At 33.1% G+C, this 72,089-nt stretch overlaps 5 protein-coding genes across 7 annotated transcripts; 4 read left to right on the top strand and 1 right to left on the bottom strand.

The window, feature by feature from the left end:
- Positions 1–6,988: 6,988 nt before the first annotated feature.
- LOC122585629 (laccase-7-like) lies at positions 6,989–9,508 on the bottom strand. Its single transcript, XM_043757756.1, has 6 exons — positions 9,410–9,508; positions 9,130–9,281; positions 8,771–9,015; positions 8,440–8,577; positions 7,344–8,300; positions 6,989–7,246 (listed from the first exon to the last, which is right to left on the bottom strand). Exons 1-6 carry the CDS (start codon positions 9,506–9,508, stop codon positions 7,116–7,118), a joined length of 1,722 nt encoding a protein of 573 aa, XP_043613691.1. The 3' UTR covers positions 6,989–7,115.
- Positions 9,509–34,379: 24,871 nt separating this feature from the next.
- On the top strand, positions 34,380–39,911 carry LOC122583629 (protein TPX2). 3 transcript variants are annotated; one of them, XM_043756024.1, is made up of 16 exons: positions 34,380–34,687; positions 36,616–36,750; positions 37,057–37,291; positions 37,467–37,551; positions 37,795–37,845; positions 37,929–38,026; positions 38,123–38,198; positions 38,286–38,348; positions 38,477–38,560; positions 38,644–38,702; positions 38,775–38,850; positions 38,937–39,002; positions 39,077–39,139; positions 39,235–39,306; positions 39,411–39,544; positions 39,624–39,911. In XM_043756024.1, the coding sequence occupies exons 1-16, from the start codon at positions 34,492–34,494 to the stop codon at positions 39,640–39,642; spliced, it is 1,512 nt and encodes a 503-aa protein (XP_043611959.1). In that variant the 5' UTR covers positions 34,380–34,491; the 3' UTR covers positions 39,643–39,911. The 3 variants fall into 3 exon arrangements, with proteins under 3 accessions (XP_043611959.1, XP_043611951.1, XP_043611964.1); XM_043756016.1 differs by having other exon boundaries at positions 39,411–39,540; XM_043756029.1 differs by lacking the exon at positions 39,624–39,911 and having other exon boundaries at positions 39,421–39,543.
- A 6,489-nt stretch (positions 39,912–46,400) lies between these two features.
- LOC122582843 (protein STAY-GREEN homolog, chloroplastic-like) lies at positions 46,401–50,452 on the top strand. The gene is made up of 4 exons (XM_043755281.1): positions 46,401–46,664; positions 46,815–46,988; positions 49,619–49,786; positions 49,847–50,452. Exons 1-4 carry the CDS (start codon positions 46,536–46,538, stop codon positions 50,162–50,164), a joined length of 789 nt encoding a protein of 262 aa, XP_043611216.1. The 5' UTR covers positions 46,401–46,535; the 3' UTR covers positions 50,165–50,452.
- Positions 50,453–53,342: 2,890 nt separating this feature from the next.
- Positions 53,343–54,002, top strand: LOC122594065. The gene has a single exon (XM_043766545.1). The coding sequence runs from the start codon at positions 53,343–53,345 to the stop codon at positions 54,000–54,002; it is 660 nt and encodes a 219-aa protein (XP_043622480.1).
- Positions 54,003–54,096: 94 nt separating this feature from the next.
- On the top strand, positions 54,097–55,983 carry LOC122594077. Its single transcript, XM_043766554.1, has one exon. The coding sequence runs from the start codon at positions 54,097–54,099 to the stop codon at positions 55,981–55,983; it is 1,887 nt and encodes a 628-aa protein (XP_043622489.1).
- Positions 55,984–72,089: the final 16,106 nt, after the last annotated feature.

Raw genomic sequence — 72,089 nt, forward strand, 5'->3', positions numbered from 1 at the left:
TTTGCAATTTCACTTATGACATGAAGCCAATAAAGCAAATTAATGTTTACTTGCCTAGTTTATTCGACGAACAAATAACAAAAACTAGTAGCTGATTAATTTCATTTTCCATTAACCCACCACAAATATATTTTACTATCATCTTTCATATAATTCATATAATAAAGAAAGCTAACAAACGACAAACCAATTTCTTACCTTAACTTTTTCTTTGTTCGCGGCGATCAAGAACCCACAACAAAATAAAGGCTATTGCCTTTACCCTTTTGGCCCGCTACAATCCCGAACCAACTCCTTAAATTCTATTTTGTGATTTTCGTATAGTTTGCGATTGCATCAAACAAGAGAAGCTTTATGTTTTCCTTTTTTCCTTGTGTTTATGACGGCAACAAGGTAAATAAAGAGTATATCTAAATTCTAGACTTAGGGTTTCCAACGTATCATTAGAGTTTAAGTTTTGCTAACTACACAAGTAACCCCTCAATATAGTTAACCACTCGACAACTCCATCTAACAACTTCTCACGTTAAACCGACACTAATGGGAACACATATCACTTTAACAGGTATTAATGGTAAAACATTTATTGACATTTTTAATACCAAATACATACCCCAAAATTATCCACATAATGACACAATTTTTTCTACTTAAATATCACGTAATTATCCAAATAAACACCTAATTATTAACTCCATAATTAACCACATAATATATGACATCACTTAAAGATAGGTCAACATTGACTAACAGTCAATGTTAACGGAATTAGAATAAAAAATTTAAGGATGTTACACGTAGGTCTACGTCTAATTTACACACGTAAACGTATCAACAACAATCATCATATTTATATAGCTATACTGAAAATGTGATTGTTTTGGATTTGAAAATTAATGCACATAAAATACAAACTTTAAGGGCGTTGATATATTTTTTAAAGTGAAAATTAAGTGCAATATATTTATATATTATATTTCGTAGGACACATCAATCACTTTTGGGGCAATTTTTTTTGGATACAATCATGTAGAGTATCATTTATACTACTCGTAATATGTTTTTGGAGCAAAAATGCTTTTTAGCAAAAGGAAATCGATTTGAACGGTTCATTGTTTGTTTTGTCATTGACCTATCTATGTTTTAATGATGGCCCTAAAACATCCTTGTTTGTTCGCATGTTAATTCTTCACTTGTAGGGAGATTATTGAATTTTATGAAGATAAATTTGTTAATTGATGGTAAATAATACTCCGTAATAATAATAACGACTAACATGGGTGACAGTTGGAGAAAATCATGTCCTTTTTATTAAATAAAGGAAAATGATAAATCCTCCTAACCAAATAACTTAATAATCCTCCTAATACATTAAGAAGGTGACAAGTGGTATCCATTAATTCTTTTCGATAATCTTGCCCCCTGATTTTTTCACATGTTATCATCTTGTTGTTTGGAGGATTTTTAGGCCAACTAATTAGGAGGATTAATCATTTCCCTTAAATAAATTGTTAATCATTTAATAATTTTATAAATTTACAATATTATCCCTATAGAATAAGAGTTCTCACAGTTCTCGACATTTTATTAGTTCTCGATTTATCTTTTTACTATACGAGCAATAGCACAATGCGACGGTGAGATAGTGGGGGTGATAGGTCATAAAGGTAATAAGTTATAGAGTGGAGTGGCATAGCCAAATGCCTTAGTCGTACGGGATCCGTACTCGAATTTAACAATTCGTCAAAAGTATATCGAATGAGATCTCTAATGAAAGAGCATGAAATTTTAAGAACACCCACACAATTTTATAAGTTATCGATATACGGTTTTTGAGATAAAAGATTTTGAATAAATTTGAGGAATAAAATGATTTATGGAGGAGAGAAAAAAATGAGTGGTTGAGATTTCAGAAAAAGAGAAAAAAAAATGAGTGGTTGACATTTATTCTAAAAATATTATAGGTATATTAAGTAGAGATGTTTAAATTAGTGAATATGGCCGGAGATGTCGTCGGAGATGATCAGTGGTGATTAGATCTGATGAAAATGGACGGTCTCAATCGAGTCCTTAATCTAACCCACCTCTAAGGTATATATATATATCTATATAAATATTAAAACACTAAGAATCCTAGCCTTTTAAGCCATCCTCCCTAAATCAAAGCTATGCTTAAATGTTGCCACATAAGATTTATCCTATGTGGCATCTCCATGTTTTTTTTAAATTATCAATCTTTTTTTTATAGAAAATATAGTTATAAATTAGAATATAGAAACTATAAAATTGGATATATCGTATATGAAAAACAATATATTTATGAGATTGATTAACATTAATTTGGCAAAAATATTACGAATCCACAAATTCTTACATACCCTTTATTATTATTGTTGTTGTTGTTATTATTATTATTATTTATTTATTTATTTTTATTTTTATTTTTAATAAAATCGTCACTTTGTACGTACGATTACAAATTCATTTGTTATTGATTCCATTTATATGGAATCCTAGCCTTTTAAGTCATCCTCTCTAAATCAAAGCTATGTTTAAATGTTGCCACATAAAATTTATCCTATGTGGCATCTCCATGTTTTTTTTAAAATTATCATCTTTTTTTATAGAAAATATAGTATAAATTAGAATATAGAAACTATAAAATTGGATATATCGTATATAAAAAACAATATATTTATGTGATTAATTAACATTAATTTGGCAAGAATATTACAAATCCACAAATTCTTACATACCCTTTATTATTATTATTGTTGTTGTTATTATTATTATAATAATTATTATTTATTTTTATTTTTAATAAAATTGTCACTTTGTACGTACGATTACAAATTCTATATTACTAAATCCTTATATTTGTTAGAATTGTACGTACGATTACAAATTCATTTGTTATTGATTCCATTTGTGTGTATTTAGGATGAATGGTAATATAATCTAATCACATTAGTAATTCTATAAAAAGGGTTTTTTTAAGCTTTATTTTGTGTATGTATAAAATTGTTATTTAACAAATAGTTAAACATTCATCAAGCTCTATGTAGTCAAAAGATTCAATCATCATGATGTGGAAATATTATACTATATATGATTTAATAGACGATAATAGATGTATCAAAATAGGTTGGTTCAGAGTCCAGACATCTTCACCTAATTCTTGATTATATATTCTGGGCACTCCAATAAATCAAATTCGCGTGTTTCAACTTTACATGTAGGTCTACACTACACTTCATTGTTTTGTTTTGTTGACCTAATTGTATGTTACGGGTATTCGAACAACTATAACAATTTTTTAAAGTATAGCCAAAGTCCTCAATGCCAAATTTCAACCTGAATTTAGGTCTATTTGTATGTTAAAACATTATGCATGGAGTTCACATTACATAATCTATCATTCAAGGATTAGAGGTCATTATATTTTTCATGTTTCATAATATAGTTTATTATTATACTGATTTTAAAAAAATTCACACATCGTGCGGGTAAAAGACCTAGTATATATATATATATATATATATAGAATTACCAAACACACGGATCCCTTTCATACTTAACCACTATATATTTATCGCATCCAATTAACTAGATTAAAATTGACTTTCATAAATTAGCACATTTAATTAAATGGATTTTAATATTGATGATTTCAAAATCTTCAATTATTAATTATCGTCAAAGTTAGTCGGCCGAGTTATTTTCAACGCAAGTATGGTAATCAACAAATTAAAGATATTATTGATAGGAAAAAAACTACTCGTATATAGTATTTATTTTTCATTCAAAAGTTTAAAACCGATAACAACCATATATCTATATAATTATTAAAACATTAGGAAACCGAACGATTTTAGAGCCTCTAAAAATTCAAGCCTATTTTATAAATTTGTCACATAGGATTACAACCTATGTGTCATTCTCATACATTTTTTTTAATATTTTAATATAACTATACAATATAGAACAAAATAATAGAATAAAAGGAATTTGATTATATATTAGAAAAAGGTAAAAAATAAATAAAAATAAATAAAAAGTCAAACGACCAAGTAGAAAACGGCGATAAAATTGCTTAGCATTTTTAGACATTATATTAGTTCTTTTGGCATTTATTTTCTTTTATAATGTATCAATAATAATAATCATAAATAGATGAGAAAAATTATAGTAATAAAGATCAAGAAAGGTTGTTGATTGCAACCGAATAAGGTTTACTTACATGTATCTTTAACTATATTAATAATTTAAATCAATTTTTTTTTATTCTTTCCCATTTGGTCATGTCGAAGTTTAACTCAATTTTTCCCATGGCAGAAGGTATAGGTTCAAAGATTTATGGCTGCTACAATTGCCACAAATGCATTGTGCACCACGATATTTTTGTGGTAAACATTCATGTACTTTTTTATTATTTTTATTTGGCGTAGTAGGATTTAAGTATAACTTAGGTTAGTTTTTATGAAGGACGATGTGGAATGAAGAGTTTCGTTACACACAAATATGTTGATTTTGGTATAACATCCTTACTTTGTATACAATGATAACTATTTTCGAATGTTAAAATGGATGATTAATGAGACTCTATGAAGGCAATGCTCTTCAATCATGGTATAATTTTCTGAAATTTTTTGGTTTTTTTTCTAATGATTTCCTCCATTTTTTTATATGAAAATGCTTAGATTTAATATTATTTTAATTATTACGTTTTTTTCTCTTTTTAAAGATAACAGTACAATCTTTTTTAATGTTGAATATGTTTATGATATGTATTCATCTTGGGACGCATTTGGTTTTGCTGATAGGTCATGATTAGTAAAGAGAATGCTGCTTGAAAAGGTTGTTGGCATATATATGATATCGGAATTAATAAGTAAGGATCACATATTTGATATTCTATTCATTAAAAAATCATAGTTTATTATTAAACAGGTGTAGAGGGTGTTTGGTTGTGTGTCTTAAAAGTGATTGTGTCATATTAAGTAGTGTAGTTAGAATCAAATCATTAGTTGCAATATAAGGCTGTGCCAATACTACTTGGGTATTTTTCAATTGTATGAATTAGTAAATTTGTAATAAAGCGATGCTTTTGGAGTTTGACAAATTTGATTGGTTAAGGAACTAATATAAAGACATATTTGTGAATTAAGGTAAGAGACAATATATGAACAATCGTAAATTGGTAATTTCTTTCGATATCTATATTTAGTTTTGGTGCAACACGTATGCAACTGATTATTTGATCCGTAACTCCATTTGTTTGTCCACACATGTAAAACGTATCACAAGTTGTGATAATTAGACAATCAGTTTTAATAAGCAAACCTAATGATCCTCAATACAATTTTGGGGCTTATTTTGGTTTAACTTACAGTTGATTTTCCAGGTCGAAGAAATTGGAATTACATATTGCTGCAGGAGGTTTTTTACTGTGCAAATATAAATTGAAATGGCATGGTTTGTGTTCACCTATAAACATACTCTTCGTTTACAACTCTTTTATGTAAGTAATAAAAGGTTTATATTTATAAAAGCTACATATTTAGTTTTTCATTCTGCATTTAATTATAGCTCTAATCTATATGAACTTTTATTTGTAATATGGGTGCAGAAACAGTGAGTCATATTTTCAAAGATTGCATTGTGTCAACCAAGATACGTAAAATGATGTCGACATGGCCAGCTTCAAATCGCAATACCAGATGGGGACCCAAGTGAGTGAATGGACCAAATATTGGGGACGCAACTAATAAAGAAAGCCAAGAATATTGTTGAAGCCATTTTATCTATTTGGTGGTGGGTAATATGGAAGTATCGGAACAATGTTGTTTTCAAAGGAGTGACTATGCCCCAGCCTAGAAATTTTTCGTGAAATTGTTTCATTTTCTTATTTTTGGATTAAATGTCGTAGTAGAAAATATAGTATAGTCTGGAACTTATGGCAAATTTGCCCCAAATATTTCATGTAATTTTAGTGTCTTTTCGGTAATTCGCCGAAAGTGCGTTAGTTTATAAAATTAATGTTCAAAAAACAAAAAGGACAGAGTTAAGTAGCATTTTTGCGTTTTTGTTCTTATGATCATTTTAGAACTTCGTGTTTCTAACAACTTCTCTTCAATTTGTAGGACATTTTCCACGCTATATGGGTAGTTTCTATCTTTGGTTTTATTAGTTTGGTTTGTAAAAGGCTCTCATCCAATAAAAGTTTGAACATCTAGCCTAGCACTATATTTAGATAAGTGTTTTCACATACATGATGTATAAGAATGAAGGGTCATAACATCTATAATCAATTGTGTTCATAACTATTGTAACATCGATGTGCAATACTACTTTCAGTTGTAAAGTTATTATGTTTTAATTAGTTATGTTAGTTCACATGGGCAATAGTCATGTATTTTTGTGAATATAGTTTCGATGGTTGATCATTTTACCAAATATTATTCAAAGTTAATATAGTTTTAAGAAAATGATTAATGTAAATAATTTGTATGCCTAAAGATAGGCCTTAAAAAGGAGATCAAGCCATGTGGCAAGATCAAAGCTAGAGATAATGAAAGATAATTAGTAGAAAGGAAAACGATAAATCCTTTTAAAAAGTAAGTATGAAGTAAACATATCTTTAAGCATATAAGTTAGGTATATGCATCATTATCGTCTTATCGATAGTTTTATGATAGAATATCAAAAGAATTGTTGCACGAAGGTTGTAGGAATTTTACTGGTCAACACTTCAAACAAAAATTTTAAACAACCGCGATACAATACCTAGTATATATATATATTAATTACTTGGTCAATAACAAGCGGGGCGCGGGAAATTATACCACTTCCATCGATCATAAATGTATTACTCGTATAACTATAAGATTAAGAGTAATTCGATATAACTGATGCAAATCATACTAGTACATAACTCATATACGATCGATATACGTACATTTATAAATTAAAGAATCAGTACGTACGTGATATACGTTCCGATCGACAGTTTATTAATAATGTTCATTAATCATGCATGTATGCAATTCGATCCCGTAATTTGTATGAACAATGACGACCTTTAAGTAATTTAATTATCCCGGCCGGATGGCTGGCTAGCACTGAGGAAAATCTGCCGGCGGCGGTGGCAAGGTTGATTCCGGTGTGCCACCATTTTCCACCTGGATAGCCATGGCTAAACCCCATGGCAAATGTACATCCAAATGACAATGAAAAAACCACACACCTGAAAGTAGTATCAAATTATATATTACTAGCTACTTGTGGATCAATTTTTAATTTAATACGGAGTATATATATGAAGTAGTAGTGAGATGATGAACCTGGATTATTAGCGCGGAATCTGATGACAGCCCAACCGCCAACAGGAACCCCGAGCGTGTTCCGTTCTTGGGGGTTGACCAAATTGAACTTGGAGGAGTCAGTTGTGGAATTGTAGTTTCCAAACCCTTGCGCCAACACATAGAAATTGAACCCATGCAAATGCATTGGATGGTTTTCGACACCTATCAAGGCTGTGTTCTGTAATACCATCTCAACGGTGGCATTAAACCTGACACTCTTCACACTTGTCCTCTTTGGCGTCATGATGAGACCCATATTAAAGCTATTATTTGTATCCGTGTAATCAAATACCACGGGTGGCTGATCCGGGAAATCTGTTGTGTAAACACCACTAATGTTTCTAAAATGGGCTTCCAACAGAGACATTCTTGTTGGTAAAGCGAATGAAATGTTGTTCATGCTTGCTGACATCCTTTGAAAGAATAACCCCCCACAATTAGTTTGGTTTGAGCCACAATCCGATAGCCCCAGCCCCATGGTGACAAACATGTTCTCATCCACAGTTGCTGGAACCGGCGACCAGAAGGGACTAGTGACAAGCCCCGTTAGGTTGCTTGAAAACGTAAAGGCTGTCGGTGTGTCGTTTAAGGCGGGTAGGACCGGAAGAAGAGGCGTGGTGGTACTAGTGGTGTTCTGGTAGGCAAGGATTGCGGTGGTGGTGTTGCTGTTGATTGTAACACCGATTGCACTTGCGTATGGACGGGCAGCCATATAGTACAATCCCGGTGGTTGGTCTGCGGTCAGTAGGACATCGGTGGTTTGACCGGGACCAACAAGGATTACGTCTGTTACGTAGGGGTCGGTGTAGGCTGCATCTACCCCAACCACGGTCAGGTTATGGTTTGCTATCTTGAAGAAGAATTGACCATTCATTGCAGCGTTTATTATTCTCAACAAATATGTGTTTCCTGGTACCACATCTAGTCTATACGTATCTGTACGTACCAATTATTTCAATTAATTAAACAAAATACGTACGTACGTACTCCATAAATAAAAATATCATTATTAATAATTACTTATTAATTATTAGCTAGCTAATTAATACTGTAGATTTAATCTAAATGTACTTACTATTTGAAACTGAAAGGCAGTTGTTAAATAAATCCCCGGGCCAACCGTTGATGGTATAAGCGTCGGACTCAACTGGTGTCGTTCCATTAGCTAGGGCAGCATTCACAACATCGATAGGGTTAGTATTCCACCATTCTCCTGAAATATTATTAATTGTTCCATGCATTAATTATGAGCTAGCTAGCTAGGACGGACAATCATATATATATCTATTAATTATATTCTCTCTCTCTATATATGTATATAGCTAGCATAATAAACAATTACTCGTAATTAGTTAACTATGTAGGTAGAAGGAAACTAGGTAGGTAGGCGTACTATATATATATACCTAGCAAAATTGTATCCTCACGGAAGGGTTGGGGAAAAGGGTATTGCTGGCCATCTCGTGGACGAATGACTAGAGCACCATAAACGGTTGCTCTAAGCCATGAACTGTGTGAGTGCCACCAAAGTGTACCCACTTGACCCGTCAGGTTGAACCTGTAAGTATAGTTACCTCCTGGCCTGATTGGGCACTGAGTCACAAATTCAGGACCATCTGCCCATTGACTTAATCTTTGGAACACTCCATGCCTGCATCATATATATATTACCCACACATGCAGCGCGCTTACTTAATTAAGATTGATCGATAGGCCGACTGTACGTATAGTATTAATTAATTAGTAATTACGTATACGTACGTACCAATGAATGGTAAGGTTGTATGGAGATCTGTTAAAGACATGTATGATAACGGTGTCACCCTCCTTAACCATTAAAGACGGTCCGGGAAGGCTATCATTGACCGCTGTGATTACTTGATTTTGACATAATCTGTTCACCGTTAAATTTTTCACCTGTACGTACACCGTAAATGCATAATTATTACTACTATAAGACATATCGACGACTGAAACTATATATATATATGTAAAGATGAAGTTAAGCCGGCCGGCCTCGAATGAGCAGGTAGGTAGGTAGTTACATCGAATGAAGTTTCCACAATATCAGCAGTAGCAGGCAACGAAACCGAGAGAAAAGCTAGCACGACGACTCCAACTACAAAAACAGATCTTCGCTCCATGCATCAATTAATGCCCGATATATATATAATTAACATGCAAAGAATTTAATTAGTAGAATGGATGAATGAATAACTTGTGATTGTATATGTGTTGCTTTAGTTGATCGAGGTCTACATATATACGACTAATATATACACATTTGTTAAACATTTTTAAAGTAGTTGGTAAATCGAAGAAAAACATCTCCATGCGTGGAGAACCATACGTAGTGAGACTTGGACCTAAAGGCGTTTGAACGACTTAATTAATTAATGACTACCTAGTAAAATCCGGCCCCGCATTACGAGGCTTCAACTGGTAAGTTAAAACAAGGGTTTATGGCATACAAATGTAACCATCTATGACCAAATGGTTATGTAATGTATTCACCTATTCATGTTGCTATGTAATGTATGCACTTATGTTTTCCTAGCTATACTATGTAAAATATGTACGGACTTTACATTGTATAGCAAAAAAAAAAAAAAACGTAGTTTCTTACATTGATTGACTCAAATAAAAAGAACCTTACATAGTATAGCCAAGAAAACATTGGTGTATACATTACATAGCCACCTGAATAGGTCACTACATTGCATAACTATTTGGTCATAGGTGATTATATTCGTAAACCATTATCCCTTGAAACAATTGCAATAATGACAGTTGAATCTTCAATATATAAATAAAAAACCCTAAATGAAAAAGTGTGATAAAAACTAAACACTCATACATATATAATAGTATGTACGTTGTACATAAAGGTACATGATATGGTAACGAAAAAGTTATAATATTTTACATGGACTCTTTAATCGTAGGGTGCTATTGAACCCGAGATATCCTACTTCATCGGCCTATTGGTTGGGAACTCTCAAAAGAAAAAAAATGTACAAAAATTAATAACTAACTCGTATTTAAAGACCCAAACGGAATACGATATGACAAAATTTGATTAACTGTTCAAGATATGTAGCGGACGAATAATAACTCGTCACATAGACGGTTACTAGTCATCCCTTCATTCCTTTTAATAGATAGATGTAATTCACCGTTTTTAAGTGTGTACTTCTTAGTTTCTAAGTTGTTGATACATCATTGTTTTTTCCCTGAATGTTCAGTTGGGATATGACATTAGAGAAAACATCATCATATAATAGTGAAGTCTTGCATGTCCTTTAAACAACGAGATATTAACGATGAGAGATTACAAGTTTTTGAAAGGAAAAATCTTAAAACTTGTCAAACCTGAAAGTCATCTAACTCAAGACCTGGAGTATAATGATACATCGTTGTTTTATCCATGGGGAGTCTCATCCTTATAAGATAAGATGTCATCAAAATTAACATACATATAAATTAAATTTTGAAGAAAGTCACCCCTTAAAAAGTAAATTAACATTAAATAAACTCACACTTCTAGAAAAAATTAATTATGTAAACCTAATAATGTAAAGGTTAATTTATTAGACCTAGTTTTCTTCGGTATCACTCTTCCATGAGTAAAAGTCATGTCGCAAAGTGAGCTAACATTTTTTTAAAATATAAAAATGTGTTAGAAACGCGTATAGCTGTGAATTTTTATCTTGAATAGACAATTGTCAATTTTTCTTTTTTGATATTTATAATTTTTTTCGGATAGTTAACTTGAAGATTACTTAGATATATTAAATTTGATTAAGTAATGAATAGGTCATACTTCCAACGCGTGATCTAGATATATTTGACCTTGCAATTAATCATTATTATATTTAATACAGTAGTATGCATACACATATATTTAAACATAAAAAATAAAACAAGTTAGCCTCACAAATTTAATTTCTCTTCCATTTTACTTGGGAGCAAACTGATATTACCACTTGAAAACAAATAATTTAATTTGCCGTTGTTTTTTTAAGAATTGAAATCCGTACATTGGAATATTGGAGTATTTGCCGTTGTTTTTCAGACCTTTTCACGTGTCTAGAGTGCCTAGCTTCTCCACCCCCAATTGTAATCTTTTAACCAAGATTTTAAAAGTTCCACCACTATTGTAACCAAGATTTTATGATCGGAAGGAATCTTAAAATGTTGGTGGTGACTGGTGAGAAAACTATTGGATGAAAAAGGCAAATCTAGAGAAAGAGATAATTAATATGGAAATCGACAAATCCTTCTAATAAAATAGCTTAAAAATCTTCATAAGGCCGGAAGGAGTACATGTCAGTCAGGTAAGGGTTCGGGTTGGCCGTTGCGATCGGCTACACCGCCGCAACCCATCGGCTAGTGATCAGGTAGAGGAAGTTGGGTAAGGAATCGAGTTCAGTAGCCGATCATATGGTAAGAAATCCGAACGTTGGCATGCGTGGGTCCCCCCCCCCTCAACGGCTTGTTGACCAGAAATTTTTCATAAAAAAAACCTATTTTATTAATATATATATATACATATCATCTTCAATATATACATACAACACGTAACTACTAAATTAATCTAAAAACTCCCTCCATCCACCTAAATTTTATACACCCCATCCTAAAAATGTTAAAACTATGTTGCAAAAAGTAATTAAACTATGAGGACAAACATCACAAAAGTTCAAAATTACCCAGTTTTCCCTATTTACTTCCCTCCCATATAAGTTGTATAATGAACTAAATAAAAAGTATGGGAAAATAAATAAAAAAGTATAAGAGAAACAAAACTTCTCGGGTTTAGATTATGCGTTCTGATGCTTGGTTGACTTGAAAATCTTCAAAATGTGTATCAACCTTCTTGATTTTTCTTCTGTTGCACCATTCTTTATATCTTCTCAACCTGCTCTAACATACTTTCTACTAACAACAAAACAATAAGTTTGACTCCCCTCCCCAACTTTGAGCCGAGCATTGCCCTCAATGCTCAAAACTAGAGATAAGTCCAATTATCCATATAATTCTCTCTCGAGGTTGACACAAATAAACAAGTTAATATAAACCCCTCCCCAACTTTGAACCTCTTAAAGTTGATCACACATGATGAACAATTGTATTATTGGTGACATAACTAAAAAAAATTAAAACAAAAAGACTCAATACTAAATAAAATAATGGGTTGTCTCCCATTCAGCGCTTAGTTTAACGTCATCAGCCTGACTCACACCCAAGAGATATATCATGGTCGGGTTTTGAAAGCCCCTACAATTAAAGAATTAGGCGGCCTACACCAATAAGGTAAAAAATAAGTGAATTTATTTTTTATCATTACCCAGCCACATAAATACACCTTTTCAAAATTTTCTTTCAACAAACAAAAATTATTTATCTTTTCTTTAAAATCCATGGGGAAAATCCATCCTTTCATCCAAACATACAAATTTTTAAAAATTCCGTTGTGACGCGGAATTTTCAAATAACTAATTTGAAAGCTTATGTTCGTGAGTTTGAAAGGATGAGGAGCTAAGGGATCCGGTGCTAGTTTAGGAAATAAGAAATATGCCATAAAATTACTACTAGCTCGTGGATTGACTAATTCATCATATTGAAATTTAATTAAAGTACTAAGAATTAGAGAGCTCCTCGATAACACAACTTAGTTAGAAAATGTTCTTGCCCTGTATCCGCATATTCAGCCTTTGTAAAAGCCGTGATCTCCTTATCTGGCTCTTTTTTCTTCTCCATCAACATCAAGTTCTTGAAAGATTTGTCAAGTTTTGGCATACTTGAAAACAACATAAACGAAGGCACATTAGTTTTTATAAAATTGACCATGTTCGGGTACTTACCAATCTTTTCTTGAGTCTTTTCTTCTTCCGTATGTTGTGGGAAAGTGATCTGAACTTGATCGGCCTTCAATTTAGAAGCTTTAACTGACTCTAATAAAGAACGGTCAACCTCATAGACACAGTGTGGCGCACGATCAAGAACAGGTTCAACGCTTTGAGCAATGTTTGGCTCCTCAAAATCTCCTTGTTCACAATGCGATGTACCATTGGAAACCAGTAGCTCATCTTCTTGAAACCTTATCCAGTGTGGCGCATCAATAGGATCAGTTGTGTCACACTCGGTTGGTAGATCTTTTTCCATGCTTTCTTTCTCGATCTCAATTTCCCCATGTTCGACCTCCTGTATCTGCACATATTTTTCAATAATTAATGGGAAATCAGAAACTAAGTCCAAAGACTCACCTGAATCAATGAATATGTCATTCATTGTCACGCTCCTCTTTGATCCGTATTCCTTTATGTGACTTGGAAACACCTCATCTTCCCTCCTTCCTAACTGCTCAGCAATTTGACCCAATTGTCTTGCTAAAGCAGCAATAGATTTGGAGTTAGCCTTGATTTGCTGCTTAGTGCTTTCATTTGCCCTTTTCATCTCTTCCAAGAACATGTCCAGTTTTGAGTCTGTGCTAGATAATCGGTTATGAATTTGGTCCTCATACTAGTTCTCGTATTGGGCCTCATACTGACATTGGTATGCCTCTTGTTGGTACCCATAATGTTGACATTCCATGTAAAAGCCGCCCCGATTTTGAAAATTCTGTTGAGGCCACTGTTGGAAGGATCTTTGTGAGTGGTTGAAGTGTTGGTATGCTTTATTTCGATTCGGTGTATTATCACCACTCCATCTAAAGTTTGGTTGATCTCTCCATCCTGAGTTATAAGTATTTGCATATGGATCATATCTCCTTCCTTGTTCTTCCCTCCATATAAGATATGCATTTGAAGAGTAGTAATCCATCCGAAATTCCTTATATGCATGCACTAAAGGTAACTAAAAACCAACAAAAATAAAAGCAAACGCCGTAAAATAGAACAAGAAATAATAAATGCAGAAAATAAACTAAAATAAAAAGGAAAAATCTTTTTGTATGTTTATGGTTTTATGATTTTTTTTTTTTTTGATTTTTAAAAGTAAATAAAAATAACTACCTAGAAAAGTTTAAAAAAAAATAAATAAATAAAACTTGAATTACCAGCGCACTCACTCCCCGGCAACGGCGCCAAAATTTGATCGACGTCGAAGTATCAATCAAAATTAAATCTAAATACCTTATACTAAATAGGGTAAGTGAATATCGTTCCCACGAGTAGTGTTTGTGGTTATAATCAAGTTTTAACAATTTTCGATTGGTTTTTAAAAGAAAAAGAAAAACTAATATTAATTAACAAAATAACTAAACTTAAATTACTGAAACAAAACAAAATTAAAGATAGAAGTTGTAAACAGTAATAAAAAGGTGCATCCCTCCCAAATCCCAAAAGTTTCGTTGATTTACTTAATAAACTTTACCGAGTATTTATTCTAAATTACATAGATATAATTTTATTACTTGACAAGAACAGTTTTGGGCACAACCTATGTTAATTAAATGACCTGTTTTAATCCCTAAACTAGGTGGACTCGGTACAAATCATTAACTCACAATAAATTGTATTACGAAAATTCAAATCAAATAATAGTGAATAAATACTCAATCAGTCATATGAATTATAATCTAAAAAGAACAATGTTTACGCTAGGGGTGGTAATCGAGTCGAGCTGTTCGCGAGTTGCTCAAGCTCGAACTCGTTTAAACCGAGTTACGAGTCGATCCCGAACAAAAAAAAGGAGCTCGATTAGTTAGACGAGTCGAGCTTTAAAAAAATATTTTAGGCTCGGCTCGCTCGAAAGATCGATTACTTTTTCGAGCCGGGCTAGCTTTACGAGCTACTCGAGCCTTGGTATACAAGGTTAAAAATATCACTTATATGTTAGTAAGGAGAGTTGAACCCATGACCTCCAAGTTTAATGGAGGACCCTTTAACCACTAAGAACAACCATATTTTTATTATTATCCTTACGTATATTTTATATAAAAGCTCAAATCTTTAAGTCTTTAACCATTACTTAAATAAAAATATAAATCAATACTAAATACTTTAATAGTGTATCAAAAAAGCAAAAGTTAGCTAAACGATCATTTTAATTTATAGTAATGTGACCATTTTTATTTCAATAGTTATCATTTTAATCGATCATTTTTATTTATAGTAATGTGATCAAAGTTTCGATTATACATGAATAAGGATCGATAAATGTTTAATGGTAACATAATTGATAACTAATACATATTAGGCATTATTTAGTACTAAAATGAAAACGAATATCATATAGTTGATTTTGTCCAAAGTTCTTTTTACAAGGATAACATAAAACTATATGTATAAAGTAACTAACTTTATTTCAATATTGGACATTTTAGTAGATTGTTTCCATTCATATTAATGGGATCAAAGTTTTGAGTATACACGAATGAGGATCGATAAATGTTTAATGGTAACATGTACCGTTCTATAAAACGAGCTAATCGAGCTCGAGCTCCTAAACATGGAAATGAAACTCGAACTAAGTTAATTCTACAAGTATTCAAATAACTATACGAGCTCGAGCTTGAACACTAATGAGTCTGTTAGAATATGAACACATAAATAAACATATAATCACGAGTAAGCGCAACGGAAGAAATCGAAACATATATGCAATCAAATTAATTAACAAAGAACAAAATTGAGTTGCGTACCTTATGCAAAGCTCCAATAAGACAATAGTAATAATGATATTATTATCAAGTAGGGTTTAAAGCAAAACCCCTCTACGATCGCACACTAGACACCCCGTATAATGTATGCTAGTACCCTGATCACTAACCGAACAACCCTTTGTTATAAACCCTTAACTTCAAAGTCGAAATCCCCTTAATAAAAGAGAGATCGGCCACTTCAAAGAAAAAGGGAGAAAAGGAGAAAAACTTATGTGAAAATAATATGTGAAAAATCTTAAACTTAACCCTCCATTTATAGGACATAATTAGGTTAAAATTTACTAGGAAAATAAGCTAGACAAAGGCTTACAAGGCCTTGTCATGGCCGCCGCCCCCCCCCCCTTCCCCCTTAGCATTTAGGGTCTAAATCCATTTTTCAATTTCACATTTTAATCCTCTTCTTTAATCAATTAAATATAATTAACCCTTTAATTATGTTTAATTAATCATTCCGTGATCAAACTAATCAATATATTACTTTAATATATCAATTAATATTATCGAGTTATCGTGTCATTTCGTGTGACCCCGTCGTCTTAAACTATTTCCGGACATGCGATTTATAATAAGATGATCACACTTCAACAGAGTCGAGTCGAGCTCGAGCAATATTTTGAAAATTTATACGAGCTCGAGCTCGATTTGAGTGAAAATTAAACAAACAAGCCTAAATATCTTGAAACTCGACTCGGCTCGTTACCACCCCTAGTTTACGCGACTGAAAGTAAAGTTCATCAAATAAAATTAACTAACAATTGTTCATCGGAAGAGATTGCAAAATCCTTAGCCGGACGTAATCATCTTCAAGTCAATAATGGTTGATGTAGAAATTCATTGCATGGTCGAATGATGATGATGATATGCGAAGCTGCTTTCTGTTCGTGCCTCTAATTTGTCCGCAGGCCGAAAAACCCCTCACGAAAATTAATGCTGCCGAATATGTCCTCTGATGTCCCCAAAAAATATATATAGCTTTCTAATTCCTTGTAAGCTCACGTGGGATTTTAGCCGACAACCAAAACTAATTGAGATGACTTCTCTTTTCTTGTTGACCACATGTTGCCTAATTTCATTTTGATTTTGGGCCGAATCCATCAGGTAACATATGGCTGCTCTTCTAATTTTTTTTTCTCTAATGTCCAATTGCACAAGAAGCCCAAAACACAATTAATTATGACTCTTATTATTACAATGGTGAATGCTGACCAGTCAAAGTCAAGGGCACGTCATGTGTTTGTCATCAACCATTCTCGAACAATATTTGCTTCATTTAATCACAATTTTAAGCCATATTTTATCCATTTTAGCTGAATCCTGAAATACATAAAACATATATATCAAAGTAGGTCTATTCTATAAAATATTATTTAAATAATCATCTTTAAACCATTAAATATATATTCAATTATGACTTATCAAATATATGTTCGTACCCATTTGCAAAAACAAAACCCTTAATGCACTAAAGTGGGGGATGATACCCCACAGCCGATTAGCCAATCGATTTTGTTTTTAACCCGACATATGACACATATCCTGGGATAATTGAGATGTTACCATGCAAGATAGAGAATACGCGCGCAGTTGTTAGAGTACTCACAGTACCCTCGTTCTGGCTCGTTCCCCCGCTCGTCCAAGCATGGAGGACGAGTGCACACCACTAGGTCCTTCGTTCGTTTTGAGCCTACCCGTTCCCACATAGACGAGATACAAACACTTGTTTTTTTTTTTCCTTTTTTTAATTGGACTAAATTTGAACTGTTGTAGCCGTTGGGTTCAAACGGTCACATTGACCACCCATGCATGCATACAAACTGTCATTGACCCATTTTCTCCAAAGAAGCAAGCATATATATATATATATATTCTGTTTGCTGCTATATATGTACGCTATATATATAGATATTGAAAAGTTAAATTAGGAACCTTAAAAAAAAACAGTAACTTTTGAGAACCCTTAAAACTCAATCCTAACCATACAATTATTAGATCAATGGTTATTAACAATATAGCAAAACTGTAATAAATTAAAAACGAATTTATCATTTAATTAAATACAAAAGGTTATCTTAGTAATTTTGTGATACATAGTCTAACCTATTATCTCTAATCTCACGCATCAAATCATTTAGTTATATAATGAAAGGTGTGTATCTGTATGTGTTATGTTCTCACTTCTCACCATCTCCGGCCATTTCTTTGCCAAAACCCGTCCAAAAACCGGTCGATTAACCCCAAAGCAAAAACCCTTGTTGTTAATTTCTCTCTTAATTTCGCACCAATCCATACTGTTTACGGAATCAAATAAGAGGCCGCTGCAATGACGGAATCTCAAATCTGAAACACAAAACTCTTTTCCCCTTCCAGATCCCTCTCTTTTCCTGCTGGATGATGGATCTCTGTTGTCATAAACCATCATCATGCAACCAACCGGCTCTTAAAATCACATAAGGCATTGAAAGAAGGGATACCAAAACTTCATCCGTGAAACCTATTGATATACCCATACGGAGCTCTAGCTCCGTACCCGAATCAGAAGCAGAATACGAAGTCACCTTCGTACAGGTAATACGTATATATGCCCATAACGGAGCTTAACCTCCGATCAATATGATTACCCCGAAGCCCCAAAGGTAACAAATACGCAGCTCCGAGGAGATATACAAGGGAGATCAGATAAAGATCTTTTCCACGATTATCTTATTAACCATGTATCAAGTCCGAATATCATGGACACGACTTTGTAACAAGATTACCGCAAATCTCCTCAAAAAGGAAACAAGATATTCACAAAACAGAAAGAGATCTACCCTAATTCTCTTACCCTCCTCTCTAAGTTATTTACCCTCTATATAAATAGAGGAAGAGCCATACGGCACAGGGAGACCAACATACATTCGATATGCAAAACCCTATAAATCATTCATAGCTTATTCAACCTCCGAATAAACCCTAAAGAAAAACCCTCAAACCCTAAGTCGAACATAACGGCTTAGGATCAACGACAATAGGTGTAAAGCGGTCTCCGACCATCTGACCCTAAGGGAACCGCCGATAAACACCAACAACCATACTCACACCTCCGGTTGAGCCATAATGCGATTATTTGATCAAACAAAACCTGTATGTAAAACTTGAAGAATATGGCTTATGAAGAACATGGATGTTGACAAAGAAATTGAAGAAAATAAACATAGATTGGCAGCCGAAATTTGCGGTGTTTTCACCAAAGTCATTTTGAAAACCCACTTCATTGTTTCATTAAAAAAAAAAAAATTTCAATCTTTTAACTTCAAGTCATGGTGAAAGCGAAATTTTTGTGCCAGACTCATTAGTTTTCTAAGTTATATATATATATATATATATTATTTGAGTTTCTTGTTGTTCATTTATGTCTATACATGTAAGTGTACATATGAACATATGTGTATGTCTATGACTTTGAGTATACGAGCACATGTAATTACTTATTGATTACATGTGCATGGACGCATCTGAGTATACGTATGAAATTATATAGTAAATTTGATGTAATTAGTTTATGCATATGTATGTGAAATAGGCAATGTAAATACATGTTTCTTGATCAATAACTTAATATTTTATAAAATTAGTTGATGATCACATACAACTATATTAGTGATTACATGTGTTATGTAATTAGTTTTTGATCACATAACTATGTAATTAGTTCAGTTATTGATCATAATACAAAGAGTTTATTACTGAAATGGTACCTCACGTTTGCGCCATGTTACAGGTTTCATACCTTTCCTTTCGAAATTACGCTGATCATACCCAACGTATGCAAATCTCCACTCGGACCATACTGGAGACTAACGTCGTCAGCTGGCCGTTAAAACCTCCCCCACGTGACTTGCACGTGAGGGGTAAATATGTAATATCGCGTTTTCTAATTACTGAAATGGTACCTAACGTTTGCACGATATTGCTGGTTTCATACCTATATGTTTCTTAATTACTTAAATGGTACCTAATGTTTAGTTATTACTTTATTTACTTTTTTTAATTTTTTTTATTTTTCTTTTATAAAAATTCTTCAAAACTTGTTATAGTTTAATGAAAATAGTCAAAATGCACCTAAAATCCACTAAAAAATAATACCAAATAGCTATTTCATAACAAAATATAAGTTTTAAAGTTCACGAATAACCAAAAATAGTAATAAAGTATCATAAAAATAATTTTTAAAAAAAATAAAATTTTCTTTTTTAAAAATTTCGGAAATACCGCAACGGTAATACCAGAAATATCAGCCGATATTTACGGGTATTTAAAACATTGCTTTAAGCTTCGTGTCGCAGTAAATATTGACTTGTATTTCTGGTATTACCATTGCAGTATTTCCGGAATTTTTTCAAAAAAAAAATTTCCTCGCAAATTTTTTTAGAATTGTTTGATGATACTTTATTGCTATTTTTGGTTATTCGTGAACTTTAAAACTTATATTTTGTTATGAAATAGCTATTTGGTATTATTTTTTAGTGGATTTTAGGTGTAATCTGACTATTTTCATTAAATTGTAACAAGTTTTGGAGAATTTTTATAAAAGAAAGATAAAACAAATTAAAAAAAATAAAAAAAATTAATAACTAAACATTAGGTATCATTTAAGTAATTAAGAAACATATAGGTATGAAACCAGCAATATCGTGCAAACGTTAGGTACCATTTCAGTAATTAGGAAACGCGATATTACATATTTACCCCTCACGTGCAAGTCACGTGGGGGAGGTTTTAACGGCCGGCTGACGGCGTTAGCCTCCAGTATGGTCCGAGTGGAGATTTGCATACGTTGGGTATGATCAGCATAATTTCGAAAGGAAAGGTATGAAACCAGTAATATGGCGCAAACGTGAGGTACCATTTCAGTAATTAACTCTAATACAAATATATTGTATATCATGTTTCATAAAATTAGTTGGTGATCACATGTGCAAACAACCATGTTGGTGCAGTTTCTGTGCATCTATTATTGTCCGCTGCAATGCAATTCAAGAGATGGGCTATAGGAGTTTCACCTGTACTACATCTCATATTTGTGTATGAGACATTAACTATACTACATTGTGTATGAGATGATATGATGTTAAAAGAGGCTAATATATACGTGACATTAGATGTATGTGATGATATCCATACTACACTAATCTCTATGAGATGATAGTGTAATATACGTCCTGGAAGCCCCAAATCCAGCCCATATATTATGTGTCAGTATATATATGTTATATAGGTCTAGGATTTCAGTTAATGGTTTTAGATTAATCAGAAAGCTATTCACCAAAATAGGGTAGAAATCTAAAACCATTTCCATCAACCGTTTTTTGCTAAAGTTGGTCACCACTAATTATACATTTATACTATTAGAAAATGACAAAAAAAAAAAACATTTAAAAGCTCACCGAACAGTTCTGCCAGTCAAACAATAGTCGGATGATATTCTAATATATTTTCATCCTCTTGTCAAATAAAAAACAGTGGGTCGATGGTATCCAATTGTGGTATTAGGAATAAGATTCCTTCCATTATCTTAAAAAAAACTTTTACTATATAAATTTATAATTTAAGTTATATATAATCTCTAATATTTATTTAGGAGCATATTGAGAAGTTGCATGTTCCATTCACATTTTGTATATGCATTTTCTTTTGTTTTGTATACTTTAAATTTATAATTTAAGCTAGATGTAATATATAAAATTTATTATTATACAAAATAGCATTTCTAGTTTTTTTTACTAAATCTATACTATCGAAAAGACAAGAAAACTCCTTTTTTTTCTTAAACTATTTGAAAACCAAAAATACCATTCTCTTTTAATCATTAATTGAAACATCTTCATCTAATAAACTTATAATACACTTAATGAAATAATTTACAGTATAGATCGCCAACACTTAAAATAAATATAATATCACATTTAACATCAATTATTTTTATATTCACCACCATCGTCGCCTCCATCACCGTCCGTACTGCCGCCCCCATCACCGCTCGTACTGTCGCCCCCACCACCGTCACCACCTCCGCCATTACTACCCCACCGTTGCCGCATTATGCGAGCATAAGTCTAGTTTTAAATGATAGAAACAGTAATTGTAAAGCATTATTACTTGTTAAATAAATATATAAAAAAAAAAAGATTTAGTTGTAGTGTAAAAATTGAGTTTAGTTGAGTTGGATAAGTTTGAAAGAGAAAACTTAGTTATTTAATGAATAATGATGTTGAGTTGGGTTGTGCATGAGGATGGTTCTAACAAGTTTAATTACAATGGTACTACAGTAGTTAGCATATGTATAAAGGTGGGTTAATAGGGATTTTTCAGTAGTCTTGAATTTCATCCCAAATATACAAGTAATTTAAAAGTAAAAGTAGATTCAATGTTTTTGAAAAATAAAAAGAAAAAAAACTACCGTAGTTAGCAAATCCAAAAAAAAACTTAAATTTCGAAATGAATTCCAGATTCAATAATCTAGTTGTTGACCTAGTTTTGTTTTTAAAGGAAGTTGCTAGATTTTTTTTTTGAAAGGCAGAAATGTGCATATATATATATATATATATATATATATAAACTACTAGCAAAATCACTAGTAGTCCAAAGATACAAATTTACAATATATGTACAAATTTAGACACCTAAAAAGTCAAGATCAGAACTGCGAAAACACCATAAGAGATGAAAAATCCCTGAGACTAGGGGTCGAGCCACCGATTTTCACCCTAACTCGTTTTTTATGGTATTCCGAATTGATCCGGACAAAAAAGAAACGCCATAGCACCCCAACAAAACCCATATTATATATACATTACAAATGAAACAAATGCAAAAAAATAGACCAACATGAAGTTATTTCATCAAATAAATCTACATTAAATCATAAATTTCTTTTTTTATCAGATTTCACAAACTGAATTCACACTATTGCTTCCATATTATACAAGTTGTTGATCTAGTTAGCAGTTATTATGGTCTTAATAAATTTAAATTACAGTTACAATAATGCCACTTTATTGTTATTAATTTCTTTTTCAAACTTTTATTTGAAACAATCCAAAAAACTAGACATTTCTTTTTCAGGTTCCACTCGATTGTCCTTGGGAATACGCAAATGGCTTGAAATTTAGGTGTAGAATTGTAAATAATTTGAAATAAAAGGGGTAAAGCTAAAATTGCGCCGAAATCTCAGTCTTCACACACCTGACCTCAGACCCAAAGCATAAAAATTTGCTCAAAGCCCAATGACCCTCCCTCATTTCCCATCTGGCCATCCAGCTTTTAAATCTTTAGACTTTAATTACTCACATTAATTTTTTTTTGAAAGGTAACTCACGGAAATTAAGTATGGTTTTTTTTAATTACTTTTTTTTTTTAATCTTTTTGAAAACATGTTAAAAAGGAAAGAATTTACGGGTATGAAAACGTATAATATAAGCAATGTAAAGAATTTAAGGTAATGGTAAATTTTGAATAATTTTGAATTTTGATACATATAAATATATATTTTTTTTTGTCAAAGATCCAAGATAAAAGCTTTGGGTTTTACGAAAAATTGGAACAACACTACGTAATTAAATTCATGCTCTTGTCGTTCCATACAACTCCCGATATTTGAAAATACTCGATTGTCCTAAAACCAAAGTTATAAACTCATAATATCATATTATATTATATTAAGAGTAAAAGTACCATTTTTGTCTTTGTCTTTGGAATGGAGCAACTATTATCAATAACCAAGGATATTCTTCTTTTAGAACTTCAAAAAAAAAAAAAAGAAATGTTTGAATTGTTATTGGCTTTCGAATTGTACATATTATTTAAAGTCATTTGGTTCATGATCATGTTGTGGAGAATACATGAAATAAGTAAATAACACTATAAAACTATTTTTCAATTCTCTTAAATTTTATTTTATTTTTATTTCATAATTAGATTAAAATACTTTATAATAAACAACTCATTTCATTCATAAAAACACGCAATACTTGTAAAAAAAATACATATTAAAGGTTGGTGGTCCATTGGTAAGGTCTTTGACTTAGGGGAAAACCACCAGGGTTCAAATATTACTTCCTACATTTGTAGGAGTAGATTATTATTGGGGGTTTTGAGAGTCCTGGGTTTCATCCCAGGCTTGCGTGGTTCGTGCACTGCATACTGCTCAATTGGATGTCACTATGGTGTCTCAAATGCTAACCGTTAATTACAAACTACTAACTCGTTGTTAAAAAAAAAAAAAGAAAAAAAGTTCCCCTTTATCTAATAAAAAAACAATACTTAATGTTAACTAAATTGAGATTCCGTAGAGTCTACGTCACTATCATCATCATTGCGGTGTATGTATTCATGATGTTCAGGGGATTCGTTCTTCTCGTCGCCGAAAGCCGCGTATACATCCACCGGTTCAGTCCGTAACCTACGAGGCGACGACCAACGTTGGAACGGCCAACACTACATTGCCAATACTCCGCGTGCTAATTCGTGGTCGTTAGTATTGACTCAGCATCAGTAAGCTGCATAATGATTTGATCCAACCAGTCCACTTTCGGTTGCAAGTATGTCATGTAATGGATGTGGAGGGCGACCGGATGACCTCGACGTTTTTCAATTTCGGCCATAAATGCCGACTTTTCATCAATAATGTTGTTACTGATAGCCTTCACATCTGTTTAATGTTTGTTGTCGTCAAGAATGTAAAGTTGCGTTGCAACGCGTTCTTTATCTCAAGAAGAGTCATACTGGACCCATAGTTTGAACTAACAGAAGCGGGATGCATTTGTATTGGGTTTGAAGGTAGGAGGGTATAAGAAATATAAGTTGGGTGTTTTTGGTGAGTGTATATGAAAATTGGTGTGTCTTAATCGGTGTTTGTTTTGAAATGGAAGAAGATGTATGTATATATAAGTAAATATGAGTTTAAATATTTTTATTTTTTATTTAAATTAATAGCGTAACGGTTATGTTGACCACCAAATTCAAAGCCAACGGTCACTAAAACTGTGGTCCCCAACCCATTTTTGATTTTATGGACGCCGACTTCACGTATCTCCCACAAATCGCTGAAGCATAGTGCCGGCAGTTTTACCGTCGATATGGGCCATAAAATCCTTCTACCTGCCGTCGACTCCTGTCGTCCTAGCAAATTGTCTCATAAATCGCAATCAAGTTTTTTTTAACAAAGAAGTTAAAAGTTTACAAGATAGTGAAAACATCTTTTGGTGTTAGGTCACGAATTTTATTCTGTTTATGTATGTATTGAAGTTTATGATAAGGGAAATGTCATAATCGACACAACGATGATGACGAAGACGGTACTCATTCTTGACGAATATGTGGCATGAGGTTGTAAGATGTAGACAACCTTACATTTATTCAAAGATAGAGAGACTGATTCTAAAAGAACTCTGGCCTAAGGCTTTACCTTTGAAAAAATGTTCTAGGCGACAAGACGAAATCAAACTATATAGAAGACCATATAGAAAATGTCATAATCTACATAAGAAACCTATATCTTTATATAACTTTTTCAAGTCACCGATATTTCATTGCTATGATGCATTCATTATAAGAGACACACCGATGCATATCGATTATATTTATCATTTACATAGGCGAGTCAAACGTAATTACATAGGAAGTAGGGATAGTTTGGTTTACGATTCAAATAAATTTACCAAGTGTAGATTTTTATTAAAATTTCATGTGTTACGGGTCTTGAAAAGTTAGGGATCAATGTCGATGGTTTAACCGAAAATTTGAGATGTATTTTAGCGATAAAATTCATAAAGTCATACTTTAAAACAAAATAATTAAAATACCTCGATTGAGATATCGAGATTGAAACTTTGTAACAACTCGATGGTGTCTAAGACTCAATCTTGCTAATTTTGTCAACCCACGTGAATGCGTGATCCATGTTCTGTTGAGATTGAACCTTTGTAACAACGGGTACAAGAAATAAATCAACAAGTTTTTTGAAAAATCAAATTTTGAACGGTCAGTCAATTATCGATATTGAGAAACATCTCACTTTCGGTATGATTCAAAAGAATGACCACATTTTAAAAAACAAACCTCTATATATTTATCACTTCAATAATTTAAACTCAAAACATGCTGAGTAAAATATGTGTCGAAATACACGTTATGTTTCATTTGAGAATCTTTCACTATAACAAATATGTCATTTTGTTCACATTTGTTTTTTCATACTTTTAAAAAGTGTCAAAATTTTTGCTAATTTAATTACATTTAAAAGTTTGTAGAAATAATTTACATTTAAAAGTGTAAAAAATCACAATATTTATATACTTATATATGTGGAGAAGAAAAAATTTCACATTTTCAAGTGTGTAAAAATATATCAATTGTCCACACTTAAGAGAGCGGAAGTTAATTTGAAACACCTATTTTTTTCACACATGGAGAGTGTGAAAAAATTCTGTTTTACAAATTGACTTTTACATTTTTAAGTGTAAAACTATTTGACAATTATTCATATTTTTAAGTATTAACATTTTGTTTACACATTTTTATATGTGATTAAATTAATAATTTTTTTCACATTTTTATAATTGTTTTAACTAAAACGTGATGACATACTTTCAAGATATGGAAGAAATACATGAAAAGTTTGATAAAATAACTTAAATTTCTATTAACTTGTTTCAAAGTAATATTTCAAATTAAATCATGTCTTGTAGTTTTCAATCTTACAATGTCATGTAAAAACGATTTAGTTCTTTACCTTTATAAAATCAACAGTAAAATTATTATACGATACGAGTAATATATATACTGTATATATATCTTTTAAACTTAATATCCTAAAACAGTACTCGACAATTTCTTACACATCAACGCCAACCATTTTCATTTGTCTTGACCATTGTTTAATTTCTGGCACCCAAGGAGACCACCAAGTTGTTAAAAACTATTAGGAATCATAATCTTATGCAGATACAAGATTAGTATTAAAATATATGCTATGAGTCACTTTATATATAAGTTCCACTTCTAGATGGTGGTTAATAGCTACTTTAATCATGGTTTAAGGTTTTAACTTTTAAGATAATCATCGGTGTTCCCCGATTAGTCTTGTTTTCAATCATCAACTTTGTTCAACATCATTTTAAAAATACATAAATTTATCTTTTTTGGCTAAAAGTATGGCAAATGACATGGGCCAGGTTTAACAGCCTCAAACGCTCCACGCAGTTAACTTTTTTGAGTGCCATGTAAATTTTTGACATAATCTACATTTTTTTTTTGTTTCGCCTTTTCCTATTTATTTGGGTTTTTATACAAGTATTACGACACTCTTATTCCATTTATATTATACTAGTACTATTTATATTATACGACACGTGGAGTTACTTAACGACATAGTTGACGACCGTCAGCCTCAGATATGGTCCGAGTGCGAATTTGTAAACCATAGGTATCATTAACGTAATTTTGATCTTATAGGTGCGAAACTAGTAATTCGATCAAAACACATGTATCATTTCAGTAATTTACTACTAAATTTATAAATTATATAAAAACTTTATTTATTGCATGATTTTTAACGTAACACATTTTTTTTTGAAACAACAATATATTAAAATTAAAATTTCACTAGTAAAGTAGTAAAGAGTTCAAAGTACAAGAAGCTACAATTACAAGAATAAAACGATATCTAGATCAATACTAAACAAAATAGAACATTCTTATATGGTATGTTAAATGTTCCATATCTTCTTATATGGCGAACTCAAGGTTTCAATGTTAACTTTTTAAATTTTTTGTACTTGTTGTGATACACACCAGACAATTTTACAAATATTGTGGCTTGATGGGTATAACAAGTTTTGCTAATTTTGGTTTGGGAATGATATTTAATTATTTATACAATAAAATTTAGCCATTTACAATAAATGTATAAAATTTATTGTGCAGTGTACAACTATATCATGCTGGAATTGTTGTAGATAGTTAAAACTTGTTGTAGCAATATTACTTCCTAATGGTTATATATTTGTAGGAAAGCTTTAGAATAGAACATCGTTAACAAATGATCAAAACATATTGCTAGGGAAGAAAACGAATGATTTCAATTGAATAAATCACTATTCACTATATCAAGCGTTTTGACTATAATGTGAAAAATAAAAAATAAATATAGAAATCCGGTTTATAGATTGTTTGGTACTGTGGCGAGTAATATTCTGAATTCTATGAAAGAGAGATCGTTGGTATGAATGTAAAACGATCACATGATATCTTAAATTGACGCCAAAATATGTTTAAAAAAAGACTTATATTATGGTTAGTATTTTTTTTTAAAGATAACATCGGATAAATGGTAAATACTCTTACGAAGGTGCGTCCATGTCGGTTCAACTTCTGGCAACGTCCTAAAGGGTTTGTTCCCCATGTTAGATAGGTATAACGTTGCTAAAACCTACTCATCACATTTGCATATGATAAGATTCTAATCTGGGACCTCACGAACAAACGACATCGTGAAAAACCACTCACCTACCTGTATTATTAATTCAACCATTTAGACCTTGTGTATTTTTTTTTCCAACATTCAGTCGGTATGCGACATCAGGGAAACCTCATCGTATAATGGTGAAGCCTAACACGTAGCTTAGACAACGAGATGTTGACCATGGGCCGTTACAAGTATTCGGAGAAAAACCCCCCAAAACTTGTCATCCTTAACGATCGAACTCAAAACCTTTGATAAAACTTATGATGCATTTGACCGGTTGGATTAATCATCATTGGCCCTTGTGTATTATTTAGCTTTCTTTACCCCACATTACAAATATGAAAAGACATTTTTCTTTTCAACTTAAATGTATACGGTTTAACAAGTTATTCATGACCACTTCTAAACGTATCCCTGACCATGTCAAACGGGGCATTTGTACTTAACAAATTTTTTAAAAGAGACATGATGTTAACTAAGGCTGGTAATTTTGACACGAAATCTGTTAATACGACACGACATGACCTGTTCTTAATAGGTTTCGTGTCTTAACAGTTCTGGACCTGTTATGACCTGTTAAGATTATATATATATATATATATATAATACTAACAATTGATATTATGATTTGATATATGATTATTATAAGGTAAGATGTCTATGAACTTTTGTAATATAAGGATTATTATTGCTATATAATAGTTGAGATTTGTAAAAGTTTTTGTATCGTTAATGTTTTTTTTTTAATATTAGTCAAGAATTATATAATATATATGTTAACAGGTTTTTTAACAGGTCTTAACAGGTGCACCTATTAATTTTCGTGTCGTAATCGTGTTTGAAAGAAATAACACGATTAGTTAACAGGTCGTGTTCGTATTTGACCTTAACAGATTCGTATCTTAACAGGTTTCGTATGACCTATTATCTCATTCTTAATGTTAACTATAAGTAGTATTAATGTAGAAATATTTTTAGTTTAACAAATTGTGAGAATGATGGTAAAACCAATCATGCAAGGGTTAAAAGGTAATTTAAGCAGTCATCTATAATTGCAAATGCATCATCACTATCACTAAAATTGCTAATTATATATATTCTAAAAAGCTATATACTTTTACAACTCATCTATGCATACAAGGTACAAATCTCTATTGCATAGAATTAAACAAACCCAATAGATAACTTTAACACCCGTTAAGTAACAGTCTTAATGGTCGTTAAGTGTTGTCTGGCTAGCTAGCATTAGTTATAAAAGGATATTTAACGGAGTTTGTTTTCAAGTTTAAGTTTCTTAACTCTTGCCTCTAAAGTTTTGACTTATTTACATTTTGCCACATAACTTTTGGTTTTTAACATTTTCCCGTCAAAAGTTTATTTCTTTCTTATTTTTACCACATACTTTGTTTTCGACTTTAACTTTTGTATTTTATTTCACATAACTTAATTTTTTTCAGTCTCTGAAAGTTTTCTTTTATTTGTTTTTTACCACATAACTTTTGCTTTTTAAATTTTGTTACCAAAGTTTCATTTTCTTTACTTTTGACCATAACTTTTTTTTTCTTAACTTTTGCCACAAAAATTTTATTTTTTTGCTTAATGTTTTTAAACTTTTGTCACGAGAGTTATATTTTCTCTCGGGACAAAATACTAGTGCATCACTAAAAGGAAATTTAAGTTGTCATCTAAATAAAAGTTTTGCATCTTCGGTTTTAATGATGATGTATTAAAAAAACGATTCAATGCATCAATTATTAACATAGAGAATGTAAATGCATCAATCACTAATACCGAAGATGTAAAATTGTAAATACATCAATCTGAATTTCTATTCTGTTAAAAAAAATCTGCATTTTTATTCTGTTCAAGAAAAATCTGCATTTCTATTCAAACAAATCTAACTAATTAACGCAAAAAATGAAATGAGTGTAAAAAACTAAAACTGATGCAGTTAAGATAAATGAATGCAACGAATTTTCAAAAAGATAATATTTTGATGTAGTTAAGACAACAAATGCATAAAAACTTGTTTAGGGTGGAGGGAATACCATTCGGATAAGGGTTCGGTTACCCTATACCCGATCGGTAATACCATTTCAAGGTTTGGGTTAACCTTCGGCTAGCTGAAATCGGGTATGTATTTAAGCTTTCAAGCCGAGGCACGAGCATGAGAGGGAGACGTTGGAAAGCAGTTCCCCCCCCCCCCAATTCGAACGTTACAGCCGGTTTAAAAAAAAAAAAAACTTTACCCTTTATTTATATAAACACCAACATATTTCACACTACATACTAATTTTATCTCTTCTTTTACCATCATCTTCAATATTTCTTATCATCATTCATCTAGTTCTTCTCCCAATTTCCATTTCACACATAACTTACCATAATGAACCTTCGGGATTGTAAGATGGCGATCCAAACCCACATAAATTACGATTCCAAACACCTATCTGATGTGAATAACGTCATTCAGGGCGTTCTGAGAACAAAGCGGCTTACCAAGCCGTAATCGACCGACTTACTACCCCGGGTTATGCTCGTAACACCGCGGAGAGTGAGCATCTTCTATATCTTCGACAGAAGATCGACTGACTAAATCAAGTTATTTTTCAGCTAAGCGCCGCTTCTTCAACGTTGACTCGGACGCTAGACCACGAGGTTTTCTCGCAAGCCAGTGTGGGTGGTGGTCAGGATGTACCTTACTACTCTGACCCGGGGAGGGGTACGTTTATCCTCAACCAGGCGACGCGACCGAGTCTCTTGAGCCCTACCGCTACATTCACCGCAACAACGGTGACAACACTGTTGACTCGGACTATTCCAAGTCTTAGTTATCTATTTTAGTAGTTTATGGAATGTTTTTATTATGTGTTTTTAGTATTACTTATGTATTATGTGTATTTTAGTATTATTTATGTATTGTGGTTTTTTTTATTTTAATGGAATTATGTTTTATGTTTATATTATTTTAATTATTGGTGTAATAAAAAAAATGAAAAAGAAAATGAAATTGGGTAAGTTTAATGAATTGGGTATGTATTTCAAGTGATTTGAGTAAGAATTGGGTAGTTGTGAGTTAGAAGGTATTGATTGGATAAAGAATTGGGTAAGTCAGCCAACTAGTGGACCACTCCACCCTTTAGGGGATGTTTGGTAGGATGGAATGGAAAGAGTGAAAATGGAATGAGAATCACTTCTCTTGTTTGGTGACATAAGAGAATGGTAATAAAGTGGTAGATAAGGTAATCATTTCCATTCTCATGATTCCTCACAAAATGGTAAAGAATGTAATCAAATTACATTTTTTTCTTTTTTTTTTCTCATGTATTTAACTATTAACTTTAATTATTTATATCATGATATTATAGTTAGTTTTTGTTAAAATTTTTTTTATATTAATTCGTTTATTTTATATATTTCGCTTTGTTATTTATCTGTTGTTAACAAACAATGTAATTATTCTTTTTCTAAATACTCATTCTCTTTCCTACTATTTCCTTTCTTTATTACATTTCAATTCTCTATGATTTACTCTTACCAAACGCCCCCTTAGACCATTTGTAAAGGCTGGTTAACATGTTAATTGAAGCAAGGGTGAAGCAAAGTGAATTGTTAAGGCCACTAGGTGAAAAATAGAAGGTGATTGATTGGTTAAATACGGTCCCTTTGTGTGTTTTGTTTTATTTTGATTGGTTAGTAGGGTATATTGTAGGGTATAGTAGGGATTTAAATTTGAAGGTGAATGATTAAGGGGGGAAGAAAAGTTGACGGTGGTAAGAAGGTGATGTTGATGTGACATGAAAAAATATCGTTGAAGAAGGTGAACGGTCAAGAATGGTCTTAGGATGCATTAATTGGTTTATATATAATTTTCAAATTACTTCGACAGACTTGTTTATAGGAAGTTATGCACAATTAAAAAAAAGGATAAAGGCATGGGATTGTACCTAACTATGACAAAAAGGCTATGTAATGTACCCTACTACTCGACTTGTTATTCAGTGTAACCAACTATATTTTTTGGGTTATTCAACGCAAGCAACCTGCTACAATAGGTTTTCATCCGGTTATATGAATGTATCTGTATATCTACATCATCATCATCATCGTTACTAAAATCGCCAGAAAAATTAAAATCGTGATAACTTTGTTGTTTGTTCGAATTAAGACTTGAAACTACCACCAATGGACTTAAAATTTGATCCCGCACAAATCCTGACCAAAATTTTTCGAATCCAACACTCCCCGGAAAAAAATGGTGATTCGCCAGAAAAATTAAAATCGCGATAACTTTGTTGTTTCTTCGAATTAAGACTTGAAACTACCATCAATCGACTCAAAATTTGATCCCTCACAAACCCTGACCAAAAGTTTTTGAATCCAACACTCGCCGGAAAAAATGGTGATTCGCCGGAAAATTGTTGGGTCACCGTTTTAGGAGCTGTTTTCGAGTCTTTTTGCTGTTGTTCGAATCGTTCAAGCCATCAAACAGTATGTTCTTGATGTTTGTACCGTTTTCTGACTATAGATGGGTGAAAGTGATGGTTAACAATCACGTTTTGTGGATGTGTTGTTGCTGAATTTCGAGCAGAAAAAAGCAACATGGGTCAATCTTTTGTCTTGATCATAGAATCATATGAAATATGAGAAGGAAATGATATTACTTGTTAAGTTTGATGAAGAATCAATAGTAGTTCATATATGATTGCTTGTTTTCCTTGACTGCAATATACTTGATGAGATGGGAGAATGCATAAATTTGTTGGAGCAGAGCATCAATGATTTAAGTTTGATGAAGAAAATACCAATTAAAGTAAAAAGAAAATACCAAAATAAATGAGCCGGAGCAGAGCATGAATGCTATTTTTTATTTTAATAAAAAATAAAATAAAAATGGAAGTGTAACCGGTAACTTGTTTTCTAGCAGGTTGCTTGCGTTGAATAACCCAAAAAATGTAGTTGGTTACACTGAATAACAAGTCGAGTAGTAAGGTACATTATATAGCCTTTTTGTCATAGTTGAATAAATTCTCATGCCTTTATTCCTTAAAAAAATATCAAATCATTTAGAGTGTAATTACAACAATATCCGTTCAAATATGTGAATTAAGTTTTTGGTCAATATATATTTTCAAATATCTTTTTAGTTATTGATTGGTCAAAATTCATTCATACTATCTTTATTCCTTTATAAAATAAACTATATATTCTTTCTTTTTAAATTTTATCTTTGAAAAATATAAAATATACTTGACTTCCAACACATTTTCAATTGATACACTACATTTACCCAAAATAAATAATGTTACAATTGAAATCCCCATCATCATTGAGTTAGAAATAGCATAAGAAACCATTTGTCACAAAAGGTTCCAAGAAACAAACTAATATTGAATTAAGCTATTTATCTAATACTATATTCATTTTGTATTGACAAATAGTTAAAATAATAATTCGCATTTATAGTGCATGGTTTAATTTGAAACTTTTTAAAAAATTCTCATGTCTCTCGCACTTCTAGACTAGAATAGATACACATATCTCAATAATTTTGTTTTTATTTATAAAACCCAGAAAAACAAATAAAAACAAACAATGAGTACAAAACAATACAAAAAAAATAGGGCTAAAACTGTCATTTCACAAAATCATAACGTTATCTCCCATTCCCTTTCAAACATCACAACAGCCTAATTCAAAATCCCCAATTTTACTTTTTCATTTAATCCCCCAAAACCTATACATACAAAAATCATCTGTATCTATATATATTTATACATAATAATGCCCCTACTATTTCTATAGACCTACTATTACACAAAAAGTTACAGTAACATTTTTTTGTATGTATGTATGTATGTATGTATAGTTTCATCACTCTTTACAACAGTAACACACATTCCCCCAAAATACACAACACTTTTTCACACAGAATTTTAAATAAAAATTAAGAAATGGAGGTTGAAATGGAAGATGATAACCGTAACGGCGACGATACGGCGGTTGAATTTACGTTCACGGCGGTTGAAATCGATCTGGATTATGAGTATGAAGCTGCAAGATTTTTTGATTTTACTAGACCGGAATCCATTGATGAAGCTCGCCAAGCTGAAATGTGGTTTCATTCTCTTCAAAGCTATCCGCCTTCTCGTAAGTTTTTTTATACATACATATTTCTGTATCTATATGTTTCTAAATTTTAGGTTTTTAAAGATGATTGAGCTCAGCATTTTTATTTTTTATTTGATGAAATTGGGGGAATATGTAAGTTTGACTTTTCCTTTTCTTTTTTTTTTTGAAGGATAAGCATAGTTTTTAGGGCTTTATATACATACATAAACCTGTATCTATATGTTGGTATTTTTGTAGGTTATATGGAGAGATTTTTGGGAAATATTTCTGGAGATTGTTGAGTGTTAAAAGATAAAAAATTTAGAGAAATATTTTAGTTTGACTAATGCTGACTTTTTTTTTTGGTTAATGATAGATTTTTGGGGCCTTCCTAAATCAAAATTTGAATAAAAATGGTAACTTTTGTTGTCAATTTTGTGGTTTGGGATATGTAATGTTGACGTTTCAGGTCAATATTGCTCTATCCGTCCCACGATAAGTGTCTGTCCCAAAATAAGGGTTCGCGATACAAAATGCTGTAGCTGTAAGAATGTACTTGTAAAAAAGGGTAAACGGATAGGGATTCATATTCAAGTTACTCATTCCTAAATAATAGCTAGATGTTTACATAGTGAGGTTTGAACTCAGGTCTCTTCTTGGACCTTCGGGACGCCTTACCCGTACCACCAGGCTACCTTGGAGATGGTTGAGGCCGAAATGTTTAATCATTGTATTACTAGATGACAGTTTCTCTTTCTTAGCAATCCATTTTTGTGAAAAAAAACTCATTCTTGAATGTAAACACTTGTATTGGGACAAATTAAAAGATGTTTGGAACGGAGGGAGTAGTTTTTTGGTTAGAATGAAAAGTATTGGACGATAGGTCTAATTTGTGTATATTTATCGCAATACATTGATAACTAGTAACACTGATGTGTGGTTATGCTCAAGATACCGAGGGGCCCATTTTCGAAAATGTGTGCCCATGCTGCTAACATATGGTGGAACAATGTGGTCAATTTTGAATTTGAAATGCAAGGTTGACTTAACAAGATGTAAACGTATGCATTCTGCTGGTGATTGTACTTGCAGTTAGGACTATATAGTAATGATGGTTTGAAAAGTGATAATACAAGGATATTGGATAGATGCTGTAGCTTATGTATTCTAATAATAGAAATCTGTGTGTAGTATCTGATCATTAGGTGTGGTGTAAATGAATCCTGGCTTTTGGTTCAGGTTCATGCAGGTTAATGTTGATGTATGTATTATATTTGTGGTCCATATTATGATTGCAGAAAATTAATGCTATATTCTTCATATATTAAGTGGTCCTACTTACCCATCATTATTGGGTTCGGCAGTCAATGACTTGAGAAGTTACTGTCTCATTGCAAAGGTCTTCAATAGTTGTGGTTTATTCTTGGTTGTCCATTAGACTACGAGTAGGAGTTATTGTCACATTGCAATTTGGATGTCTTCCCAGTTGTGGTTCTTTATTGGATCAGTAACTTGTATTAATCACTTGGTTTTCATATGCAATTTACGAATGCTGATTTGAATGTGGTCTTTTGTAAAAGCATCATATTTTATCGGTTCTATGCTATTGCAACCTCCAGCTACCTCCAAGCTCCTATCATTGATGTTATTTTCTATATCCACGTATATTATGAAACATTACTTTCAGATTTCAAGTACATAGGTTGAGCTGAATTTTATCATGGTTTATATTGTTATAATTCATGAAGATAATGTGACTCCTATAAATGAACCTGGTTCAGTGTCAGATATTAATGCTTGATTTAATTCTCAAAAAAGAAAATAAAAAATAATTAGCGTAACTTTATCTGAAATTTTGTCTAATAAATGTCTTATCAACAGAACTAGCATGTCTTAATACATGTTTAATAAATATGACACCAGATTTATTAGTCTTTGCTCATTTCTGCATGTAATTTTAATTTCAGCCTTTGCGGTCAGATTACTTTCACAAGAACAATGCGAAAAGGCATCAAAGTTTTTCAGTGACACAAATCAGCTGGAAAGTGTCTCCAGTGTCTTACAAGCTCCAGACTATTCCACAATGGCCGTGTGCAGCACAGGTATCAACTAGACTGCTAAATACTTCGGTTTATCCATTCGTCTGCTTGTTCATTGAGAACCTACAACAAGCTCTATACAATGTGATTAGGAATGTTGGATTATTGGATCTTTATTGTATTTAAAGACCATAAGTAGATAAGCTGGCGTCTATTCATGAAAATCTTAATTTATTCGTTAAGTAAAATCTTGGTCATAAACTTCAATTCTCCTAGTTTAAACACATATGTAAGTTTCAGAAACCTTTTTTTAACATTTCTGAAAGAGATTAAATTCGTAATTTGTTATAGCTATGAACTCTTTTATAGATGCCAATGGGGCGAATGGGGGAGTTCCTTCAGACTTGAAAAGTTATTGTTTACCAGCAATCCAGAAGCAACACCCTGCCAGTAATATACCTCATGATAGCACAAGGAATGGCAACCTTAAATCTAAAACAAAACCAAGTTGGAAACCATCAGTACCAAGAACCTCAACTTTGATGAAACCTACAGCAAGTCAACTGGCTAAACAAAATCATGAGCGTTTAATGGATAAGTTCAGGTAATCATTGCTAATTCTTGTTCTAAATGGTGCATGACATCGTATCATCACACCCTTTCAAATATTTCCTCTAAAAGTTTGCTAGACAAACTGTAGAAATTAGTGTGGCCAGTAGCTGCATTCATCATTTCTTGTCCTTATTTTGGAAGTATGTTTACCATTTCATTGTTGCCAGATTTCAAAAGTTAGGGACCAGTTCTTCTGGTATCGAAAGTCAAGCTCCAAAAAGACAGAAGCTCGACGGGGGCCATTTGTGTAAGGTCAGATATACTAGATATTGTTACTATGGAGTTTTGATCTCTTTGATATTTTTACATCGGAAATGTGAAACATATTCTTAATCAGTTAATAGATGGATTCCGGCATATCTTTTAAGGGATAATGGTCATAATGCTGAAATTGGCTGATGTTCTGATTAAGTCTTCAGAAATTATGTTTTGTAGTGACAACTAATTAATTTTTTGTTTACAAGTTATGACAATCTGAAGTATTTTACTTGACAGGCCATCGACACAAATCAACAACCTAATTTCGTTCACAAGGCACCAAACAAGGTAAATTTTCTAAATTTTACATATCAAGTCGTTCACTTGATGTTCTAAACATTCTCTTAGAGCTTCTTTTTTATGGGTTACAGGAAGTCACTGCAGACAGTGATTTAAGTCACACTAGGTTACGAATAACTGTTCCTAGACCCCCTGAACTTGCGACAGCTCAAAGGGCACAAAGAATAAGGTTAAAAATTTGCATATAACTATTGCTTTCAATGGTTTTACTTTAAGTTTGTTTTCTTTTCCAGCAAGATGATGTATTTGAATGTTCTGGTGTCAGGCAAAAAGCGGATAATGGAAACGAGCACGTGGCATCAAGAGTTCCTGGTTTTCGAGCTCGTCCACTTAACAGAAAAGTTCGTACTAAATAAGCAGATTTATACAGTGCGTTTTTCAACATATTTGTTTGTAATTATTATATTTATCTTGTTGGTTACTTGCAGATTTTTGACACACCTTCATTATTAATGCCAAAAAGAAGCACTCCCCAACTGCCAGAGTTTAAAGTAAGATCCCAAGCCATCTTGTATCTTGTTGGTTGGTTTTTGATAGTTTATTTTGCATACTTCATGCCAATAACGGCTTCTAAAACCTTAATACTTAAGCTATAAATCATGTTGCTATTGAATACCAGGAATTTCACCTACAGACAACAGAGAGGGCTCTACAAAACACTTCTGCAGTTCCATCAACTTCAGCATATTGCAATAACTTAAAGGTATACAACAAAAATCACAACACATATGACATGTTTGGAATTTTTTTTTCTCCAATGTCATTGATGAATTATTTACTTTACAGGCACCACAGAAGCCTAGTTTTGCACTTGGTGCAGAGAGTAGCAGTAGAGAATCCAAAGAGTATAGTTGTAACTTTACTGACTGATTTTTGCATTTACCTGAAAATGAATTTAACATTTCTCTTTTTCCCAGACCACTTGTTGCTGGTGTTCCAAAACAAGATAGTGAAACAATTCACAGATTTAAAGCTCTATCCTTTAACAAGAAGGTAAATGCTATTGGTTTTTAGCAGTGGGAATGTTAACCTGGTTATTGCTTAATCTATATAATATAATTCAAACATAAAACATGCAGATACCCTCAAGTAAAGGAGATCCAGGAGCTTTCAAAAGTAGCAAAAGGGAAACTACAGTTGCAATGGTATGTCCCTACTTTTAAATTGCATTTTGATACAATGACGTCGCACACTTTTTAATCATTTGATCCTGCCACAGGCCTTTGATTTTCAAACCGAGAAACGAGCGCAACCAGCTCCACCAGTTGATCTTTTTAACAAGGTATATTTTATCATGATCCTCTTATTGATCTGCCAAAATCTCACATATAAAACGTGTAAAAAGCTCATGTTTATATTCCCTTTTATGAGTTGTAGCTCTCATTGGCATCAGAATCTGGTTCTCAGTTACATAGACCGAGGTCACGACCTTCTTCGTTTTTTACCAAGGTTACTACTTCTTTTCTTAACCTCAACTAAACCTAATTTCTATTAACAATACAAATGGCATATTTTTTTAGCTCATACTGAGTTGTCTATTCTATTGGCACAAGGGTCTAAAAGAAAACAGAGTATGCTCCTTTCAACAACAAAGTGAGGTAAGTGTACCGAAAATGGGATCAAAACAGGTTCAGTCTTACAACCATAATGTGATCACTGAAGGCACTCCCTTGTCAAATATCAGTAGGTAACCACACTGCACCTAAATTATTGTTGAAGTTGTGCATTCTTATACGTGTTGTTTTCTCATATTTATTTTGGAACAGAAACATGGGAATCCGTTAACATTATCAAAACTCTGACACATGCTCATTGATGGAAGATCAAACCATCAACCAGATACATTAGCATCAAGATACTGATTCCATGTGATATCAAATGTGGATCTAAGAAATCTTATTACCAACACCATACAGACCGTGACCTTGTTAATAAAATGCAACAATAATCAAAGTTGTACAGCTTCTAGTGGTTTGTTTCTACCTTCTTTTTCGAACAGTGATTGAGACCATTTACTCCACCAAAAAGATACAATAGACTTAACTTTGCATTTATTTTACCATGTGCATATGTTGCATATTAGAATTTGATGCTAATTTTTACAATCTGGTGAAGCTGCAATTTTTGGAGCCCGGTTGGTTTAGTGGGAAGTCTCTCTATAAAGAACAAAAGGGCAGCACGAGCATGTTCAAGGCCAGTTAGGCCCATAGCAAAGCCTCGTTAATATTATGACTTGGTCCTAGACTAGGATGGAAAGCAAGAGCCTATTTTGGGCAGAGCCTCATGCCAGAAAAGAAACACACAATGTGTATTGCATTAACAAAATTTTCCATTAAAGTTTGCATAAGATAATAGAATAAATATTGAGCAATAATTAATAATAATTATATATATCAATCATTTACATACTAATTGTCTATATCAAACTATTAGTTATTAAGATAACATATAATTAAACTTTATAAATCTACAAAAGTTCACTATATAGTCGTATATTTCATTACACAATATAAACGTTCGTTTGTGTATGATCCATTATATTCTAACAAACTAAAACTTATTTATTGAAACTAAATGTTGGTTAAGGATATAAAAAATTTAAATTATTTTACGAGTAATATTTTCTTTCTTATATATACCCAAAACTATATCCATTACCAAATACTACTCGTTACCAATCCTTTAATTTTTAAACACACCTCAAGAAACTCCTTTTTATTGACCGCCATATATTTTGGTTTTTTTAGTAGATTATAAAAATTCTCTTTAGTTATATATATATATTTAGGGAAAAGTTAAATTAGGGACTGTCATGGTCCCCTTCTACCTCATTCTTTGACCACCAACACCATCATTTCTGACCACCACCACCACCACCATGATCATCTCCGACCACCACCATGATCCTCTGGCGACGGCAACCATCTCTGGCGAGACTTACACATGTGTAAGTAACTTACACATGTTTTAAGTACAATTTTGTTAGGTAGATCACCCATCACCGGTCACCCCCTATGACCTATCACCCTCTATGACCTATCACACTATGACCTATCACCCCCACCAGCTTTAGTTTATGAATATCCTTAAGGGCGAAGCCCGTTCCGAATTATAGTTTTTATTAAACTTACACGTGTAAGTTTCGCCAGAGATGTCGCCGGAGATGAATATGGCCGGAGATGATTAGTGGTGATTAGATCTGATGAAAATGGATGGTCTAGATTGAGTCCCTAACCGTCCCTAAAATAAGAAGTCCTTAATCTAACCCACCCATACATATATATACATATATATATATATATATAGGGTTACTTTCCGGTAAGAACAGATTAAAAATAAGAATAGTGAGAACAGTTCCTTACTATTGGATGAAAAAAATGAAGGGTCAAGATGAATTAGGGCATTTTTGAACTATTATGTAGAATTAATGGTGATTATGTCTTTTTACATATGTTTTTAAGGACATCATAGTAAATTAAAAAAGAACAAAAACAAAAGTATGCTTGCACATTCATGGCAGTTTACAAAATATCAAAAGAAGTTACAAAATGAATATGTACTCCACGTTCATACTTGGTTTTGTTTGTAAACTAAAAGTTTGGATGCATATGTTTAAATAAAACACATCAGTAAACCTACATAATATACATTAGAAATTTACTCGTACATTATTAATTGTACAATAACATAACTATATATTATAGATAATGAAGTAACAATACATCCTCGTTTATATAGTTAATGAAGTAAAAATGCATCCTGTTTGCATAGGAGTTCTTCATCCACTTTTTAGAGATGATTTATGCATCCGATTCGAGTTATGCATCTACATTTAAGAGTTGTCCATCCTCTTTATATAAGAGTTCTGCATCCATTTATAAAAGTTATGCATCCTTTTTATATAAGAGTTGTGCAAGACGGTTGTTAACTTCTTTATATCGTGTCGAATTTCCCTTGCTTCTGCAAGAAGTTTGTTAACTTTTTCCATTAATTGCTTAACATTAAGGGGCGGATCATTAGATTTTGATTCCCATGAAACATTCATTTGTATATACTTGTAATAAATGTGAAGCCAAAAAACTAAATAAATAGAGAGTTTAATGTTGAATTGGGAAAACGTACTGCATTTGATATTACATGGAATACGTTATATGGAAGCCTGAAGCCATTCTATTTTCAATTTGAATTAAAAAGGCAGTTAATTAATAGAATCTAAAACTATTTTTAAAAAATTACAAATTAATTGTATTTATCAATTGTCTATATTACCCTTCTTAATGGCTGATGATTTGGAAGTATCCTATTAGTTCTTATATGTTCTTATTTTTATTTTGTTCTTATTTGATGGTCTCCCTATATATATATATATATATATATAAAAGGAGTCATGATGATAAATCTATAAGTTAATTATCTAACAATTTAAACTTATATTAATTAGTGAAGTCAAACTGTACATCTGTAAATGTAAATTAAGTTAAACCCATACGGCATAGTACAAGACTAGTGTATAGTAATATAATTAAATTTTAAAATAATATTGAAAAATGATAAATACTCCTAAAAATTATCTTAAAACATTAAGAAGGTGACATGTGGTATCCACTAATTCTTTTTTCCAATCTTGCCACCTGATTTTTTCATGTGTCATCATCTCATGGTTAAGAGAATTATTAGGCTATTTGATTCGGATGATTAATCATTTCCCAATAATATTTACAGTAGTATATGTCTATATGATATCGACCAAGGACCAACACTCACAAAATTACAATGGCCACTACCAAACAAATCATGCCTAAATAATGGAAAAAATGTGATCAAATTGGCATAATGGGATGTCTTCTTTCCGTCCAGTAATGTCACCCTGGCAATGTCATAAAGTTTTTCCCTATTTAAAAACATAATAATAATAAAATGGCTAAGATATTCCCTAACTAGTAACCCTTGTAAACATTTAAGTCCAATAACTTTATTTTTTATTTTCTTTTCTTTTAATTTTTTAACTGTTGGTTCTACACCACAGTTCTAACTTCTACGCAACTATATATTCATGTTAGGTATACAGTTTCTAAATAAAGCTAAAAAACATTTTGTCACAAATATGCTTGGTGTTTGCTGTTTGTTGTTACATTAATATGCTTATTATGTTTTATTTAAAAAAATCTTTTATAAAGTTAACGACACTAATTTTTTAGGTCAATTAGTTTTAACCCAAAAAATAGTTTGTTATCATAGTTTATACATTTATATTCATGGATGACAATTCATCGCGAATATCCATCTTCATGCATTTCATTTACTAGTTAATTATCCCGGTTAAACCCGGGTATTTCTAAACAAGTTTCGTAAATACATGTTTATTATCATAATGAAACATAAAAAAATCATAAGTAAAAATGTCTATATTTTAAAAACAAGTAAGCAATGTTATTATACATTAGCTTTATTTTACATTAGACTTAAAAGATTAAAAACTTTTAAATGAAGGGACTAAAAATTTAAATTCAAAAGATGATGTCATAAATTAATTACATAAAAGATAAATAATTAACAAGAAAAAGTCTAATGATGCCAAATAAGATTTTCTTAAAAACATATTATGTTATCACAATCTTACTTTATTTATAATAAGAGAAGAGATAACCACTAAAAGTGGACAAATATGGCGAATATCTATCAAGTTGAATGTTAATCGTCATTGTCATTCCTGCTAATCACTGGCTACCCTAGTCCTAAATCGTTGCCTTCAATGATGTACGAAAGGTTTTTATTCTAGTTTAAATTAACAATAATAAACTAAATAAACTATTTATATATATATATATATATATCCAACACCACTGTAGCATGCAGCAGTGATGAAGCCAGAAAGTGGCCAGCTAAGCCCCTTTATGAAGAACTGGTGGAGGGAATATTGTATTGGAGGCTCGGGATCGTTTTGGGCATTTATCTCTTGAAAATGTGGGCATACATGTTATCGCTCCTGTTCCGCAAGGATATGTGAGTTCCAACTTCTATCATACTGCATACCTTGGATGTTACTGCTGGGGTTCGAATCATTAGCATCTACACTTGTCGTTCTAAATAAAAATCTCGGGTGGCGAAAAAGTTTACTAAATACTAATAAATATATAAAATAGACTAGTAACTTTAAATTGAGTTGAAATGTGCGTATGAGATTTTAAATGTATGTTTTATCATTAATAGTGAGAGTTAAGAAGAGTAACCCACCTCACGTGGTGGCATCTGGTTGGCCCACGTCACACTCTGTTCCATTATTCGGTTACATCTTAATCGGGGTTTTCTCCTTCGGATATTTTTAGTTTTTTTAACACTTTTTTCCTTTTTCGATTTTCAACTAGTATATTTTAAAGACTTTCGGTCAACATTTTTTGGTCACTCACAGTAAGAATATTTGGATTTTTTCACATCACATTCTGAATTGTTTTTTTTTTCCCTAAAAGTTATTTCTTGGTTTTTTCACACTTTTTTCTCAATATCATCAATTATGAAAGTTATGAACAATAACCCGTCCCATGTGACGGGTTCCAATTGACCCATGTCACACCATGTTCCACTATTTGGATTTTATCATATCACATCTCGATTGGGTTTTCTCCTTCAAATATTTTTTGGGGAGTTTTTCACTCTTTTCTCCTTTTTTTGAATTTCAACTTATGTAATGAAAATTTTCGGTTTTCATACTGTTTTATGTATTATGATATAATGATACATAATTACTCCGTATATTGTTTTAGGCTCAATACAAGCACATTGGGCCTTTTTTTTAGTTATTAAGTGCTGAATGTATTAAGTGACTAAATGTATAAATAATGTCTGTATGTATATATTAAGTAAAAAATAGGTAATTGACGGTTATTTTTGTTTATTAAGTAAAAAAAAACATAAAATTTGACTTAATGTATTAAGTTCTTAATTATTAAGTCTATTAAGTAAAAGAAAAAGAAAAACAGGATCAATACCACAATTGAAACACACCCCTTTTCAATCTAGCCATATAAAAAAAATCTAATAGCCCATGAGATTAGTGTAAAAACCACAAAAAGATAGTAATAATAATATCGTAATAATTTAGGTTGGGGCTCCATAATCTTAACCCATAATTTGAGAAGATTAGAGAATTGTAAAGGCATGTGCTTATATAGTTATATAGAGGAAAGTTATTTTGAGAACCATAAAAAAAAGGGAACGCGAGAATCAATCTGGGCCACACATCTCATCTCCTTTTTTCTCTCTCATCATTTTCATCCAAATTTTTCAAAACATTTTATCTCACAAACCGTGCATCGTTAGACGGAAAAAAAACCATGGGTAGTCTTAAAATTTCGTCCTCTTTCATTAGAGATGCGACTTGATATACTTTTGACAAACTTTTAAATTTCAAAATTTTTTGTTTTTTCGAATTTTTTTTTACCTGCACATGTGTAGGACGTCCTACATATGTGTAGGATATACATTCTACACATGTGTAGGATTATCGCTAAAAAAAATCAAAATTTAAAAGTTTGTCAAAAGTATATCAAGTCGCATCTCTAATGAAAGAGCACGAAATTTTAAGACTACCCATGCTTTTTTTTTTCGTTTAACGATGTACGGTTTGTGAGATAAAACCATTTGAATGAATTGGGTGAATATGAGGAGAGAGAAAATTAAACATCATCAAGATCAAAATCAATGGCCAGGATTGGTTCTCGCGTTCTTTTTTTTTGATGGTTCTCAAAATAACCCACCCCTATATAGTTATTTCTAAAATTATGATTGAAAGAACTTAACCCTTAGATTAAACAAAGGTTAAAATTTAAAAAAGAGTTTTAAATATTAACTTTTGATTTTGATTCAAAAGTTAATATCTTCTAAACTTTAAAGGATCTTTAGTATGATTAGTTTTGCCAAATATTTACATGAATTTTGTTTCCATGTCCATAAAACAATCATCATGTTTTTTATTAGGAAAATGTTAAACAAAACCTTTAAGGTTTTACTTAACATACATTTTTATGGTAAGTATACAACTATTTAATATAAATTAATAAAAGCCCTTAGGGCTTTGTTTAGCAAATTATTTGGTAATTTTTGGTCACTCCATTTCATGACGTTACTTATTTTGTCTACAATTATGTGATTTGTCCTTTATGTAACAGTAACATCATTTGCAATATATACTACGAGTATGTATAAAAGGAAAGCACATGTTTATGTAAAATCTTTTCGATTATACTCTTAAGAATCACAATTAACTTCACTTTTAGAGTTTATCCTACTATCCGAGTATAAACTAAGACGAATCGACATAGATATCTAATAGAGAAAACCTGAAAAAAATTGCAAATATTCTAAATTAAGACCGGGGAAAGGTCTCCATAAATTAAAATGACATTTTGGACACATTATGTGATTTTATTTATAGATTCAACGAAAATAAGCTTAAAACGTGGCCGTCTTCACCAAGAAGTTTGGACTTTAAAGCAACTCCTTTTAATCCCAACACGTTACTTCTTCTTACTTTGAAGATTTATCTCAAAACACTTTATTTAATAGTTTTCCCACTTTGTGTTTTTGGTGTTGTGTGTGGATTTAGGCCATCTAACTTTCTATTATTAGTTAGTGTCTAAAAACAAAGTTAAAGCAAAATTTCTTTGTCTCTCTTTCAAGAAATGGCTTCTCTAATCCTACCTTCAAAACTGAACTATTGTTCTTCTTCATCATCTTTATTTCTAGATTACAATCAAAGCTCTTTGTTCATCTTTAAAAGACCATCAAAGATCAAGAAGACTCATTCCCCTGTAATTACAAACCATTTCTCTCTTTCTATTTTTTTTTCCCAAGTATTTTGGTTTTTTTAAACTCGTTTGTTTTTGTCGGCTGGACAATTATTTTGAGACAAAAGGAATAATAGTTTGATATGTTTTTTTTTCCATTGGTAATGAAATCAGGTTGCAAGGTTATTTGGGCCATCAATATTTGAATCATCAAAGTTAAAGGTGTTGTTTTTGGGGGTTGATGAAAAGAAGCATCCTGGGAACCTCCCAAGAACTTACACACTTACACATAGTGATATTACTTCTAAATTGACTCTTGCAATCTCTCAAACCATAAATAATTCTCAGGTAATTTTTTTTATATTCTTGTTATTTAGTTAGTAAATTCCAGGTCAGATATTGATTCATTTGTTAAGTTTCAGTTTTTTATATGCAAAGAATAAAATTAGTTGATCATGAAGAGAGGAAGTATTAAAAGAATATATCAAGAAATTTATTTCCAATAAATACGTACTGATACTGCCCAAAATGATATGACCAATGTGTTCAACCATACCGGCCATTTTAGCAAACTAGTGAAACATACCGAACCTATTTTCTTTCCAAGCCAAAACACTGAAAACCAGTTTACCTGTATTAGGCAACATCAATATCAAATAAAAATACATCATATCAAGTTAAGATATACGTTAATACATTAACAGAACACTAATGAATTAAAAGAAAACAATCATACATTACTTTAAATAAAACATAAAATATTTTTAAAAAAATTAAAAATCATTACAAATATTTTTTTTGTTTTCAAAACATTAAAATACTACTCCGTAATATGGTAAGCAGGTCGAATGGTAATATAAAATATTAAAACATTAAAAGTAATAAAAATAAAATATAAAACCACACACGCCCACACATACTTTATTCTTCCCCTCTTTAAAATCACTCACACTTTCTTCTTCCTCTTCGTAAACATACACACACCATACATTCGAATATAAAAGGAAAAAAATACAAATGCGGTTAGCTTGTGCGCCAACCTGCGCATCAGAACCCAACGTGGACACGCTCGACGCCGTGGGTGAGTCCCTGTTGGAGAAAGCGTATTAATGATGACTAAACTAAATATTAAAAAATTTAGAAGTATGAGAAGATTAGATTGTCATTCAATACAATATATATTGTTAATGAATTAATTTACACCGTTTATCTCTCAACTACTAAAATACTATAATATATGTCTTTTACATCAATTATTAGCTCGCTGTCACTATAACATCCGTCGCCATCGGAACGTATAGGCATCCATCTAGTATATAAAAAATTCAAACCTCATTTTTTTAACTATAAAGTGAAACATATCATGCCAGCTCTTAAAATGGTTAACAACAAAAATTCATATATCAAAGCCTCCAAACTTTTTTTAAAAGCAATGAAATATTCTTTCATTATGAAGTTGTTAGAAACAAGATCAATAATTCTACAAAGTTATGTCTATTGTAGGCTTGTAGCATTCCTTTCTTAAAAGTTGCTATTTTTCTCTTTTTAGACTCTTCTCATGTAACCAACAAAGTTAATGTTTTTTTATGTGACCATGAAGCTAGAAAAAGATCAGTTTCACATGCTAAAGAAATCCACTATTATAAATGTTTTGAAGTTTTTATATGTGCAATGTCATTCCACATCATTCATACTGTTTCTTGTATAAAGTTATTTCCTTAGACCATCTCCAGCGCCCAGTTTTATGCCTTCATAACATTTGGCTCGTTGCTAATAGCATTGGGGTACTGGTGCGCTATGAGTCAAGTGTTGTGGCCATACTGTTGAGTCTCCGGTTATATCTTTGTTTTTTTCAATTGAAAGATGGGGTGATAAAATTCTGATATATAATTGTAGCGTCCTGTTATATACTCTGTTTTAGAATAGTCGTATGTTTTAATTATAAATTAGAGTCATCAAACAGAGTTATAAAACTGAAAGATTGGAGGTAAAGAATAAGTTTAGCGAGTGTTACGGCTACGTTGACATGACAATGATATGAGATAAAGTTGAGATTTGGGTTGGAGATGTTCTTAATAATAATAACCCATGAAATCAGAGGCGGTACCAGGAAAAAATTCCAAAGGGGACAAACGTGAAAAATAAATCTAAAAGGGGGCAAAATGTTAAAAACCTATAGAATTTTTTTTAAATTTTATGAAAAAATTAAAAATACATGACAAAATTTAAATTTGGAGGGGGCATTGGACCTCCTTCCCCCCCCCCCCCCCCCAGTACCGCCCCTGCATGAAATGTACTTGGCATTTTGAACCGAAATGTACATACAATTTATTACCATAACCTTGGTGAAGCTAGATCGAGAATGCCAGAATAAACTTATAAATAACAAGATTTGGGAAATGCTAAATACAGCCCTAAGGGTTGTATTTTACGTGCATAAAAAAAACTTGTACCTTCCATATTAAAAGCTCGCCCCCTGATTTTCATGGTAAATGTACAAACAATTTATGCACCTTAAACACAGCCCTAAGGGCTGTATTTAGCAAACCCCATAAGATTTTACTATTTTAGTTCATATGCTTAAAAGAAGAGATAAGTATTTAACTAATTATAGACGAATGTCTAAAGTGTGAAAAATCTAAAGTTGTATTCATTATATGTAATAACTTTCAAGTCCTGTCTGATATATGTTCTGACCAATCAAAAACTTACAAGTGCCTGATTAAATGGTTGATACATATACCTGAATACATACAATAGACAGGACAAAAAGTTTATTCAGACCTACGAGACGTTTTGGTTTGGGTCTATTTACAAATTACAACAGATAAAAGTATTAAACGGAATCGTATATTGCGTTTTCTTTGAATAGTTCACTTTTAACTAACACTTAAACAGTAAAATACAATTGCACTTGGATTTACAGCATAACGGATTATGGGCCAAAGCGTAACTTTTGGTTTGTTTGTTTGCTGCAGTTGCAAGGGTGGTCTAATAAGATATACAGGGACGAAGTGGTGGCAGAATGGCGAAAAGTGAAAGAAAGGATGTCTCTTCATGTTCATTGTCACATAAGTGGTGGACATTTCTTTCTAGACTTATTTGCTCCTCTTCGGGTTTTCATTTTCACCAAAGAACTACCCTTGGTACGTACTACGATCACCACATACGGTTATGTATAAGTACTAAATCATTTTAAACTACAGGTGTTAACGGCATTTGCACATGGAGATGGTAATTTGCTGAACAATTATCCAGACCTACAAGACGCTTTGGTTTGGGTCTATTTTCACTCCAATATTCCTGAGTTTAACAAAGTGGAATGTTGGGGTCCGCTTAAAGAAGCTGGTGGGTCCTTGTTTATACGTGGACCCACTATGCCACTTGATGAGATCCCAAACCCATGTCAAGAGGACTGCTCATGTTGTTTCCCTCCAATGACCTCAATCCGTTGGTCAAAAGACCCCGATAATGACCACGTGGATAATGTTGGGACCCATCAAGGCTTAAATCAGCAAATCTGATAAGTTAACATTGGGTTTTCGAAATGTAAAAAAGATTTTTTTTTCTAGGTCTTAAGTAGATGTAAATGGGATCCGAACTAAGCCCGATCAAGATGAATTACTAATGGATGATGATTGATGAAGCTAAATCTAGGTGTTCATGTTGTTTCAATCGCAAAGTGAATAGATTTAGTATATGGTACATTCGTTTGGGCATGAGAAACAGATCATGATAGCTTGATTGATGCCATTTAATTACTTAAGTTTGTAGATATATAGATGTGGATGTATATATTTGTTTGCTTTCTATTCTTTCTTCTTTTACACCTTCGAACCTTTACATCGTCTACGCTCCATTACGATCCTAAATTCCTAACAAAAAGCTGCATCAGTTGGACCCGAAGAAATAAATAAAAAAAAACAGATATATCTTATTGTGATCCATTATTAAATTAAGAATAGTTAAAGAAATCAATTGCATACCTTATTATCATCTCCCCTTGGTGCTAATTAACTCACGGTTTAATTTACGCAACTACACACCTATGATACACGAAAACATTTAAGAATTAAGACCTACAAAGTCGAAATAAAAACAATCATTTTTGATACGGAAAAAAGATACAAATGCAAGTTTACAAATTGCTTTTCTCTAATTAAAGACCATTTAAGAATTCCGATCTGGTTTATTGATTGGTTATTTACATATATACATCGTGTCATATATATGAATTAGTATGGCATGTAACTATGTAAGCACATTACTAAGCACGGAAACGTTAATTTGGTTAGTATGAAATTCATTGAGGTAACCCTACACTCATAGAAAATAATTAAAGACCATTTAAGTTGCTAACAAAATTATCTTGTGAAAACGGATCTGAAGATAATCTATTTGAACTCCAAACTAACACTCCAACATCTATGTCCTGTCATGGTTCTTACTCTTTTGCGACGAATCGGATCCCACATCTAATACGAGACAGTTTATCAAATACTCCAGTTTTAAAAAATCTGTGTTTGGTAAAGAATGAATCAGAGTTGTTAAATAATCAAGATTGCTAGTACCAATCGCAAGACTCGGCCCCTGTTGCGACCACCTAAGCTTAAAAAAGTTGGTGATATTTATACCATCACTTTTGATGTATTCATCATAGTTGCGTATTAATGGTTTGTACATTCAACTGTATAACTTGTACAGTGTGATACATTTATCAAATGTGGTGGTATGAATATCACCGCTGTTAAAAGTAACATAACTTTGTAGTCTGTATTTCCATAACTATATTATAACAATACTACATATAAATTTACAGTAGAATGACATTTAATTTCGAAAATAGGATACACCTTAAAGTTCAGGAGACTTACCTTTTTATTACTTTCATTTATAATTCCCTAATTCTGCAGCTAGTACGTTATTTTTTTTTTTTTAAAGGTGAATTTCGCTTGAGAACTTTGTGTCGCGATTCGACAGCGGGAGGTCTCTTAACCGGGTACGCGTACAAGTTATAAAGGCTCTTAACCGGGTCCAGGTTAGAGAGCTCCCTCGAAGTAGAAATGCCTATTTCAAATACCCGATGGGGGAAAACCCTCTACTAACCCGCTCAAAGGCACGACGATCAGTTGGGGTAAACTTTGCCTCCACCCAAGCCAAGTTTTCATAGAAAGACTTCCTATGTACTTCCAAAGTCTTGAACCCAAGACCTCCTGCTTGTAAGGCAGGTGCTCAACCACTTAAGCTAATTTAGAAGTACATAGCTAGTACGTTATTAGATGACCAATCCACCAGATTTTGGTCAAAAGTTGATAAACGCCTAATTCGTCTAATCTTGAAGTATGAAAACGAACATGTTTTGTGAATGTTAATAGACGATTAGGGCGTGTTTATGTTTGTTTAAGTGTTTTAGGTCTTTGGTGACAAATTGAAGTTAAATGGATCATAAACAAGTCAAGCAAAGTCAAGAATCAAGTCAAGAAGTGTCAAGGCAAAAATTTGGAAAACTGCCATTTTTGGAGGGCAGTCTCAGACGGCCAGGAGGCAGTCTGGGACGGCTATAGCTGCACCAAAAATCCGAATTTAAAGGGTTTTATTAATTTTTAGTTTATAACTCCCTCATGGACGACTTTGGAAGTAACCACTTCATATTTTCTCATCCCTGGGCAGTTTCCTAACACAAACAACACCCCAATTTCATCATCAATTCATATTTTCATGGAGATTCAAGCCCTAATTGAAAAATCAATGATATTATCAATGATGAAGATTTTAGGCTAATTCTCTTTTGATCATTCTCATGTGAACAATTATGTAAGACAATTGTATTCAACTTTTCTTATGTTCATGTTGGATTAAATGTTTAATTTCTCATTAGTCTTTTAACATCTAATGTTGTTTGGATTATTTGAATGATTACTAGTTTATAACCTTGAATGAATTCCATCTATCTTTTGATTTCAATTTCTTATTAATCAATTATTATTGGAAAAATCTATTGTGAACTTGTAATCTTGTTAATGAATAGATAATTTAGTTGTGTCAATTCCCCGGTTTTCACTATCGTGAATCATCACAACCTAATTGATTAGTTCTTAGCATTCATTCAAGCTAAGCACATAACGAATCATGTCTATGTGATTTCCAACGAAGATAAGTTAGGAAATACTTTTGAAAACATAATTTGAAGCATGAGAATGATCCCGTTTATTTAATTGAAGTATTTTGTTAAGTTTATGCTCAATTTTAGTTTTAATCAAACAAATCAATCAATCAAATCGTTTTAAGTTTATGTCTAGTTCAATTAACTCTTGTAATTTGTTTAACACTTTTCCTTGATTCCCTGTGGATACGATACTCTACTTACCCGTACTAATTATTGGTATTTGGTTTTAATTTTGATCGGTTCAACGACATTGATCAAATTTTGGCGCCGCTGCCGGGGAATCAGTGTGCAAAGTGTTAAAGTTGCTTTCAATTTGTTAAAATTTTCAGAAAATACAAAAAGAATTAGTTTAGTTTTGTTAGTAGCTTGTTTATTTTCTTTGCATTTTTGTATTTCCGAATTACGCTAGGTGTGTAATTTGTGTAGGTTACAGGTTGTTTATGCATACGAGGTATTCAAAGAAGAAATCACCTTTGTTGTTTGATCCAGAAATTGAGAAAACAGCTAGGAGAAACCGAGTACTTCACCGTGCAAACATGAGTAATCCTGGAAATATACCACCAATTATTCAACCAACCGGAACCCAACGAGAACCTAACCTTGAACAAAATGTCCAACCCCAAAACCAACCTCAACAACAACATCCACCCCGATCCGTGAGAAGCGGATTCACAACTCCTCACCGAACTGGAACACCAACCTTTGTTGGAGAAGGATCAAGGTATACGGAGTCGGTGTATGAAATGGTTGATAATTGGAATGATGGGAGGTTTGATAATCATGATGATGGATATGATTGGAATGATGGAGATGATTATGGGCAACCACAAAACATTCAATATCCTCAATTTAACCAACCTCAATACATCAACCCAATAATTCCTCAAGGACCACCACCACGTCACTACCGTCGTGGAGTCCCACCCATTAACCAACCACACAACCGTGCCATGCCAAACATGAACTATCAACCTCCACCACAAGGAGTTGATAGTCATTTCCGACCCGCCATAGCCGTTAATGCCTCACCTATAGTACCACCGGTGTTGAGGGGTAGAGCTTTTGAAGTTAGACCTCAATGTTTGAGTATTCTACCGAGTTTCTATGGTAAAGCAACGGAGGAGCCTTATTTGCACTTGTCGGAGTTCGAGGCTATTTGTGGTACCATTGGAGGGTCAAGGATTTTCTCCGAATGAAGTTAAACTAGTCTTATTTCAGTTCACTTTGAAGGATAAAGCAAAGCAATGGTTTTTATCATTGCTATCGGGTAGTATCTTTACATGGGCTGAAATGCAACAACAATTCTTGGATGAGTATTATACGATGCAAAAGACTAGTGATGCAAGAACTTCAATAAGAACTTTTCAGCAACAATCGGGTGAAACTTTTCATGAAGCTTTCAAGAGGTTTAATGAGTTGTTGAGAACTTGTCCTCACCATGGAATTGCTAAATGGGAGTTGATCACGACTTTCTATGATGGTTTACTACCGGAAGAGAAAAGAGATGTGAATTCAATTAGTAATGGAACTTTCTTGACTAATCCCGAAGATGTTGATTGGGAATTCTTGGAGAAAATGAATGTGAATTCGAAAAGGCAAGCTCAATCGAATAGGAGAGCAAGGCATCCAATAGCTTCATCATCATCTACAAGTGATCAAGCCACCAAAGATCGACTTGAAGCTTTGGAATGGAAGTTTGCTAAGTTGGGGAAAGTTGAAAGTCAAGGTGTTGCTCAAGTTTCTCAAGAATACCCGATTTGTGAAAGTTGTAATGAACTTGGACATATGACTTTGCAATGTCCATTGATCCCGGAACAAGTTGAAGAAGTTAATCAAGTGTATGGAGAAAAGAGACCATTTGACATGAACTCCAACACTTATCATCCGGGAATGAGAAACCATCCAAACCTTCGGTATGGAAATTCTTCAAATCAACTCAACCCAATCTTTCAAGGAAATAACCAAACCGGAGGAGCACCATTTCAACCATTCCAAGGCCGAAACTACAACCAAGGGAATTACCAAGGTGGCCAAAATCAAGGATTCAATCGAGGCTACCCAAGAAACTTTCAACAAGGTAATAACCAAGGTGGAGCATCGGGAAGCAATGAGGTGTCAACCGGGGAAATTATGGAGTATTTGAAGGAAATGGATCGAAAGAATGAGATTCGGGATAAAACGGTTGAATCTTTGCAAAAGCAAGTGGGTCAATTAGCGAAGGAAGTGTCGGAATTAAGAAAGAATCCGGGAAAGCTACCAAGTGACACGAAGATCAATCCACAACATCAAAGTGGCGGTCCGAAGAATGTCAAGAATGTGGAAATAAACAATGTAAGTCTTCTTCGTAGTGGTAAAGTTTATGATAATAAAGTTGAACCTCCATCATCACTTGTTGATGGTGTGGTGGAGGATGTTGATGATGACCAAGATAGTGAGCATGAACCGGAATTTGTTTTGCCTAAACCAAGTAAAAAAGTGTCTTTTAAAGAGGTAGAAAACAATAGGTCTAGTGAAAATTTTTCTGAAAAACAAGGAAAGGATATGGAGGGTAATACCATTCCTTTTCCTTTGGCTTTGATTGATCCAAAACTTAGGCCTACACTTAAGAAAAGAGGTCCCCATGAAGAAGAAATGTGGGAAATTTTTAAACAAGTGAAAATCAATATACCTCTTATTGACATTATTAAACAAGTTCCGGCCTATGCTAAATATCTTAAGGAGTTGTGTACCCAAAAACGGCATCATAAACTTCCAAAGAAGATTGTTTTGAATGAGGAAGTTAGTGCCGTTGTGATGGCTATACTCCCACCTAAACTCCAAGATCCTGGAGCGCCTTTAATTACAATTCAAGTTGGTGATTTTAAAATGAACAAGGCACTTTTGGATATGGGGGCGGGTGTGAGTATCCTACCGGGTATGTTGTATGATCAATATGACTTTGGACCATTGGAAAAAGTCGACACCACCTTGGTGATGGCTGATTTGTCCCTTAAACTTCCAAGAGGAATTGTCCAAGATGTCATAGTGAAGGTGGAGGACTTTTATTACCCCGTAGACTTTTTGGTTCTTGATTTTGCACCAAGCGGTAATGTAAGGCAGCCCAATGTCATCATGGGTAGGCCCTTTTTGGCCACCGCTAATGCATTAATCGATTGTAGAAGGGTATGGTTGAAATGACCTTTGGCAACCGTAAGATTAGATTAAATGTTTTTGCTAGTCTTCCTAACCCCGTAGTCAGTGACAAATGCTTTATGGCGGACGTCATTTATGAGTGCATTTCTCATGAAAGTGAGGAAGACACACGGGAGTCTTGTGCTTTGGTTGACAGGTTGATTGTGGAGCATAGTGAAACCTTGAAGAAGGAAGAGAAGGATTGGGAGATCATGGCAATTCAAGAAGGTAGACCACCATGGACTCATTTGGTGGAAAGTCTACCGGATCACATTGATACTCGTCTCAAACCTTCCATTGAAAGTCCACCACAAGTTGAGTTGAAAGAACTCCCATCTCATTTGAAGTATGCATTTTTGGGAGAAGAAAAAACTTTGCCGGTGATTATTGCATCAAATTTGGAAGAAGAGCAAGAAAGGGCATTACTAAAAGTGCTCAAGGAGTACAAGGCGACCATTGGGTGGACAATTGCCGACTTGAAAGGCATTAGTCCATCAATAGTGATGCATAAGATAATCACCGATTCTGAAGCGAAACCTTCACGTGATGCTCAAAGAAGGTTGAATCCACATATGCGTGAAGTTGTGAAGAAGGAGGTGCTAAAATGGTTGGATGCTGAAATTGTTTACCCAATTTCGGATAGCACATGGGTAAGTCCAACACAAACAGTACCTAAGAAAGCTGGAATTCAAGTGGTGAAAGGAGATAGTGGTGAGCAAATTGCAACTCGACCCATCACCGGGTGGAGGGTGTGCATTGACTACCGGAAATTGAACACTGCTACCTTAAAAGATCATTTCCCATTACCATTCATTGATCAAATCATCGAAACACTTGCAGGTCAGAAGTTTTATTGTTTTCTAGATGGTTATTCAGGTTATAATCAGATTGCTATTCACCCCGATGACCAACACAAGACCAAATTTACATGCCCATATGGGACTTTTGCCTTTAGGCGAATGCCATTCGGGTTGTGTAATGCTCCAGCCACCTTTCAAAGGTGCATGATGAGTATCTTTTCAGATATGGTCGGTGATTCACTAGAAATCTTCATGGATGATTTTTCAATTTTTGGCCCAACCTTTGATAATTGTCTTGATGAGCTTACAAAAGTCTTGAAAAGATGTGTTGAGACAAATTTGGTGTTAAGTTGGGAAAAGAGCCACTTCATGGTTCAAGAGGGGACGGTTTTGGGTCATGTAATTTCAAATAAAGGCATGGAAGTTGACCGGGTCAAAATCAAAGTGATTTCTACTTTACCCCCTCCAACCAATGTTAAGGGTATCCGTTCTTTTCTTGGACACGCCGGGTTCTATAGAAGGTTCATCAAAGGATTTAGTGTCATAACAAAACCTTTATGTAATTTGTTACTAAAAGATGTACCTTTTGTTTTTGATGAAGAGTGTTTAAAAGCTTTCGAAACTTTGAAAGAGAAATTGGTTGAAGCCCCCATTTTGCAATCACCTAATTGGTCCATGCCTTTTGAAATTATGTGTGATGCAAGTGACTTTGCCATTGGGGCTGTTTTGGGACAACGGGTGGACAAGAAACCCGTTGTGATTTATTATGTAAGCAAAACTTTATCACATGCCCAATTGAATTATACAACAACCGAAAAAGAATTGCTTGCGGTTGTTTATGCACTTGATAAATTTCGTTTTTACATTTGTGGTAGCAAAGTGATAGTGTACACAGATCATAGCGCGCTGAAGCATTTGATGGAGAAGAAAGATGCAAAACCAAGGCTAATTCGATGGGTGTTGCTACTACAAGAGTTTGACTTGGAGATTCGAGACAAGAAAGGAAGTGAGTATGTGGTGGCGGACCACTTGTCAAGGATTCAACCAATGGATGATGGATCAACCAAGGAGATCAATGAAACGTTTCCGGATGAACATTTACTAACCGTTTCTGTTATCCCTTGGTATGCAAATTTTGTAAATTTCTTGTCTGCAGGTAAGATACCGGAACATTGGCCTAAGAGAAAGAAGCAACAATTCTTGGCACAAGCAAAGCAATACATTTGGGATGAGCCGGATTTGTTCAAAGTTAGCCCTGATCAATTGGTGAGAAGATGTGTTCCGGAAGAAGAGATTCAAGAGGTGTTGACTCATGCACACTCATTTGCATGTAGAGGTCACTTCAGCGGCCAAAAGACAGGTTATAAGGTTTTAATGTGTGGTTTGTTTTGGCCTAGCATTTTTAAGGATGCCGCTGAATTTGTTACAAAGTGTGTTAGGTGTCAACAATTAGGTATTATTACCAAAAGAAACGAAATGCCCATGCAACCAATTTTAGTTGTTAATATTTTTGATGTTTGGGGCATTGATTTCATGGGTCCCTTCCCTAATTCCTTTGGTAATTACTACATTTTAGTGGCCGTAGATTACGTTTCAAAATGGGTGGAAGCCATTGCCACTAGAACCAATGACCATACCGTTGTTTGCAAGTTTGTTCAAAGTAACATTTTCTCAAGATTTGGAATTCCTCGTGTGATCATAAGTGATGGGGGATCTCATTTTAAAAATTTTCAGTTTGGCAAACTTCTCAAACGGTATGGCGTAAACCACCGAATTGCTACCCCATATCACCCACAAACAAGTGGGCAAGTTGAAGTTTCTAATAGGCAAATAAAAGAAATTTTGCAAAAGACGGTAAGACCCGACCGAAAGGATTGGTCAACAAAATTGAATGATGCTTTATGGGCTTATCGAACCGCTTTTAAAACACCTATTGGCACTACACCATATCGGTTGGTTTACGGAAAGGGTTGTCATCTTCCAATTGAACTTGCACATAGGGCTTTGTGGGCCGTTAAGGCTGTTAACATGGATTTTGAGAATGCAGGCAAAGAAAGAAAGTTGCAATTGTGCGAATTGGAAGAATTGAGGAATGAAGCATATGAATGCGCATTAACACACAAAGACAAAATGAAAGCGGTTCATGATGCCAAGTTGAAGAAGAAGGTGTTCGAAGTTGGCCAAAAGGTTTGGCTTTACAATTCAAGACTTAAATTCTTTCCGGGAAAACTCAAGAGCAAAAGGATGGGTCCGTATGTGATTACAAGAGTTGGAAAGTTTGGTGAAATTGAAATTGAAGATCCAAAAGATGGAATGAAGCAAATGGTCAACGGACATCGTTTGAAACCATATTTGGATGCAACCTACATCAATGGAGCGACAAAGGAAATGGTGAACTTTATCTCAAGTCCACCATCTTATGATGTTGCTTAAATCGTTTGAGGTAATGTCGGGCTGAGGACAATAAACTTAGCACTAAACGGGAGGCAACCCGTTGTTTGTTTGTTTTCTAGCTTCTAGTTCGGTATGTTTCGCTTTCATACATTTTTATTTAGTTATTTTTAGTATTTTTAGTGTTTTATCGCATAGTTACACAAGTTGGATAATTCTCGGCACCTATGTTTGAGAAGTAAGTTGGGGAAGGTCGGTTGGGTGAGAATTGTGAACGTTTTGCAACTTTTCGTGCCAAGTAACGTATCTCTAATTAAAGTGTACATTGAGGACAACGTACTTTTAAGTTAGGGAAGGGAGTTCATTTTATAATTGCAATTCGTTTTAAACATGGACTTAAACATGAATTTGAATTAGAGTTTAAAAGAGTTTTAAAAGTTTTAATTAAAATTTTTTTTTTTAAAGTTGTTAAAAAAAAAAAAATTGAGTTGGTTTAAAAAGGTTCATAGTGGCTGTATTAAAAAATAAATAAATAAATATCTGAAGTCAACGTCCCAGACGGTCAACCGGCGTCCCAAACGGTCTTCCCGACTGTTCTGAAAAGGAAAACGGTCTCCAGATGGCCTCATTCTCTGTTTTACGGCTCCTAAACGGCTAAGTAACAACTTCCAGGCCACCGTCTGGGACGGTGGCTCTGGCGTGCGAGACGGCTAAGAAAGAAATAGGACAGGCGTGTCGGGTGGCAGTGGTGCATGTCGGACGGTCCACCATAACTGCTCAAAACATTGAATAGTCACCAGACGGCCGGATCCCCTGTTGTACGGCCATTGGACGACCCAAATTGAATTTCCAAGCCACCGTCTAGGACGGTGGCACTGCTGCGTGTGAGACGGTGGGCGAAAATAACCCACTGTGTGCAGGTGGGTGACCAACGAAGAAGGAGATGAACAGAAACTGGGTTGGACTGGGTCGGATCAAAAGTTCATCGTGGGTCGGGTCGTCTGGTATGATGGGTCGGGTCGACATGTCTGGGGGTTGACCGGGTCAACTAGTGGTCATCTGATCTAGTTTCTTTTTATTTATTACTATTATTATTATTTATTATTTTGAATTAGGTTAACTATTCTAGTTTATTATTATTATTTATTTAATCTAAATTTGAAAAAATCTTTTTTTAATCACATCCACACACACAAACCGATCGGCTCTCTCTCCCTCTCAAATTCTTTTCTTCCCCAATTTTTCTCCATAAACCCTAATTTTTCAAATCACCATATCTTCTTCAATTCTTAACCAAATCAAACAATTCTTGATTCAAAATCGCATAATTTTTCGAGAGCTACAAAACCCTTACCTTTGTTTGTTCAATTTCAACCTATATTTTTCTGGAAAAGTGAGTCAAGAAACGAATTTTTGAAGATTTTTCTTGTTTTTGTTTTTAATTGTTAACCATTAATAAAGTTTGTAACTTTTTGGTTACTTTTCTTAACAGGATGACAAAAACAGGAGGAAAGTTGATGAAAACTCTAGCCAAATCAACCGAGCCCACTTCTTCGAATCAACCTCAACAAAAAAGGAGGAGAAAGATGGTTAATTATGACGAAGAAGATGACACAACTCAAGAACAAGCAATGGAAGTTCAACAACAAGAAGAGAAGCCCGAATGGCCGTGTAGTAAGCCCTTATCTTCTTTACCTTATAAATGGCAATGGAATTGTTTAAAGATAAAATGGGTACGGCCGAAAGTATGAAAAAACAATTGTTGGGTGAAAGAAAAGTTTTGTTGAAAGATTTTAGAAGTTTTGGGTTCATTGAAGCTTTTGAAAATATTGGTTGGAAAAATGTCTTAGTATGGAATAACAATTATGATCCCGAAGTGAATTTAGAAGGTATTATGGAATGGTTGGGTACGTTGAAAAGGATTGATGGTAAGAAACCTCCCGAGACCACCAAGTTAGTCGGTAAGGTGGATGGTAAAGATGTCACAATGTCTTTTGAAACTTTGGATAAAATAGTGAAGTTTGATTTAGGTCCTAAGTCGAAAAAGTCATTCAATTTTGTGTCTGATGATGTATTAAATGGGGTAGCCCCGGATATGAACTTGGTAGAGATGATAGCCGAGTTGTTCACATATCCTCGAGATGCTTTGAATGTAAACAAGAATTTGAGCCGTTCTAGGTTGAAACCGTTACCCCGTTTGATCATGAGCATTATTAGTTGGAATATTTGTCCAAGAAGTAGTGACAAGGGTTCAATAAGGTTACAAGAAGTTGTAGTATTGTATGCTTTGGTAACGGGAAAGTTGAATTTGTCACTTAGACACATTATTATGACAAACATTTGGGAGGGTCGCAATAAGAAGGTTAAATTGATCATTCCTTATCCAAGGCTCATTACTCGCCTAATCTTGAGTCATAAAGCCGCTACAATTGACTCACCCACAATTCCGGTTAATCAAGTTGTTGTTTCCATGAAGAAATTGTTGAATGGAACTGAGTGGGCTTTGGAGGATAGGCCTCAATGTAGGATTTTAAAGGATTTGAAATCAATGGGGCGTTTGATAGCTCCTAAGGATGGATTAACTTTGGAGGAGCTTGAGGTGCAATTGGAGCTTGTGGGGCCTATGGATGTTGACGAGCATGGTGAGCCTAGTGGTGATAATGTGGGGAATGAGGAAGAACCACCAAGGATATGTGCTGGTGTGTTAGATGCAGGAAGAGGAGGAAATAGGTCGAATGTTGGGATTAAGCGGCCTAATGACTACCATCGATGGACTTCTTTTGAGAAGAGTATGTGGGATTTGGCTGCTCAACAAGCTGAGGAAGCAAGAATTAGGCGACAAGAGCAGAGAGATTATGAGCGAGCAATGGCATATGCTCACGAGTTGGAGATCAGGAGAAGATTCCAGTATACGGAAGTCGTTCGTCATCACGAGGATCACATTGTGGGACTTCCTTTTATCCAGACTCCTCCAGTTTATAACTTTCAGACCATAGGAGATTATGAGGAGGAGAAACATCCCGCTTATCCTCAGAGCCACGATTCTGAGTGGTTACCACAGCAGTCTTGTGTAGGTCAGATGGAGACTGGTCCGAGTGATCCCCCAGCATCATCTTCTGCAGCTTCTTCTTCTACTGCTGCTCATGATTCATTTGATGGTCAGTCTTTGTATCGGAGCTTGATGGAGTCGATCTTTGGACCACCTCAGGGTCCACGTCAGTGATTGGTACCTTCTATCCATTTTTCTAATTCTCTTGTGTAACTATGTGCTTTTCTGTGTTTGTTTTATATTTTTGGCATTTTCAATTCGTAGGTAGATTTAATTTCTAGTTAATTTCATTTATGTTTCTAGTTTAGATGTTGATTTACTTTCTTGTAATATAAAATTGAATCAAAGAGACAAAATGTTCAAGTTATATTAGTTATATATGTTTGTAAAATGAGGTTTTCTTGTGATTGGATGAGTACATGTAAGTGGGGCTAGGTAGTGTAGGCTAGATTGCATGATATGATTGACTTATGAGCCGCTTGATAGAGTTGCTAGCAAGTAAAAACATAGAACTGTGCAAATAAGGGTAATATGCCAATTGTGAGTTGCAATGCATGTATCACACTTATTTATCCGTTATATCCTTCAATTTCATGAGAAAAATGCCTCGTCGACGATTGATTTAGATTGTTAGCGTAGCATTGTTTCTTGTGATCGTGATTGTCATATTGTGTAAACCATTATTGTACATTAGGTTAGAACTAGTGCACTTACCGTGTTGAGACCTCTAGCTTGAATTATGTGCTTAAAATCATAAAACAATCATACAAGCGTATACTTCCATTCTATATGGGTGCTGCAGTGTGATCGAGTCCATCCCTTGAATTCGTCATGAAATCCGTTAATAGTTCAAAGTTGTGTTGTTTATGATGATGAATCGAAAGAAAGAACAAATCAAAGTCAAATCGAAAAATCCGGTTGAAAAGTCAAAGTATATGGTCATAAGTGAAATCCAATTCAATTATCCATGTAAGTTGATTCAAAAGAACCAAAAGGGAAATGTTCCAAAAATCATTCTAGTAAATCGCTCAATTGAGAATCATTACCGTGTTTCATTCCATATTTCCATCAATCTTGTATGAATACCGAAGAAATAGTTTGAGTTAGGAGGTCTTGATTCGATTTGTGTACTAGCCTATGACTTTTAGTGTGCAATAATGAATTGAGAGCTTCATATATATATATATATATATTGGCACATTTTTTGCTAATTCACTCAAATATGAACCGAGGGGAGTGCACATTGTGAGAGTGTGATGCATGTATTGTGGCGAATTTGAGGTTTATTAGGTTTAATTGCACATTTATATATTTCTATTTGCTAGTCGTAAATCTTTTGATAGTTGTAAGTCTTGTGAGTTGGTTGTATTATGTGGTTTGGTTTGCATTACTTAGTTTCGCCTAAATGTACTTTGAAGGTTGCTTGAAGAGTGAGTTTTATAAATATATATAATCGATATAATTCTCATATGGTGTTTCTTTGGTAATAGGATATATTATGAGATTGTAAATTGACTTGTCACATGATGAATGTCTTTTTCGGGACGAAAAAGAGTTAAGTTGGGGAATGTGATAAACGCCTAATTCGTCTAATCTTAAAGTATGAAAACGAACATGTTTTGTGAATGTTAATAGACGATTAGGGCGTGTTTATGTTTGTTTAAGTGTTTCAGGTCTTTGGTGACAAATTGAAGTTAAATGGATCATAAACAAGTTAAGCAAAGTCAAGAATCAAGTCAAGAAGTGTCAAGGCAAAAATCTGGAAAACTGTCATTTCTGGAGGGCAGTCTCAGACAGCCAGGAGGCAGTCTGGGACGGCTATAGCTGCACCAAAAATCCGAATTTAAAGGGTTTTATTAATTTTCAGTTTATAACTCCCTCATGGACGACTTTGGAAGTAACCACTTTATATTTTCTCATCCCTAGGCAGTTTCCTATCACACACAACACCCCAATTTCATCATCAATTCATATTTTCAGGGAGATTCAAGCCCTAATTGAAAAATCAATGATATTATCAATGATGAAGATTTTAGGCTAATTCTCTTTTGATCATTCTCATGTGAACAATTATGTAAGACAATTGTATTCAACTTTTCTTATGTTCATGTTGGATTAAATGTTTAATTTCTCATTAGTCTTTTAACATCTAATGTTGTTTGGATTATTTGAATGATTACTAGTTTATAACCTTGAATGAATTCCATCTATCTTTTGATTTCAATTTCTTATTAATCAATTATTATTGGAAAAATCTATTGTGAACTTGTAATCTTGTTAATGAATAGATAATTTAGTTGTGTCAATTCCCCGGTTTTCACTATCGTGAATCATCACAACCTAATTGATTAGTTCTTAGCATTCATTCAAGCTAAGCACATAACGAATCATGTCTATGTGATTTCCAACGAAGATAAGTTAGGTTATACTTTTGAAAACATAATTTGAAGCATGAGAATGATCCCGTTTATTTAATTGAAGTATTTTGTTAAGTTTATGCTCAATTTTAGTTTTAATCAAACAAATCAATCAATCAAATCGTTTTAAGTTTATGCCTAGTTCAATTAACTCTTGTAATTTGTTTAACACTTTCCTTGATTCCCTGTGGATACGATACTCTACTTACCCGTACTAATTATTGGTATTTAGTTTTAATTTTGATCGGTTCAATGACATTGATCAAAAGTCAAAACCATCTTGCAATTCCGGTGCATCCAAAACCTAAAATCAATCCAAAAATACATATATTAAGCCCAACGTATGAACCCAATATCCTAAAACCGTATGACAATAAGAAGCTTAAAAACATGCTTCGAATTTTTGCATGTTCTAATGTTGGACCGGTTTTTACCCAATCATTTACCAATCAAGAGTTAAACATTTAGTACCAAAACTCCTAAAAGATTAAAATCCACAAAAACAAATTAAATACTAACCCAAATATATCATAGTTATTCAAAAAAACGGAGATAGGGTTCAAATCCCGGTCCATATCTCTTAAACCATAATGCTAATTGACCATTTGACCTAATATATCATATTGGTCTTGGGACTGACGAGGTGGGCTGCCAATGGGTTATCTATATTCAAGACAACATAACCAAATTAATTTATAATCAATCAAGATCCAAACTTTGAGTACTAAAACTCCGAAAAGATATGTTAAATATAACCCTATAAATTATAGTTATGGTGTATAAAATGGAAATGATAAATCCCCTAACATAAGGGTGGACGGACTCGGGTGGGGAGGGAACTGGTACCGGGCCGGTACCGGATGGCACACCGCGCCGACCCCCCGGTACCGGTGGGGAGGGGAGCGAAGTGGGGAGCGTGGTGCCGGATTTCCTGCCTATGTAGTCGACCGTTACAAAAAAAAAAAAAAAGCATGGACCCAACTCTCTCTCTCTCTCTCTCTTTTCCTTCTTCTTTCTTTTCTTTCTTCTTTCTTTTGTTAATGCACTCTCTGTTTCTTTTTTTTTCTTTGAACGCATACCAATCACACACACATATATATAGTGTATATATATATATAGTTGCAGGTGTGAAGGAGAAGACGGCCAAAGGTTCAAAAGGATAAGATTTTATACATATTTACATTTTACACCCTGAAGTATTAAGCTATTTATTAAATTAGCTAAAAGTTTTTCTTTTTTGTTTTGTTTATTTTTTTAATAAACTATTATTATTTTTATTATTATTATTTGAATAAAAATAAATAGAAATGAAATTAAATAGAAAAGGATAGGGAGGGGAGGGATAACGAGGTGCTCCTAGCATTAAGGGAGGGGAGGGGAGGGGAGGAGTGGGCAAGCTCTCCCCCCACCCTAATAGCCTAAAAATTCTTTTAATTATTAGATGGAGACTTGTGAAAAAATCCAGAATAAAATTAGGAAAAAAAAATAGTATAATCCACATGTTACGATCTAATAGTTTTAGAAGGATATTAGACTTATATTTAGGAGGATAAATCCTTTTCCATAGAAAAAAAAACTGTACATTTCATATTAAAAGTATACCCTATAAGTTTACAACTATTTTATAAACCTTAACACTACATTCTTGAGTTTATTTTCAAAGGATAAGAAAGAGAATAATAAGAAAAAATCTTGCTATTCTATTTTTGAGGGTTTTTTTTTAATAAAAGAAGGGGAATGAAATGATAGGATAATTTAAATGTTTTAAAGCCAAAAGTTTTTTTTGTTAAATTGGTTAGATTTGGAATGAAAAGAAAAAAAATTTGTGTGCAATTACCATTCTAACCTTCAACATAGTATTATAAATTATATTTTTGTAAAAGTAACTCTTTTTTCTTTCTTTCCCCATAAACTCAAGAATGCATGTTGTACATTATTATTTCTTCTTTATTATGATTCTATCACTATCTAATCATCTTATTTTTTTATTTTTATTTTTTAAACTCAAGAATGGAGTGTAACTAAAACCCATATCATCAAATTTATTCAAACTTAATTTTTTTTTAACGAATATGTAATAGTAAGTCACTAACCTTCTAAGGTAGGAGGGAGTGGGGTCGGGTAGACCATCGGGTACCTCGAACCCGATCGGGTACACTGCCGCAAGCTTCCGGGTATCGCTCAGGTATGAAAAATCGGGCTATGTAACCGATTGTTGGGTAAGGAATTTGAACGTTGGGAATGGTGGGTCCCCCGCCAAAGACGGCTAGATATAAGGTTTAAAAAAAAAAATTTAATCCACTTTTCTACCTTTTCACCCATAAAAACCCATTCTTCTTCCAATTTTTACACCACAACTTTCACTTTCACCCAATTTCCATTTACTCCACAATTTCCTTTCACCCAAAATCACTACAATGGACCTTCGTGATTGTAAAATGGCTATCCAAACTCATCTAAATTACGACTCCAAACACCTCTCAGATGTGAATAACGTCATTTAGGGCGTTTATGAGAACAAAGCGGCTTACGAAGCCGCAATCAACCGACTTACTGCCCTGGGTTATGCACGTAACATCGCGGAGAATGAGAATCTTGTATATCTTCAACAAAAGATCGACTGGCTGAATCAAGTTATTTTTCAGCTAAACGCCGCTTCTTCAACATTGACTCGGACGCTAGACCACAGAGTATTCTCGCAAGCCAGTGTGGGTGGTGGTCAGGATGTACCTTACTACTCTGACCCGGGGGAGGAGTACGTTTCTCCTCTACCAGGGGCGACCGCCGAGTCTCCTGAGCGCTACCGCTATATTATTCACCGCAATGACGGTGACAACACTCTTGACTCGGATTATTCCGAGGCATAGTTTAAGTTTTAATTATATAGTTTTATTTAAGTGTTTAAGTTTAAGTTGTTTAGTTTTATTTAAGTATTTTTAGTTTTATTTATGTATTGTGGTTTTAAGTTAAATGAAATTATGTTTTATGTTTATATGGTTCTAATTATATGTATTAAAATGAAATGAAAAAGAAAATAAAATTGGGTAAGAATTGGGTATGTATTGCAAATGATTTTGGTAAGAATTAAATAAAATTGAGTTGAAAAGTTTTGATTGAAAGATAGATTGGGTAGAATTGGGTAATAATTATGTACTCCTTCCACCCTAAGGATTCTCAAGAACAAATTTTAGAGCTTTTCTATAAACACCCTATTAAACTGATCATCACAATAAAATAAATTTAATTCCCTAAAACCCCTAAATTGATTCAATGAATTATCATTTTCCTTTTTTTCTTTTTCGTAAGATATAATTTATTTATTTTTAAAAAATTTTTATTTTTATTTTATTCAGATTTAATGACATTGGTAGATATGTAGGTGTCGATGACATTAATTTCTTTGTTCTTTTAGAGCTTTTGTTTTTGTAGTACATTTATATGTCATATTTGTAAGGAAGACTAGTCTTCTTGATGCTTTATATATAAGTCGACAGCTTAGATAAGTGGGTCATGTTATAGGCCAGCGCACGGATACACATGGTGGATTTTGAGCGGGACACTTTATTACGAGTATAACAAGAGTCCATTGGATGCAAAAACGTCATTTGTGAGTCGTATTTTAAGTGCATCAAGTATAAAGAACGGAAATCGTATAAAATATGATTGGATTCGTAGTAGTTGTTTTAAGTTTTATATACTTCTACAATCTTAACTCAGTACTCCGTATTTAGTTTTAGGATTGGAATATTGGATATACTGTAATAAAATTTCAATATTATGGTTTGGTAATTACATTTTAGATGTGCAATCTTGCCTAACTGTGTTTTTTTAGGGGTTATAAGTAAATTTTTATTTTGAAATAAATAAGGAAAAGTTTCATACATGTCATTGTTAAGTTATAAAATATCATATTTGTCTTTGAATTATCATATATGCCATTCTAATATCCACAAATATCAAATATGAATTGTTAAATAGAAAAATATCATATGCGCCTAAATACATTATTAGATATTATATATAAGGTCATTATATTCGAAATATATATAACATGTTATGTTGTCTTTGTTGGGTCGACCAACGTTAAAGACTTAAGATAAACTTATCAATATTGAAGGTTGTATTCAGGTGCATCCATAAAAGTTGTTGAGATTTAAAGGCTTTATCTCAACCGTTGGATCAATAATTATAGATTAATAGGAAACTTACACTTAGAAATGTAATTCCGATCATTATTTTCAATCATCTTTCTTCATCATCTCCGGCAGTCAACTCCAACGACTACTCAGGTGAATTACGTCGTCGATAGTATCCAATCAAATTTGATTGATAGAACGAAAACACTCCAATGCCTACTCTGGTGAATCAATGTCTTTTTCATGGATACGATACAGGCTCCGCCATTAAGGAATTATAAAAGGGGATTGTTAGATGCATTTGGGAGTGATTTAGGTTTGATGGTGGTGGTGGTAGGGGTGGTCGTCGGATACGACAGTGTATGTGCGTGTGTGCGTGTTTCTGTGTTATCGGGGAAATAGAGAAAAAGCGTAGGGAAAGGGAGTGGAATATTAAGTGGGTAGGGTTTAATAGGGTTTAATTCTAGCTTTAGATACCGTATAAAATCAAAGGCTAGGATTAGGTCCTTAGATCTTAAAGAATAATTTAGGATGCAAATGAAAATTTACCTTGAAATACAATATCACCGGTCTAAAAACATTTATAATACGGAGTAATCCAATATTGATACTTTATGATTTTTGTGTAAATACACGGATCCAAAATGGGCAGAACTACACTAAAAGGAAAGGTAGGTTGGATGGCTAAGTTTGCTCAGTCCATATAACGTATTTGTTTGTTCTTTGTTGATGTCATGATTAAGAAATGTTGGATACGTATTCAATTTTAAATTTTAAAAGATTTTTCAAATAACGAAACTTATAAAGATCGTATTTATATAACTAAAAAAAATAAATTCCATAAAAAGTGTCAAATATCTAAAAACCATTTAAAATAGACTGAAAATTCTTAATAACCGTTAAAGATGGTAACAATCTAATAGAAATTGTTATTTGGCACAAATCCAAGATTAAAATACAAAATGAAAATTGTTAAGTATAACTCATTACTAGAAACTTTCAACTCTCAACAATGGAGACACTCATTGTTGACAATTTCACTTTTTACTAGAAATTCTCAACTCTCAAGAATTTATCACACTAGAATAAATTACCTAAAACTTCAAGTAATAACTCTCTCTCTCTCTCTATATATATATATATAAAGGTAATGGAGGAAACCTTACCCCGATATCACAAAGTTTTTTATCAATACCAATATGGGACAAGGATTTTGGGTCAATTAACATAAGGTAATTTATATGAAATCATTTTCTAACAGATTTCTCATAGAGTTGAAAACATTTTTTAATAAGCAAAATAGATGCAAAATATTTCGACGGGCCAGACGGAGTAATAGAAAAGTAGATAGAAGTTACAGGTAAAAAAACGACCTAATGCATTTTAAAGTAAAATCTTGTACATGACCACGATTAAAACTTTGGGGGAGTTTCATTTCTTTGAACCATAGAGAATTTATGTCTTACGCCTACGTGACAGGGACACATTGCATTACAAAAATTTTTTAAAAATAAATTGATTATACGAAATGATATGACAAACCTGCAAATCTTGAATTTTTTTTAATTTATCATAGTAAATGCTTCTTACACAGCTAGCTAGATGTTTCTTTCGGTATTAGAAGTTATAGGAATTTGTCAATTAATGGTGTTGAGGAAATAACTTTATGACGAGCCTTTATTACCACCATGTGAATTAACCTACAACACCATCTACTACGTTTAGTACGTACATTATTGGTTCATGTTTGACTGTTTTGATGGATTGGGTCATAAGAAAGCACTGGCCAGGCTCTATACATATATATTCCGAACTTCCGATAAAAGATAAATGCGAATACTATTCATATTTTTCAACATTCTTTTGTCGACTTTTTTTTACATGCGTTAATAAATATATACGTGAGATATAGTGTCAGCGCGTTGCGGCGGTAAGATGATGGGGTGATAGGTCAAGTTATAGAGTATGATAGCAAATGCCTTAGCCGTAAAAATTCGTCGAAAGTATATCGAATGACATCTTTAATGAAAGAATATGAAATTTTAAGAATACCCATAAAATTTTTATAGTTTATCGATATACGGTTTTGTGATAAATGATTTTGAATGAATTAGAGAAATAAAATGATTTATGGATGAGAGAAAAAAAATGAGTGGTTGAAATTTGAGGAGAGAGAGAAAAATGAATGATTGAGATTTAAAGTTATTATAGGTATATTAGGTAAATATGTTTAAATTAGTGAATAAAAAAAAGGATAATTTAGGTAGTTCAAAACATATTTTGAGATTTTAAAAAAGAACACAACGTTTTATAAGATAGTATTGGATATTAGATATACATGTAGATTGTAGAGTTTCAATCAAAAAATGTTCGGAAATTTGTGATCCAGGGCGGAGTTTATAACACAATGTATAAGGCCTTACCCAACCATAACCTCTTTCTCACCTTTTTCTCACTGCCACGTCAGCACCACATCATCTCTTTTCTCATTTTATATTCCAGAAAATACTACTACCAACCATACCTCTTTCTCACCCTTTTTTCTCAAAAAAAAAAACAATCTTATACGCACATTAGCCTCTCTCTCTCTACTTACTTTCTTCCTCTCTCTACTTTCTATTGTTTTCTCTTGAAAAAAAGTTGGAACCTTTTTCTCAGAAAAAGGCCCAGAAAAAGTGAGAAAAATGGCGTTAGGAAGGGCCTAAGCATAAGCTATGAATAGAAAGCTTGCATTATTGTTCAGTGATACACAGTTGGAAAGGCATGAAAATCCGAAACCCACTGATCGATTTTTTGTTGTGACCACATAAACAGAAATTAATTAATGACACTCAACAACCGTAATTCTGTAAAATTCAATAATTGTTGAGCCCTTATCGAATGAAGAAAATTGGGACAAACATTTGGCTTCAAATGCCGTGGGCTACTTGCCATAATGTCCGACTCATCACAAAGTTTTTGTGCAGATGCGGTGGGCCTTGTTTTTTTTTTTATATACGAGCATGGTACCTGCGCAATGCGGCGGCGGTAACGGCGACGACAGTATAGTGGGGTTGGTGACGCATGGTGATGACATCGACAATTGGTGTCGAGTGGTGTAAGTTGATGTTAAGATAATAAAACTATTTTATAAGATAAAGACTTAGAATGTAAATTAGCAAAATAAGGGTTTAGGATGTAAATTAATTCATTAAGGACAAATTTGGTAATTTATAAAAAACCCTTCCATGGTGGGGTGTTTATTAAGGATATTTTGATAATTTCGCATGTGACATTTTGGTAACACTTTCTATTTTAAGGAGGGTGTATAATCTTTAAT

This window comes from Erigeron canadensis, chromosome 1, assembly GCF_010389155.1.
Source record: "Erigeron canadensis isolate Cc75 chromosome 1, C_canadensis_v1, whole genome shotgun sequence".
Classification (NCBI taxonomy): domain Eukaryota; kingdom Viridiplantae; phylum Streptophyta; class Magnoliopsida; order Asterales; family Asteraceae; genus Erigeron; species Erigeron canadensis.

What these genes read in the sequence shown, in the direction of transcription:
- LOC122585629 (XM_043757756.1), bottom strand. Translation starts at nt 9,508, where the DNA reads ATGGAGCGAAGATCTGTTTTTGTAGTTGGAGTCGTCGTGCTAGCTTTT. An exon ending in TTGTGGAAACTTCATTCGAT is followed by an intron (nt 9,282 to 9,409) that starts GTAACTACCTAC and finishes GTGTACGTACAG; the next exon opens with GTGAAAAATTTAACGGTGAA. An exon ending in TGAGGATACAATTTTGCTAG is followed by an intron (nt 8,578 to 8,770) that starts GTATATATATAT and finishes ATAATATTTCAG; the next exon opens with GAGAATGGTGGAATACTAAC.
- LOC122583629 (XM_043756016.1), top strand. Translation starts at nt 34,492, where the DNA reads ATGGAGGTTGAAATGGAAGATGATAACCGTAACGGCGACGATACGGCG. An exon ending in CAAAGGGCACAAAGAATAAG is followed by an intron (nt 38,027 to 38,122) that starts GTTAAAAATTTG and finishes TTCTGGTGTCAG; the next exon opens with GCAAAAAGCGGATAATGGAA. An exon ending in CATATTGCAATAACTTAAAG is followed by an intron (nt 38,561 to 38,643) that starts GTATACAACAAA and finishes TTTACTTTACAG; the next exon opens with GCACCACAGAAGCCTAGTTT.
- LOC122582843 (XM_043755281.1), top strand. Translation starts at nt 46,536, where the DNA reads ATGGCTTCTCTAATCCTACCTTCAAAACTGAACTATTGTTCTTCTTCA. An exon ending in TCAAGAAGACTCATTCCCCT is followed by an intron (nt 46,665 to 46,814) that starts GTAATTACAAAC and finishes TAATGAAATCAG; the next exon opens with GTTGCAAGGTTATTTGGGCC. An exon ending in AAACCATAAATAATTCTCAG is followed by an intron (nt 46,989 to 49,618) that starts GTAATTTTTTTT and finishes TGTTTGCTGCAG; the next exon opens with TTGCAAGGGTGGTCTAATAA.
- LOC122594065 (XM_043766545.1), top strand. Translation starts at nt 53,343, where the DNA reads ATGAGTAATCCTGGAAATATACCACCAATTATTCAACCAACCGGAACC.
- LOC122594077 (XM_043766554.1), top strand. Translation starts at nt 54,097, where the DNA reads ATGCAACAACAATTCTTGGATGAGTATTATACGATGCAAAAGACTAGT.